At 36.7% G+C, this 72089-nt stretch overlaps 1 protein-coding gene across 1 annotated transcript; it reads left to right on the top strand.

Moving 5' to 3' along the window:
• Positions 1-36048: 36048 nt before the first annotated feature.
• On the top strand, positions 36049-53112 carry LOC136677149 (stromal cell-derived factor 1-like). Its single transcript, XM_066654583.1, has 4 exons — positions 36049-36280; positions 40607-40724; positions 46900-46983; positions 49144-53112. Exons 1-4 carry the CDS (start codon positions 36214-36216, stop codon positions 49172-49174), a joined length of 300 nt encoding a protein of 99 aa, XP_066510680.1. The 5' UTR covers positions 36049-36213; the 3' UTR covers positions 49175-53112.
• The last annotated feature ends 18977 nt before the right edge of the window (positions 53113-72089 follow it).

The following is a 72089-nucleotide window of genomic DNA, read 5'->3' as shown; positions in this document are numbered from 1 at the left end:
TTTGTTCAGCAAAAATCTTGTCAAGGCCATTATTAAGTTGAGTGCATGTGTACAGCAAAGTAAGGTCCAAAACTGAAGTAAACCCAAAGTGCCATATAAAACTGGAGAAGGCAGTGCTGGTTACTGTGTAGTGTTAATAATAGCCACAATTAAATTAAAGCACAGCATATAGTGTTGCTGTCACACAGCTCCAGGGACCTGGAGGTTGTGGGTTCAAGTCTCGCTCTGTCCACGTCCAAAAACATACATTGGTAGGTGGATTGGCAACAGAAACGTGTCCATAGGTGTGAGTGTGTGTGAATGACTGGTGCCCCCTCTAGGGTGTGTTCCTGCCTTGCGCACGAAGATTCCGGGCTGGCTCCGGGCCCACCGTGACTCTGAATTTGATAAACGCTTACAGACAGTGAATGAACAACACAACTGTCATTTATGCAACTAAAATTAAAATTTAAATCACAAATGTATCAATAACCAAAAATGCTAACAAACAACAGCTCATATAATAGCTAAAGCAAAGAACAATTTTTAAAACAGAACATTTTTTTGAATACAGAAACCAAGACTGGATCAGAACTCATCATGAGTTTGACAGCTTTAAGACAAGTGAGACTGAGAATCAGAACGGTAGCCTGTTACAACTCTTTACATGTGGCTGGGAATGGCTGAGCTGACTTTGTATTTGTTTAGTCTGCTTTAAAACATAATACCAAACTGAGTGTGTAAGGCTCCATCATCATAGACACAAATATTAAGCTGCATTCTTTTTCCAGACGTGAGGAAAACAATGCTTTAACTAAATAGATCACTTGATAAAGTGTTGGCCAGGAGTCAGCTGAAAACTGTAGGATTCTGAGGGCAGTTTTCTTTTATATGGATCCAATTTAATATTGGACTAAATTGCAGTGTTCATTTAAATCTCTGAACTCTTATTAGTCTAAACTAGAATGAAAAAAATCTTCATATTATGATCCATTAGGTTTCTAAGAGAAAATAAATTCACTTAAAATGTCTTTCGAGAACGTCTTATATGAATGCATATTATTTATTTGTTGATATTAAAATGGAAATAAATCGAAACTGCATGTATGTAATAAATGAACAGCAGACAATACATAATTTTGTTTAAAACAACAATTTATATTTTGCTGTTGTATTTTTCCACTGATACTGCAGGCAATTTGAATACGTAAACTATTTAATTAACATGTTGTTTAGATTAAAGTTTTAGCACTGTGATTAAGCTGCAATGTTACTTTGATCTCATGAAATGCTGCCAATTATTTATAAACTGTAGTCAAATATTTATAAACTGTGGGTGCCTCAAGAATTGCCTCATATTGGCTTTGCTCTGATATGAGGCTTGGATAGATATAGATACATATATAAAAGAAAGTAAGAAAAAGTAAGTAAATTATGACCAGTTATTAAGAAATTAACCAAGACAGAACAGAAAAAAGGGCTGCTGAAACAATAACCCCTGTTTAGAAGACCCCACAGAGCAAGGCAGGGCCTGTATATATTGGCCCTAATAAAGTGATTCTTTCCTAGTTTAGGTCTAGTCCTAACCTCAAACTAGTAAATGAAGACTGGGTGTCAAAATTTTGACTGTGAAGGTATTCCCCAGAGATGTGAGGAATGCTCAGAGTTATTTGTGTTGCCACTAAATGCTCGTAACAGCGAGAAGCAGTAGAGAAATGGCTCTCGGTGTCAGTGAGATTTAAGGCAATAATCTCAGTGTGGTTTCCTAAACACTCAGGGCTATTATCTGAGCAGCTGCACAAATATGATTTGAGTCTCACAGTGAGGGGAGACACTTCAATTCAAACATGCACCTTCTGCCAGATCTCACTAAATGTATTAACAACCTCAAGAGTGAGAGCACTTATCTAAGAACAGATAGAAAGCCGCTTAAAAAAACAACCAGCAAATAAATAGAAATTGTGCAGTAAAATTTTCTTTTTTTTAAATTTTTTTATTATTATTACATATACACTTACATTTATAACATTTAGTGGATGCTCTTATCCAGAGGGACTTACAAAAGTGCTTTGTATTTCTTTGGAGTTTATATTTTTTTGTTTTTTAATAAGAGTGAAAAAAAGCATTGAGTATATGTGCAAATGATATAGAAACTGTAAAGGGAGCATTGAAAACAGACAGGAGCATGATAATGTAATTTCTCTTCCTCTGAGGAAACACCCTGAATCCAGACCCTGGAACCTTCAGTGTGTGAGGGAAGGTTTCTACATCTCTTCTGCTCAAGTCTGCTGGACTTTGATCACTCAAACAATCCACTACTCTGACTTGCCCATTTCCCAGAACTGTACCTTAGGAGCGCACTCAGATATAACTGTCCCCAAGGTGCTAAGCTCCATTTGGCAGAAGCAGCAGTAATATCAGTTATTCTTTTCTGCAGTCCTCTGTGTCTGATAAAAGTTAACATCTGTTTGTTTTAGTGTACGACACAGACTATAGAAATATACACAACTACAATAAATTTGGCCCTTCAAGAACATAGGAATCCTTTGTTGAAAAATCACATTTAGAGAATTCTCATTTTATGGATCAGCCAAGATTTCTTAGGACATTTACTGTTTTTTGTGCTGAAATTACACAGAAAAGGAAGCTAAATTAGCCAGGTTATAGAGTTGAGGCTTAGTCGAAACCTCAGGAATTTCTCATGGTTGTATCATATATTATTGTATTATATTACAATATATTCAGCAAGTGATAAGAGGCAAATGTAGCAAACAAGAATTTTATGGGAGTCAGTTTTATACATGCAGGGTTGTTGATCACATCAGGCTACGTTTCCCATAATACACTAGCATCATTCCAAAAGCTGACATTCACAAATATTATAAATAATCCAGCCTTGCAACAGGACAAGGTAATCATATCTCATAGTTATATGCACTTTAACTTTTCAAAAATACATAATACACCATGGCACTGTAATACCCAATTTAGTGATAAATCAATTAATCTATTTAGTGTTTAACAGGCTTTTTTGCTACTAATTTGCAAGCAGAGAGATGCAGCTGTGCTTCTCTAAAATGTGTGTTTTCCCCCGTTATAATTGGTAGTATGTATAACCACTAGCAATATGATTCATATTTCAAATACCACCTCATAAAACATTGGTTTTCATATGCTACAGTGATTGCTTTTTGTTGATGTAAATGCCTCTGTTCAAGCAAGAGAGTACAGACAGTGCATAACCTTTCTGAATAACTTTGCATAGCATTCAGTTCTCACTGTCATATTAGCTTCTCATTCTTTCATCTCAAGGGAAGTGCAGCTCAAATCTGAGCGATGCTTACATGTTAATCTTATGGTAAACAGTCCACTCAGCATCCGAGGCTCTGAGAAACAGCAGAGCACTCACAGGCTGTGTATCGGAGGGATTAACCCTAAGAGGCCTGGAAGAGTAGCCATAACTCTGCCTTGGTGTGTTTATAACGGCCTTGTGGACAGCGGGGCTTAGGGCAGGGTTTCGGCAGCCCAAATAACACTCATCTTTTGTTGTACATGAGAGAAAGAACAGAGTGAAAGAAGACAGCAGGAAATGGACATAGCAAAAAAAAAAAGACATGATAACAAAACGCACTTGTGAAAGAGGTGAATGAACTGAAAGGAAAATGAAAGGCATGCAGGCCTTCAAGGGGAAGTGGGTCTCAACTACCTGAATTACTACTGGACACATGGTCACTAAGTCCCCTGGTGTTCCACAGAAAGGCTTAGGATTTTATGAAGGGTGCAACACACAAGTCAATGGTTATAGCACATGTACTTGCTTTTGATCTGCATTCCCTTAAAAAAAAAATACACAGTCCTTAGCAGTTCTTGGCTTGGCTATTCAACTTGTAAATGTTTATAACGGCCACAATTGGCTATTTCACTACTGATGTAGTCCATCAACCATGTTCTTTTATATGTTTCTCTTATATATGTCTCAAGACATGATTCAGGCCCAAATTTAGTTTAGCTTACGCTAACAAACATTGGAAATAAACATAATCATCTCATCTTATCTTTAAATACTTACATACTTCTAAAATCAACCTTCCCAGCCATTTAGCTAATAAATACTGTGCCTTAAAGAATATCTAAAAGTTGTATTGAGTATCTGAAAGTTGTATTGAATATCTAAAAGTTGTAATGAGTAATATTAATGAGGACCCAGAGTATTTAGGGACTGGGGGAATGTATTGGGAGGGATGTATTTACAGAAATGACTTTTGTTGTTAACTGTTGTTGGTTAGCAGTGTTAGCCCTCCAACTCCAGGGCTAAACTAAAGAAGAAAAAAATTGGACACCTGCAATATGGTGAGTGATGTGAGGTAAGTAGAAAAGTTAAAATATCTTCACACTGGCACAGCTCCTTCATTAACCATGAATTCATATGTTCTTTGCGGAAACAAAAGTGATATGTGAATGAAATTGGTACAGAGATTTTTTTTCTGTACAAAAAAAAAATCACAAAAAACTGTAAAAACTGCTCAATTCATTATGTAATACACATTTGTGAGAGTCTCTTATGATGTTGAGCTTGTACAATCCCACAGTGCACCTCAGATGGTGGTGTATGAGCATTGTTCCTTAGGAGATGCAGCACAACTCATTTTCTGATGTAGGCAATTGTGATTACTTGACCATTTCCAGTACAGTATAGAATTCTACCTATGAAGTATATTTATAATTTACATTGTTTTCATAATTTTTTTTAGTCTTGATGTAAGCCAAATGTTGCAGTTTTTTGAGAATTTCCCGGTCACCTCAAAGCCAGAGATTGTGGTGTGTTAGGAACAAAGGTCAACAAAGGAAGCTGTTGCATTTGACCTTTGTTCTACCCCTTTGTTCTTTGTTCTAAATGGTAGAAGCAGGTGCCACTGAATGGACCTGATTGCATTTTCACACTCTACAGTTCAAAGTGGGCTTCAGCCTGAATCCTCTAAGAGTTCCTCTATAGATGACAAGGTGTATTGTGAAGCAGTCAGTGGAGTAGAATGGGTTATAGTCACTGCCTCCAAGTTTATTAGGAAAAAGTCCTAAGAACCCCAAAGCTAAATGCCAAGGTAAAGTCTGCAGAAAAACAAATCAGTCTGAACTCTGATACCAGATTTATTGTCCCAGGAAATCAGGGTTTGTGGAACTCTGAGGAGTGGCTTGCAAGACTGTACTAATGAATCAATAAGCAATATGTCCAATATTTGTGCATTCAATTACTTTATGGTGGACAGAAATACGAGCATTGTTCACAAAGCTTATATAATCTACCTGGAATAAAATTAAACCAAATGACATGCTCTGAAGCAGATTATCTTAAGGTCACAAAGACTATTATTAGATGGAAAAGTAAAAAGCTCTTCACCACTTAGCTGTGGATAAATGGAACTCTTTTCTGAAGTTATTGAGCATCATCATATATATTTGGAATGAATTGAAGTGTTGATTCCAACTTATAATTCAATCCCCAGAAATAGGTTTGGACCCAGACCTATTTCTGTTTCTGTTTCTGATTGGGTTGAGTTAGAACAGAAAGTTCTTTGTTCATATTTGTGTTTGTACCACAGTGCATTTTATTTTTTACAGATTTATTTATTTTTTTATTTATTTTTATTTTCGACAGAGGTGTCATTATATAATACATATAAAATACAAATACATATAATTTGGGATGTATTTCTACATTGGCCGTCTCAAACCAAGTCTCTTTATTTGAAATGGTGATTGTTCAAATAGAGCTGAATTAACACTGGCAACTTGCTGTGTTCATGCACTGACAAAGAATAAGAATCCAAGATACACTCCATATATGAAATACAGTTCAAACTTGTCAGTTCACTTCTAATATTGAATTCCATGCTAGATGTCCGTTGAGAAACCGAGAAGCTATGCAGTCCAGGAATATACCACCCAAGAACAAAATACAATCTGCCTTCTGATATATATATATGCCCCTTCCCTAAGTTTAATCAATCATAGTTTAGCAATGATAAATCTTTGAAGACAAAATCCCTGGCTGATGAAATGGATGTGGTTTGCAGGCTGGTCAGTGCTGATCTCTGTGGTTTAAATGAATCATTAAGCCTGGCTTGTTGACAGACCTAAGTTTCAGATGTATCAGATAGCAGGGTGGTTATGTGTATTTGTGGACAGAGAGTGGCCAACGTACAAACAAGGCCCCTAATCCAACTACACACACACACACACACACACACAAACACACAAATATAAAGCATATTACACGCCCAAGAACACCAACACAATGAGGACTGTGTCTAAGCTTAACTAAACTCACCCCAAAACACAACTCCTTGCCAGGACTTTCCCCTTCCCCAAAGTCTAAACCTTTTAACCACAATGCATCAGGATGTGAATGGCACTTAACTATTCAGCTAAAAAGCAAGGCAAGTTTTAATTTGTTTTTCTTTATAGGACCCATCACACAGAAAAACAGCAAAACCAACATAGGTCAACTATATACAATTTTATGACCCTGCCAGGCAACTGGCTAAATCAGCTCTAGATGAGCCTAACCGGCTTAAAACATTGGGGATTTTATTAAAATTTTCAGTTTTTCTTCCAGCTTTATTTTTTCAGTTTCAGTGTTAACTATATGGTATACTCATGACATTTCACATTTTGAAACAATATATCTTCCCACAAGAAGTTTGCAAGAGTTTGTAATGATATGTTGGAGACAGATAAAAGAAAAAGGAAGGTATGTGGTTTAAAATGCTCTTTGTGTTTGCAGAGCCTTGTATTGTGCAGCTGGACATGTGAAGGAACATTTACAACAATCACAGATGTGAACTTGTACCTTTGCTCATTTGAAAGCACCATTTCTCAAAAGAACAAGGCCAAGTGTTTACACTAGTGACCATAGAGATGAGGGAGAAAACTGTGGTCATTACTGACCCTGCTTTAAATAAATAAATAAATAACTTTACTGTTGGTTAATTGTGGTTTAGTAATGCTGTTCTGGGTTCAGTTCCCAGCTTAGGCAGAAATAACAATAAAACTTCAGGGCAAGACACATGGTATATCCATATATATTAATTAATTTGGGTCAACTATTCCACTCATCCACTCATATCAAAGCACACACACACACACACACACACACACACACACACACACACACACATACATCATGGGGCCATTACATAGGTTTCAATTCATTTTGTGAACACCTTTGCATTATCTAATCCATAAGTGCTAATAGTCTAATCCAGAACCTTTCCTTATCCCTATGTGTTTACATAACCCCAACTCTAAAACGTATCTTCCATTTAAACGTAAAGATTTACGTTGTTTTTGGGACCAAGCAAAGGCAGTCCACAGTGCGAGTGTGTAAACAGGTTTTTGTCCCCACAATGTGATAAACTCCTGGCATACTCACACACAACACACACACACACACACACATACACACACTCAAAAACACACACATCCATCTTGAGAAAACAACCTTTTGTTAAACATTTATTGGTTTGTAGCTAAATACAATGTTTGGCATATTCATTATTGGGGCAGTGGTCTGTTTCCTGTCTCTATTTGTGGAGAGACCAACTGGACGATGGAGTCCAGGTCTGGAGCTTCTACTAAACCACTCCTTGACAGAAAAGCTCTGTAAATTGACAGTCAGGAATTATGGTGCCAAACAGGAAGTGGAGAGTCCGGATAAACTCTGTGCTGATTACATCTCGACAAGCTCTATCAATTGTTCTTGGACACCACTGTTTATTATTGCTACAGATTTGCAGATAGGTCAAGACGCTCCTCTGGAGAACACTTTTGGCCCTTGCTCTTTCATTGAATCTATTGTCTGTAACACAGTTAAGAGTCTGCTCTGGAGCACAGACTGGTGATTACCTCTAAACTGATTGGGAACCTTTGCTGATTTTAATCATGTGCAGGGTAATCAAAGTGTGCTGGACACTAGCCCTATAGGACCGGATGGGCTTTATATTAGTTCATATTACAAATCTATTGCCAAAATGGCATTATTTTTCCTCACTTCCTTGACGGTTAACACTTGTGTGAGTGGTCATCAGCAATGTTTTGTGCTTGGGCAATGACGAGAAAGTCACATGTGAGAAAATCCATGTAGTGTTTAATTTCTGCTGCTGACACACTGCCAGCACTGACTACATTCACATTTCCATTGCGTCTTGCTCAACTTGCAAGGAAATACAAATTCTGGAAAGACAAGAAAATATGAGGTTGAGATAGTCTGCAAGGGCAATGAAGCCATTTGTAATGCTGCATTCCATTTGAACACGCATGTCAGATTTTTTGAGTTCCAAGTAGGAAAATTTTGACTGGAAAACAAGTTGTATTCCCTATTTGTAAAATCAGGGGAATCTCACTAACCCAGAGTTCAGATGGCTGCCTGCATATAAACATTGTGTAGGCAGTAGTATTATGCGGTTTATTATTGCTTCTATCTATTAGTTTATCATTAAATCAGGCTATGAAGCCCTAAATTCAAAATATATCATTATCTAGAGCATGGGTTTTTCTAATTCTTTACTGGAAAGTATTCAACTCAGGTGTGTCATCACTGCCAGCTCTGACATCCAACTTATGATGTAAATGAAGCACAGCATTTGGCACTGGGACCACAGCAACAGCATTTGTCTCCAAATGAAGAACTCTAGAACAGTGGTAAATCTTTCTGAAAGTGTCAGGCCTACCCAGTAATGTCTAACTCAGGAAGCCATAAAAAACTCTGAGCTTAGAATTAGGTACGTGTTCTTGATTCCATCAATTGACAGAGACTGTGGAATAATGCTGCATTCCATTTACCTCGTAAGTCAGATGTCGGAGCTGGGAATAACATCTCACCCGAGTTGACCAACTTCCAGGTAAACATCCAGAAGACCCAGTGCCCTAGGTTTTCATTGTTAGCATGTTGCTGGTTAGCACTGGACATAAGGCAATTTTTTATGCATTCAAACACCACAGATACAAATCCTCATACAAAAATTGGGCAATGCTTTGTGTACAACTTATTTACTTAGACACAAATAGACAGAGGTGCTATTAACCTGCATGAAGCTACTGCTTTTACATGTTGTTGATATGCAGGCAGCCATCTTGGATTCTGAACTTGGGGATGGTGAATCTCTCCTGACTTTCCAAATAGGAAATCTGTGTGTGTGTGTGTGTGTTTGGGGGGGGTGGCGTCCAGTTGAAATTTCTTACTTGGAACACATGGTCTTAAATTGCACACAAATCCATTAGGAACAATGTGTTCTGCTGAATTGAAAGTGGAAATATATGGAATATATGGAGCAGGTTCCCTGTTACACTTGCTGTATAGCTTCTGTTCTCTACTGCAAGAGAATGACTAGTGTTGTAGAAATTTTATTACTTTTAATTTTATTACTTTTATTACAATTTTATTACTTTGTGTTTGTTGACAAATATCCTTAAATGATGATTAGTTAAATTAGCATTTATAACTACATACTCATTGTGTGAAATCCTGTACCCTATATGCATTTATATGAATGACTAACCAGCATTTACATCATGTATTACTTACACATGTAGTTAAACATTTTTGCTTGATCCTGCACTACTAACTCATATGATAATTACTCTTAAAGACATATTATAAGCTAACTTCACTATATGGCATGATAACTTGATATTTACACATTTTTAATTCTTAACGTCTAACCTTGAACAGATGTGCACTCCATGATTGTAACACACTGACATCATAGTGTTGGTCACGGAGGCGCTGATCTGTAGCTTCTGTTTGTGGCCTTGAAGTGTATATTCTCTGGGGAGTGTTAAGTTCTCCTGGATCCAGTATTTGGTAAATAAATACTTTGATTTGCTTTGAACTTCACTCGACTGGTGTCTGCGACTCTCTCGTGACGGACACGCCTCCCCCGAAGAGGGAGGGTGTATTTTGGACCTTTTTGTTATTTTCTCATGAGATGGTAAATTTTAAATACTTTGAGAACGGTCCAAAGAAACATTTTTTATCTTCACTAGTCATCAATGAAACTCAAGTAAATCATGCAACTTTATATATATATATATATATATATACAACTATATATATATTTATATATATATATATTTATATATATATTTCCCCCCTCCCATATACTATAAAACTTTTCAAGATGAGTGGTGACCATGTTGGCCATTTTGATGTCGGACATTTTGAATCAAACTTGTTTTTTCAATGGGAAGACGGTCATGTGACACATCAAACTTATTGAGAATTTCACAAGAAAAACAATGGTGTGCTTGGTTTTACATAACCTTTTTCTTTCATGAGTTATATATAAGTTTCTGACCACTTATAAAATGTGTTCAAAGTGCTGCCCATTGTGCTGGATTGTCAATGAAACCCTCTTCTCCCACTCTTCACACACTGACAGCAACACCGCAGGAGAAATGCTAGCACAGGCTTCCAGCATCCGTAGTTTCCATGATTTAACTTTTTCCAAATCTCTCCTCGTGGCAGTCTGTATTATTTGAGATTATCATCCAAAACCTAGTTTTACCGGTTAATAAATAATGATTTTAAATAACGTGTGTTGTAGATTTAACAAATTAATGCAAATAAGTTTTTTTAATAAAAAAAAATACATTGTTCTTCAAACTCACTCTCACCTACTACATTATAGAAAAAAAATCTTAGAATATATATATATATATATATATATATATATATATATATATATTCTGTGATTATATACAAGAGCATGTCCTTCTTTGCTTGACTGAATACAAACTGAATGAATTTTCTAGAGTGGCCTAGTCATGCTGAAATGCAGTGGCAGAAACTGACCACAGCAACCCCAGCAAGCTGCCTGTATTCAGTTGCTGATGTCTCATATATAAACATTTACCCACTTAAATAGCCATTAAGCTTGTGTGATGAATGTCATTGCTTATTTAGGGAAATAAACATCAATAAGACCAGGTAGAGGAGTGTTTGAGGGTCTATAATTCACTCCTCCAATCTGTTTAAACACAAGTGTACTACCTTTTTTACTCAGAGCTGAGAAATGTGTTTGTGAGGAAGTCACTAAGAGAGTGAGTTAAACATGATTCAAGTCTGCAGCAGAAAGTTCAACTTGGGCTTCTGTTTGAGTTTATTTTTGGCTACTGAATGCAGCAGCAGGTCACATGTTTCTATAGATTTCATTCTTCTAGGTCACTGATTTTCATTTGACATCCTGGTCATAGTATTTAACTTTTGGCACATAAACTGACCATGGCTGATGAACACGGTTTTAATATGTGGTATGATTTCTTTGCTGGGATGGTTTATTTGGTTTTTATTTGTGGTGTGGTTTAATTTGTTTAAGTTATTGGTCTGGTTTGATAATTAGACTTAAACCATTTGACCAAGGAAAGCTAATGTAACTAAACTTAAAAAAATCACTTCATTATTTTTTAACGGTACTTCACTGGTGAATTAATTTTTACATTTTAAATAAATAAATACATTTCAATGTTATGTTACTGAGTGCTACTGTGAGTGTATCATGTTTCCATCTTTTTCCACTATTTAAAAAACCTTTAAAAGCTACGTAAGCTTTACATTCCATATAGGATTCTTAAAAATGTTAATGACGCTCACTCTTTTAGATGCCATTTGCCAACACAGGATGTTTCTCTGGGGAGCATTTATGCATTTCAGAAAATAACTCACATGTGAGTGCCAGAGCTGTATTTCTCCACCAATTAATGTGATATGTAACATTGATGAATCACTAAATTCAGCTAGAGGTTTCTACTGATTTTGAGCAATAAGAGGTGATAAGTGACACTGTGAGGCTGAGGCATGCCACACTTCTCCAAATGTGTTTGTATATGCTGAAAAGCAAACAGAACATCTCTGTGTTTACCTGAACAACAAAAGCCCTCCATCTCTCTTAGAGACAGCTGCTGCTTGTGTGATGTTCGGGGGCTGCTGGGAGGCCTCTGTGGTCTACATTAATCTGACATTTTTTTCATCTCTCTCGCTCCTATTTCTATGGAAAAACCCAATATCTCAATTTATCAGATTTCTTAGAATAAAGGCATGTTTACTGGTGCCTTTGTGTAGTCCACAAAAAAAATGTGTAATGAAATTTAAAAGGGACTAAAATCATATTAATCAATCAGGTTAATCAATTAATCAATCAGGTTACACTGCTATGATAACTATATTACCCCATATAGGGATAAATATAGGACTAATTACAGCCTTATGATTTCAGGAAAGTTTATACAAAATTCATATAAAGTCTATTTTAATCTGCTCAAGCTAGAACAAAACTCTGGGATGCCAAATAATGAGTGGTTCTGTAAATAATTGTAGCAATGTTCCCTGATTAATGACCACTGACCCTGTTTCTAGTTGCTGGCTCATTCTATCAGTGAACCCATGAGATTTGCTTTTTTTTATCTTAAGATAAAATTAAGTAGATATGAAATTACATTCTTGATGGAGCAGCAACCAGAGTCATGAAAATTCAACTACTTTAAGGAGCTCCTATTGTGGACAAAGTCATTCAACTGTATTCAACTACATAGAAAAGCATTAAATAAAATGTGATACTCTAGAGCAGGAAGTCATGAAATAGTCATCATGCTTAATATCAAATAGTAGTCAAAGGAGTATTTCAGAAAAAAAATAGCTGCAAAGAGTCATGTTCCAATGTCAATACCAAAGGAAGTTAACTATGGCCCAGGAATCTTTGTCTGAATCATCTATCTGAAGCTTTATTGGTTTTCACTGAGTCAGATGGAGTCTTAATGGGGAAACCTCTTGAATTCTCCCTCTTTAACCCCCACCAACTGTCCATCCTTTCTACCCGCTGTCATCTCCTCAGCAGGACTCTTCCTACAGGTATAATAGACCTCATCAGAAGTATGTGAGCTGGAGGGGGAGGGAGAGGGCCTATGGTGATAAAGGTAGTTTTTGGAAGATTGGTTTGGGATAAGTGGGACATTGGTGGAAGACTTGTGGGGGGTTTGAGAGAGAGTGGGATAGTGATCATTATACCCCTGCCCCCTAGCCTCTGAAGCCCCCCACTCTCCTCACTGATGACTCTATCTGTCAGCAGATGGTGAAACCCACCCGCATAGTGTTGACTCAGTTCAGGATGCTAAATAAACGGAGAGACTGACTTTGGCTTAGCCTTTTTTAACCCTACAAACCCTTTTTTAACCCTATTCACAATCAGTTCTATATAGAATTATATATATATATATATATATACACAAAATCTAAACACAATACGTATCTAATTTTAAGTTAGACTAATGTGGGGAAATGCCTAATACAAGCACTTCTGGCTTTTGTTTATGTTTTTCTTATTTTTTTATTTGGCATAATAAATAATAAAAATATCATTTATAGATGAAAGAAAAAAAATCTAATACAGAATGTAAACTAAATTTTAAACCATTTAATTATTTTTATTGCACACATAAGTAATTAATAATGATTTAATGTAAAAACTATGAATTAGTTTAAAACGAGTTTAAAAATGATTTTTTTCTACCATTAAACCCTTGGGTTAACATCATATATCATGGATGCAAGTCTAACTTAATTTACAGTATTTGTAGTCATTACAAATTATAGTTTTTTCATAGGACCACCTGATCCAAGATCAGTCATTAAGAGATGACAACCCCAGCACAGAAAACAGGATGTGCTCATTAAAAAAATAAGTAAATAAAAATTATAATCAGAATAAAAATTCTGGTCATCTTTCTTGTGACCAAAGCGTTGTCATAAATCCATGTGATGGAAACATTGTACCAATGGGCACAGCCAAGGTTCTCCACAGAAACCATTTAAGGCTAAATTAATAAACAAACAATGTCCTATCAGCACTCTGGGGACTGCTTTGGATTAGTCCATCTTACACAGATAAATTAGTCCATGCTATTTATGGGAGGATCATGGAAAAATGACCAAATGCTGGACAGTGGGAAATATTGAAGTTTTTTGGGGAGGAGCTTCACCTGGACAAGCACCAAATTCTTTTACACTAAATTCCTCTCCACAGCATCAATCTTAATGCAAAGGTTGTGGAAGCAGGGCAGCTCTCTTGGGGTAAATAAGAGCATAAAACAAGCCCTCCTTAGAGTATTAATATAGAGCAAATCAGTGGACCAGGGATCTAGGATGATTTTCTAGATGTATATCAACTTTCCTCAAATAGAGCCAGGCAAATACTTCCCAGACAAATTTACAATCCCAGTCTTGAGAATCAACTAGGTAGACATTCATAGACATACATTTTTACTCCCAACCTCCATTTTAGATCTGCCCTAGGACTCCCCATAATCTCATATTACTAAAATGGGAGATTGAAGGCTAATATGACCTTTCTTGGAAAGAAAAAAACCCCAGCACAAAGTCACTACAGCTCAGCATGCTTGTGCTTGGAGGAGGACATTGAATACCTCCTGCTAGTAGACAGACATGTTGGACAGCAGTATGCTGAAAGATGGGGAGAGATACTACAACCCTAGAGGGGCCTTGGATGGCTGTGGTATCACAGAGGATTGAACTCACAATATATAAATGTTCTTTTCAATCTCACACTATTTAAACAAATATCCTCAGGATATTTTTGGAGTTATGTAACAACTGACCATGCCCGAACCCCTCCCCTTAGTATATATACCCTCATATATACTCATGTCATTAGTGTTTACAACATTCATTCATTGTCTGTAACCACTTATCCAGTTCAGGGTTGCGGTGGGTACAGGTCCTACCAGGAATCACTGGGCACAAGGCAGGAGTCCTTTGCAGGGTGACACACGCTCACACATTCACTCACACACTCACACACTCACACCTATGGACACTTTTGAGTCATCTATCCACCTACCAACGTGTGTTTTTGGACTGTGGGAGGAAACTGGAGCACCGGAGGAAACCCACATAGACACAGGGAGAACACACCAAACACAGCAGTTCCCTGGAGCTAAGTGATGATTTTACAACATTTTAGGTCCATTTGATATAAATTAGCTGGTGGCAACAAAATGAATTGTTTTATAGCTACGGAATACCTCAGAATTCTTCTTGAGAAGACTATGTTTGCACATAGTTGAAAGCACATTTGTAAGTTCACAAGCTTGTATAATGTCTTTGGTATAATTTTGCCTATGGACCATGTCCTAATTTTGTTTGTGTAGTTCATTTAGCTTCCACGAATGCAACACTAAGACCAGGGCTTCTGTGCATCATCTGCAGTTCTCCATGTTCTCTGCAATTACGTCATATTCCTCCTGAAGCCAGGTGAACCTTTGCTAAACCCTTGAGTGGGGTACTGACATGGCTCCTATTTAGTCCAATACTTTTTCAAGCCTCTCACTTAGGGGGCCATCATTTCAAAGCCAAGACAGGAACCTTTTCGTCTGTTCACCTCCTCCAATTCTATCCTTGTTGGTTTTTCTTTGTTGCATCCCATTGAAGCAGCCATTTAAGCATCTGCTTCTGCATTCACAGGAGTCCTAAATGCCCAACGCCCAAAGCCTGACCCCAGAGGCCACAGTGTAGGGTCATTCTAGATTCCACTGGACAATGCAATGGCTATGTGACCTCTTCTCACTTCAAAAAAGACCTTAACACGACCAGGCTGAACTCATCTCTCAGTGTCATAGACAAAAATCTTTTTACACAAGTCGGGATGTCTTTGTTGTGCCCCCTAAGACCTGTACAAGGATCCTTTCTAGAGTAAAGATGCACAGGAAGAATCACATTGAGATGAAAAGGGGGTTTAAAAGACACAAGGCTCCAATAGGAAAGACAGATGAATGAGTTGATCAGCGCAAAAAAAAAAAAAAATTTAAATCTCTGGCTTAAACTCATCAAAGATCTGATTAACTTATGGTGAACCGTGCCCATACTTTTATAACTTTAGCATATTAAGTTACACAAGTTTGTCTACACTCATCCAACATTTCTTGTGAAATGAAGGGTATTAGAAGGGCGTTTGTTTCCCATTTGTGGCAGTAACACCATCTATTTTTGTGGAAAGGTTTTACACTATGTGTTTCCCAGACAGGGATTAAGTCTAGTCCTGGACTATATCCTCCCTTCAAAATCCATACAAAATGATCAGTAGTCCAGGACTAGACTTAATCCCTGTCTGGGAAACCACCTCTATATGTTGGAACAATACTGTGAGGATTTCATGCATTCAGTAACTGATATTTGATCAGTAATTATGGCACATAAACACGTCCAAAGGTATTGGATAGACCTTAACTACTAAAGGGAATAGCTCCATTGTCACACAGCAGGGGGGTTTATATATTGGTGGCTGATGTTTGGCACTGAGCACGGTGTCTTGGCATAGGCATAGCTGCTCCAGAGTGCCCCATTTCACAAATGAAAAGAGTTGTATACAAATGTATGCATATGTAAGGTCTCAGTGCAGATGAGTGGAAAGTCTACAAGACTTGAAGGCTATTTTCACAATTAAATCCAATAGAGTTTTTTTTTTTTAAATAATAAAATTCAGAGAATGTTTCCTCATTATTTGCTAGCTCTCTTGTCTATTTGCATGCTGAAAAAAATGTTCATTGTTTATATGCAGCCCTGGCTCAATAAATGGGGAAGCAAACTAGGGGTCTTGGTCTTAACGGGCTCAGGCTTTCTCTTTCTCTCAGCCACAGCCAAGAATTGGCTTCTGGAGGCATTTAGACATTGGAGAGACCTCCAACACTGAAATGTTTGAACATTATATTGATCTTGATATATATCTATAGGTGGGTAATATTGACTTATGTGTGCTATTGTTGTTACATTACTTAAGGAGGAACTGACTCCAAATTCAGGAACATGCATGTGAAGAGCATGTGCAGTATAATTTTCTTTTTTCTTTCTTTTTTTTTTTTTTTGTTACTGTAAACACAGTCCTGTTTTATCATTTGTTAGAAATTTTCTGCTGCCTCTGAGGCAGATTCTGAAGAAACACATTCCCGCACATTTGAGTTATGATTGCTGCCTCTGAAGAAGATGCAGACTTTAATACAATAATACTCTTCTTCCTCTACAGCAGGTATTAAGACAAAGTTGAATAGAACATGATTGCTGCCTCTGGGAAAGCAAAGCATTATTGTATGTCATTCTGTAGCTTCTTCATCAGCAGCATTCATAAATCAGTTTGCAGAATGTACTTCTTTAAAATCCTGCTCAGAGGTAGCAGAGCATTATTGTATAAGATTCTGCAGTTTCCTCCATAGCAACAATCATAAATCAAATGTGAAGGAATGTATTTCTTTAGAATCTGCACCAAAGCATTCTAACATTCTGGTGCTTCCTCAGAGGCAGTTACATTATCCTCAATTTAAACAAAACAAAATACTGAGATTTTTGCAGCACTCATAACAAATTATTAAACAGAACTAAGCCTAGAGTAAAAAAAAAGAAATTTATATTGCACACATATTTCCAGAGTAATGTCTAGCTGTCAGAGCAGACAAACACAGTGGTCTAGGTGGAGCTTTACTGATTTATGACACAGTATTAAAAATCCACACCCTATGCATGTTAACCAATCACATTCGGCCCCGCCTTATGGCTGATAACCAATTATGTTCCTTCTGCCTAAGGCAGCGTTAAGTAGTGATTTTGGACAAGTGCTATTGGGGAAGTTCTCCAGAATTGTCTAAATTGCCTTTGAATCAGCCTGGAAACCAATTTGTGGTGCATTGTACATAATTGCTTTTATATAAGTAATTTACAAATTATTATATTACAGGGTCTATGTTTTAAAATAAAACTAAATCTTACAAAAGCCATTTACTGGAAACGTCTTAATTAGAACCCAACTGGCCCAAACCCCCACCAAAACTCGTCATCATCTGCTCCTGAACATCTGTGTGGAATATGAATGTTATTCATTTAATTTATCTTCCTGTGAGACAGAGGGTGTGTATATGAAGCTGAAGTAAGTGAAGGCCTCTATGTCACTCTTCATTGTTAGAGCAAGCATAAGTTGATGAATTTGATCAGTTATAATCTAAGAATAGTGCAGAGTCACATCTGGAATCAATCTTTGAAACTGTTTCAGCTGAATGTATACCTCTCTTCTCCAATCAGTCAGGAGCTAGGCATTAACCATAAGAATGTAATGCTGCCACATGCTTGTCAAATGCCCTATTAAAGTCATAATTACAAAATTTTGGTCACTATGGTCATAAACAATGAGGAATTGTATTTTACTAAGTTTTACCCCATATTGTAATTGAAGCCATTTGTAGCACTAATCAAGATCTCTGTGCTGAAAATATGAAGATTCCCTCCAAAGCCAGTTTTGAAACTGCTGCTAATTCAACACCATTGCAGCTCAACATGCTTGGAGGATTTGATTGCATCTAAATTGTGCAACGTTTAGAGTTTAAGAACCAACCAATATTAACTGATGTTGTTTACAATTAAATAACAAAATGTGTACTTACTAAATAGGAACTCAAACAATCTTTCACATTTTCTACATCATTCAAGTTTTGGGATGTAAAGAAGGTCATTTAAAGCATTTTGTTGTGACACTGTTTGTCATAAAGAAACTTCATTCTAAATTACTTTACAATGCTGGTGAAAGGAATCAGCAGGCCGAAAATACCAGTGAACATAAGTGTGCTACCCTGGGTTTCATATGAAGTGTTATACATTTTATTATAAACAATAAAAACTTTCATAAATATAATTGTGTATAATTTTGAATATGTAAATTCCTCTAGAACAGAACTCTTCACATTGCCCACATTGTGTGGCTTCATTTTCATTTTAAGGATTTAATTAGGCTCATTTTGAAACATTGGTAGATGACCCCTTTATATGTTAACACAATACACTTTCTAAGGAATGAATTTGGAACTTCAACGTACTGACCATTCCCAGTGAGCGAGACACTTTAAGTTATAGGTAAAAAATCATCAGGAAAGAGAGCCTCTCTCCAGGCTGCTGACACCACATATTGTTTTGCTTTGCTGTATAACCACCCAAATGGTTTGAAATGAAGCCCTGTAGGACTGAGGCTTTCACAGTGAGATATCTCAGTTCCAATAACTCTCCCAGTCACCACCACCTTGGCTCTATTCTATGCTACGAATTGGGAAATAGGATTCTGTGGTGATGTTTCCCGAATGGTCAGAGGTGATCTTATTTGAATAAGCTGTTTTAGATAGTGGGCAAGACGATGATGGTGTGATTTCCACAGTGAGACTTTATTTTGGACAAAGATACATACAAAACATACAGGAAAACAAAAGCAACTTGTAATGGATTAACCAGTTTACCCAGGCTGTGCCACAATAAGTGGTCTGTCACTCCTACTTTGCACTCTTTATGTCCTAAATCTAATGAGCATGCAACTCTCCAGTCCCTCATGCAAGGTCTATCTCCCCTCAAATTTTAAGAGCTGGATCACCCTTAAATGGTCGTTAGTTCCACCCACAGCTAAACCAATATGGGCTCTAGGAAACCATTACTAATTAATCAATCACTGAATCATAAGAGACCAATCACATATGTCCTTATAACATCAATACACATGCATGATTTGATGTTGAAAGATGTTACATGTAAGTATACTTGAATTACATAACTTATATTAACATATGTTACCTCTCTTTACACGCACATGATGACTCAACCCCTGCTCCCACCGTTCCCCATAGTCCAGTGCTCACGGTGCCACGTCTAATGAGCAGGTAAGTAGTACTGTCCTTGTTGTAATTATAAATGTCACTGAAAGATAAATACAGGTGGAGATCAGATTCTCTTTTTGTTGCTTGTTTATTGCCACTTTTGACACCTCATTCTTTTTAGATGTCTCCAATCTCACTCATCTGTGAGTGTCCCCCAATCCCACGCTGTGTCACCATTACTGTTTTTGCCACTTTACTTAAGTGCCCTTACAAGCGTATGAAGCATAAAGGAGCAAGTGAACAACAACGGTTTGGGTTTGGTGTATGGCAAGACTGGCAGAGACTCTTATCCATCTTTCATCTCAAACTCTGGTGGGTGAATAACGCTCTCCAATGAAGATTGATACACACAAAGTTGACCCCAACACACACACACATACACACAGTAAGAGAAAGAATGCAACGGTGCATTGTAAAAGGCAAATACTGTGATTAATGAGCAATGTCTGCTTCCAGTTGCAGCTGCTTGGCTAAGCAGAAGAAAGTTGTTCCCTAGATCCTATCAGACAATGTGTTTTTAATGGACCTCTGTAAAACCTCCCTGCTCTTTTAGAAGAGGGAGGAATCCAGGAAAACTCATCCTTCCCATTTAAAACAACATTATGCTGATATGCAGAGCTTGGTTTACCATGTTGAGAGAAAACTTGACCTCCCTTACAGCTCCTTTTCTAAAACTCTGTGTTATTTTGGCCTGATTGCCACCAAACGTCACAGTGATTACAGCTGAGTGTTCAGCCACCAGAAGCGTAAACCGCCCAGATGGTTTCTGCCAGGAAAATGGAGGCAAACTTGTGTTCAACTTCATGTAAACCACATGGACCAAATATAAGGCCAAGACTCTTTAAGAAACAAAGGTGGGGTAACATAATTATTAGCAGAGTTTCTCAATTATTTAAATCTTGTCCAAATAGTCCATGTCAGTCATTTACATATATTTAACTTTTTTTTTTTACAATCATTATTAACCCCATTCAAATGAGATTAGCTTTACATGAAGAGATGGTGTAACAGGTTTCTCTCAGAGTGTCTCTGGGACTTTATCCTCTTCTGAATCCACCAGTTATATTGCAGAATACATGCCCTTGTGTCAATAAAGATGGAAGGCTTCTTTTACGTATCCGTAGTGGCATTACTGTTTCATTGGGAGGTGGGTAATTTAAGTTTATCCATGCATGTGTGTGTATTTATGGATAATTTGCATTACATAATCTCAGTATAAGTGATAGAAATAGAAGTGTCATAATACAGACAGTCCTGTGGCCAGAAAGCCCCACATCAGACCACTGATGGACTAACTGATATTTAATGCCAGTATTATAACCTGCTCATAGTAATATATCTGTATGCTGTAGGCTACACTACACGATAACTTAACTAACCTTCAGATGGGTTTAGCTTACCTTAACTTTTGGATGCATCATATAAAACCTGAAGTTTATCCTAGACTAGACTAACACAATAGAAATATACCAATGGCTTGTTTTATACAGGATATGAGGTAATATTTACATGTAATAATTTTGTCAGCTAGCCTGTGTGTTCTTATATTATTACGTATAAGGCACCATTCAAACTATAATTCCCCAGATACAGCAGTACAAAACAGGATCTATTGGCTTTTATCGAAATGAATGGAATAGATTGCTTTGAGACTCCTCAGTGTGAAAATGAACATGCTTTGAACTAGTACAGGGCAAAATGTATGATCGACATCAGTATAAGACATAAAATGTTAATACATAGGTGTTTAGTATAAGCTTCACACAATGTACCTACCATTCAAACGTTTCTCAATGTCTACTTTCTCTACAAATAGACTACACATACACTACCAAATGTAATAAAAACAACCATTCTTCTGTTGAATCACTTAGACCTAAGATATGGTAATTCTTTTATAATCCATATCACTTCTTCAAGGCAAACTGTTAAACAAAATGAATTTCCTGTCCTAAAAGCCTTAATCTCAGAAAGAATTCCAAGACTGATGAAATAAAATCCAAAATGTGGTTATACTGAAGTTGTAAAACTTTTCTGTATTACCACCATTTACAGTGAGCTTCTTCTTAATTCTTGGCTCAGGTTTTCCAAGCGAGAAGAATAACCTGTCAATTAGGAATGACCTTGACATCTGGTTTCTACAGGGGCCTTGCCAACAGCTTTCCAAACATTTATTCTGCTACGAAGCAAAGCTAACGCAGATGTCATCAAGACTGCTGTCTTTACTGTGTCAATCACAGTGGAACGGCAAGCCAAGCTGGTAAACCTACCTTAAAGAAAAGTCTTTAGCACAATTGTCCTCAATCAGTCAAAAGATGCTTGGTAAAAATTCTATCTATAGTTAAACCACTCTTAGCTAATATAATTAATAAATAATGTCAATAATAATTCCTGTTGTGGTGCAGCAGATAGTGTTGCAGTTACACAGCTCCAGGGACCTGGAAGTTGTGGGTTCGAGTCTCGCTCTGGGTGATTTTCTGTGTGGAGTTTGGTGTGTTCTCCGGGTGCTCTGGTTTCCTCCCATGGTCCAAAAACACATGTTGGTAGGTGGATTGGTGACTCAAGTGTCCCTAGGTTTGAGTGTGAGTGAATGTGTGTCGCCCTGTGAAGGACTGGCGCTCCCTTCAGGGTGTGTTCCTGCCTTCACCCAGTGATTTGGGATAGACTCCTGACCCACCACAACCCTGAACTGGATAAGCGGTTACAGACAATGAATGAATGAATGCTGATTATTGCTGAGCAGTGTCATGCTGGCTGACTATTACACAAGCTTCCAAAACATTAAATACACTTTTTTACTGGAAGCTTTTCTATTCTGTTTATTCTAGCAGAGATGGTAATAAGCAAAGGAGACCAGCCAGTGAAAAATCAATTACTGTGGGGGGAGATGCTGAGGTTGATGCAGAATGCATTTATTTAAGATAAGATATCTCTCAAGTCTAAAGAAGTCACATGCCAAAGCATCCTCAATAATATGGGTGGAGCAAGAACACGTCCAGGGAATTTGGACTGTAATTTGCTAGATCTGGACTTTAAATGGAACAGTACTTGGGCTGCAACTGATGACATTTCTGAAGTCCACAAGGACAGAAGTACAGACAAGAACACATATTGATAAATGGCTAATGTGTCTCACTGAAAGATCGCCATTGTTGAAAAACATAACCATAGACCAAGAGAATCTGACTGTGCTATATGATGTATAATAAAATTAATGGTGTATTCATTTAAAATATCAACTCTATTCATGATCAATACAGGAAAGATAACTTATATAATATATATAAATTGTAACTTATTCATTCATTCATTCATTGTCTGTAACCATTTATCCAGTTCAAGGTAGCGGTGGGTCTGGTGCCTACCCGGAATCACTGGGTGCAATGCGGGAACACACCCTGGAGTCGGCAAAAGTCCTTCACAGAACATTCACTCACACATTCATACATATGAACACTACCATTGTGTGTTTTTGGACCATGAGAGCACCCAGAGGAAACCCACACAGACACAGCGAGAACACACCAAACTCCTCACAGACATTCACCCGGAGTGGGGTTCTAAAAGTCAAAAAGTCACAGATTCTGCTGAATTTGATATAGTGTTGGGCAAATTTCCATTCCTTGTTAGCTACACTAGTTTTTCAGAATCAACACAAATCAGAAAGCAAGCTTCGGACACTGCACATGCTTTCGCTCATGGGCTGCACTTGATATGAGGGGAGAACTGTATACATTTGAAAGCCTCTTGTGGGAGAAAGCTGGCTTGGAGACAGGACCTCTTCCCCAGGCTACAGCCTATTCTTCTGCCTTCATATACTGACCTCATGTTCTCCCATAAACACTGTGAAAACTCAGACAGTCCGTTGGTCTGTCACACCTGTTTGTGATTGTTGTAAGTATTCTCCCTTGTTCACATTAATATAAATGGCCTGAGGCTCCATTTAGGAACATTGAAATTCTCAGAGGTGTCAGACTCCATTCCTGCAGAGCAATGGCACTTCATACAATATTGCATTTATTTCTGAAGCTCCATGTTACTTGCCCAATTACTAAACTTTGTTGTGCTGTGGGATGCTTGACTCCTATGTATGTACACATATGACATAAGACCCTCCCATTGGAATCATTTAAAATTAATTGTAATCAATACCAAAATCTCTCTCTCTCTCTCTCTCTCTCTCTCTCTCTCTCTCTCTCTCTCTCTCTCTCTTACACACATAGGATATTGTGTGTGTGTGAATGATTAGAAACACCTACACCTGCGTTCTTATTCCCATTTCACTCTGCTCTTCAATGGTCAGGACCACTACAGAGCAGGTATCATTTAGGTAGTGGATTTTCAGCACTGTATTGACGCTTACGTGGATGTGATGTTTTAGTGTTTTTTTTATTTTATTTTTTTTTTTTTGTGCTGGTATGATAGGATCAGACACAGCAGTGCTGCTAGAGCTTTAAAGCCCTAACTGGATTGAGAATAGTCCACAAACCAACAGATGAGCTACTATTTCTGATTTTACATCTAAAAGTGGGGCAATGAGTTAGAAGTGTCTAACAGAGTGGACAGTGTGCCACTTGTACCAGTGCAACATTCGGTAACACCCCACTTCAGTATCACTGCAGCACTGAGAATGATCCACCAACCAAATCATACCTGCTCTGTTGTGCTCCAGTGTGAGTCCTGAACATTGAAGAACAGGGTGAAATGGGTATAAGAAAGATTGCAGAAAGATAGGTGGACTACGGTCCTGTATGGTGAGTGGAGCTGATAAAATGGACAATGAGTGTAGACAAAAGATAGGTGCTTCTAATCCAGTGATCATTCAGTGTATAGTTGGGATGTTGAAGGCTAACACTTGTCTTCTGTTTTTGGACAAACATGCAAAAGAACAATATCTTACCATTGCATAGTGTGTACCAAGATGACAGCTGCCAAAATACTATTAAATACAAGGAAAGAAAATTATATAAAGCCATTTGAACACCAATGAAAGATTATGTTGCAATTGTGAACATTGTAAAAGTAACATTCTCACAAATGTCCTTATGCCACCTAGTTCTAATTTGCTGGATAATGTAGTGTCGCTGTCTACAGATTTGATTCATGATAAAACAGACAAAGCACATTTGTCTTCATTAACCCCTCCTCGCCCTCCTTATCCCCATACTAAGCTCTCTCTCTAAGCAAATGAGACCAGGAGGCCATTCCAGCATCCATGGAGATGGAGCAGGGTTCAAACTATGTTTTTGGCAAATATAGCGACCACAGAATGGATGACCGTGGCTGTGGGAGAGATAGAGAGAAACAGAGAGTGATTTGCCCTATATTATTGCATGTTTCTCATGTTTCAAAGACAAGCATCCTTGCAGTGGTTCTTGGGAAAATGCCAAGACCTGCCAAACAATGCTGCAATATAAACATCCTTTTTAATTTTCTTATTTCTGTGTCAATTTGAAGGGCTTATTCTCACAAATTAAATAATGAGCTTTAAAATTCATAGGGGGCCCTTTTCTGCAGGAAAAACCTGACAACATAGGATCTATTCAATCTACCCAGAACAACCATAATACATCTGCTTGTTTCTACACTGACTGCCCATTTTGCTCTGTGGTGATCCTGTGGTGGTCCAGACCATTGAAAATCAGGGTGAAAGGGGGAGAATAAAATATACAGAGCAACAAATGGACTATTTTCTGGAAGGTAAGTGGAACTCAATGTATACTTAATGGACAGTCAGTGTAGATACAAGGAGGCAGTTATAATGTTATGGTTTATTTGTGTATATTCACTTTGTTAAAATATATATTTATATATTTATCAGACAATTGCACAGTGGCCTCATAAACTAAATATAACTTTAAAACAATATACTGCTGATACATGGCTAAAGTAAGAACTCAGAGTAGAGTCACTGTTTCTTTTTATTAGAGGAGTCAGTTGAGGTAGTTCAGGTATCTGATCATGTTGCCCCCTCAACGCCTCCCACTGCAAGTATACCAGACCTGGCCAACTATAAGGAGGCCCTGAGGTAAACCCAGGTCTCACTGAAGGTATTATCTCCCTGTTGACCCAGGAATGCCTTCGGATCCCCCAGGAGGAGCTATGGAAAGTTGCCAGGGGAGAACATGGGCTTCCTTGCTTGGCTACCACCGCAACCCTGAAATGGACTAAGTGGGATAGATGTGGTGAATATTTAGTGCGTGTTCATGTTGGATTTTCTACATGTACCATTCTATTCAGGAGACTTGTTTCAAAAAAATCTGCAGCTACAACACCAAAGTTTAGTTTTAGAACTTCGCACAATCCAATGAACACAAACATATTCAGTAATGTTGAGGTTCTGGGATGGTCAATGCATTGTTTTATGAACATCAGCAGCATGTTTTTTTTTTTTTTTTGGGAGTGGGGGGGTATTTGATGGTGCAACAGGTAGAGTTGCTGACTCACAGTTCCTGGGCCCTGATGCTGTGGGTTTGAAAGAAATATTCACAAAAAAATTTTTAAATAAATCTCTGGTCAGATGCTGGAAAGTCCTTGCGTGTTTATATATGTCCCTAACTCTGTAAATGTGGAAACAAACAAAGTTGCTCCGATTTACAAGACGCTAACTGATTTAAAAGAAACTGTATCTTTGAAAAGCATGTAAAGAGATGAAAATGTTGCTCTACTTCTGCTTTATAGCTTTATATTTTTGCTGTAGTTTTTAATTAAAGTGGAACTAATTCCAAATTCAGGACACTGATAACTACATGAAAATAAACGTAGACTGTTGTGCTACAACACTAAACAATTTGAGTTACAAATGAGTCTCTGTGGTAATTCAAGCAGTAAATAAACAGTCCAATGGCTCTAGGCTCTGGACCCACCATGACCCTGAACAGTAAAAAACTTTTATGAAATATAAACAAATAAAAGTATTAATGTTCTTTCTTTCTGCCTATATCCTTTTTTCTGTAAGGGCATTTTGACTGCTCCATTTCTTTTCTGAACCAAACTGGCCATCTCCTGACAATAGGGCCAATACTTGAGATAGCTGGTCCTATTGGGAATCCCCAAGTGTACATCTTCTATGTGGTTGCCTTTTTAAGACACAAAGACTAATGCAGATATTTGTGTTATGACTATATGAGCCAGATAAATGACTGATCATCCTTGATATAGTCCAATGTAGTGAATAAGGAGTGTTTGTTGCACTGGCTTGGAGAAAAAACATATTTCCATTATTTCCCAATGGTCCCAATTATAGATCTGCACTGGAGCTACAGGCTAATGTTGCCAACAAGTAATAGAAGTGTATAGCCCAATAGTTAGCATCATGCAAACTGCAGGTCAGAATTATCACCCACTGACTGCAGGCAATGCTAATTGCTACATTAGCCATGTATTTCCCGGAGTATACTGTGTAATTCAATTTTTCCGGGCTATCGCTTTCACACTATTTCCCATGTCTGGAGCAGCTGGCTCCTTTCAGGTTCTGGCAAGATCCGAAGGACCTCCTGTGGATCCGGGCTGCCCTCTAATTTGTCTCTTTAGACTCAGATAGACAAATGAAATTAGAGCCAAACCTAACCGTTCAAAGTGTTGATCTTGGGTCACCACCCCATGTCTAACTAATTGTCTTCATTTGAAAAGCAAAAACTGATTAGCACACACACTCTGAAGGTAGGACCACAGAGGCAGGGAGCAGGAAAGGGGAAGTCAAAGAAAAACAATTTTAAATAAGGAGATTCTTTTTTTTTTAATTAGTTACTATAGAAAACTAAATTCATAATATCAAACCTATCCCCATCAGATAAACTTTGATTCGAGAGCTGGAATTGGTAACAAATAATAAATGGGTGTTTAAAAGATAATATTTTAATTTTACCCACTATTAATAAAACTGCATTTGTTTGGAATAAAATACAATACATCCCTTTAGTATTCCAAGTGAGGTTTTCCACATTCATAAAATTATATTATTACTTTATTCCAAAATTCGTGCAAGTTTCTGATTATTTTTCATATCCTGAAAGTCTTGTTCTTATTTTTTGCGGCTTATCAAATAGAAACCTGCTGTTTTCAAAGCCTCCCGTATGAGACTGAAAACTGTTGTTTATTTTCATAGTGTCCAATAACTAAGCTTCTGTTTTACTGCCTATTCTGTCTGTAGAGAGATATGATTGTCAGATTGTGCTTTTTATTTGCTTTGCCATGTTAGAGACCAGCAGACCTTGCATTCTCCACATCATGTCCAAGACCCATTCAAGTCCTGAGCTGAAATCTGGACAAATCTAGGCGCCTGATGTCTAAGCATAATAAACCCAGAAGTGCTGTGAAAGCGATTGCTCAGTGATGGATTATGCAGCAAAGTTTGTTTGGCTAGCAATGAGTGTTATGACACACCTGCTTACAAAAGATGCATATCAACTGAGTCTTACTCTCAGATTTCTTTCACTTCAAATGCCTCTCATTTGGACTGTGTATAGTTCTAGGAGCCTGTTTCCTAACAGGGTTGGGCCCTTTGTTGCCCGCTGTACGTACTTCTGTATGTTGGATTTAATCCCAAAAGGAAGGTAAATAATCCCCTCTTTTGGCATTGTAAGAACGTAGCAAACATTAACAGTCTGTCATTAAGTTCATATTGAAGAAAAATACTCAATGGAGCAAAGTTCCATGAATATGTAGACCCAGATGAGGGATGGAAATGTACTGGACATTTGCAATATCAGATTATTTCTTATTCTAGGGTCTATTATTTCCAAACATGTACAATACTGATGGCATCAGTGGAAGAGAATCAAACATAAAACCTTTTAATGTTAAAAAAAACCAACCCTAATTCAAACCATTTTGCCCTTATCCCAAATATGGATAGCAAAGACTAGGTATGAAAATTTACAGGTATAGTAGAATCTGGATTTTGATCCTGAGTAATAGCAGTTGAGTCCATTCAAAGTGTCAATTCCCAAAATTATTTTGATATTTATTTATATTCCAATTATATAAGGGTAGGTTTGGCATTAAAATCTTGACAGAAATTGATGAGATAGTTGGTTAAATATATATATACAAAAAAAATAATATAATAATAATAATAATAATAATAATAATAATAACTTGTCATGGGTGGCACGGTAAAGCAACAGGTAGTGTCATAGTCACACAGCTTCAGGGTCCTGGGGTCATGGGATTGAGCCCCCCTGCTCTGGGTGCCTGTGAGGAGTTTAGTGTGTTCTCCCATTGTCTGCGTAGGTTTCCTTCAGGTGCTGAAGTTTCCTCCCACAGTCCAAAACACATGTTGCAAGGTGGCTTGACTACTCAAAAATTGTGCTCATAGGTGTGAATGTGTGAGTGTGCATCGCCCTGAGAAAGACTCCAGGGTGTGTTCCCACCTTGCATCCTGTGATTCTGGGTAGGCTCCAGACCCACCATGTCCCTGAACTGGATAAGCAGTTACAGAAAATGAAAGAATGACACATCATATTTAGGAATGTCGTATTGATTATAAGGGATCTTCAGCTATCCTATGGGCACACAAATGTAAGTTAATGACCTGTTAGATTTTAGCAATCCAGTTAAGGCAGCTAACTCTGTCAAAGTTTGCATTCATAATTATAAAGGGCTTCAGCTAAACGGTATATAATTTTCTTCTCTCAAAATTAGTTGAATAATATGCTGCATTTTTTGTACAAATTCTACATTGTGTGTGTGTGTTGATGTCAAACTCATTCTACATTGTGTGTGTGTGTGGAACTTAATCAAAGGCTTTTGTGTCTACTCTCAATTCAGAACATTTTTTTGATTCAACTCCAAGCCCAAGCCAAGACAAATTGGTGTCTCAAGTCTGCTGTTTTCATTCTGTACTACAGTGACAATTATAACACTTAGAGAAAGAAGAGGACATTTATACTCTATTTTGCATTATAAAGTCAGCATTCCTAAATCATTACACACCACATCAAATCTTGTTTTTATATAGTTTTTAATATAAACCTGTATGGCATCATATGACATATCTATGCTAGCATAACTGAAAACCGGATTAGCAGCCATCTAGAACCTGGATTTGGTACATTTGTTCTTGGACATTACAACTATTTGATGTAATAGCCAAATGTGTGATGCAATGTGCATGATGCTAGTTAAAACTATAAACTCTAGTACAAAAATAGTCAATTGTGGCTTGTCTATTCAACTAAGTTAAAGGAAAAACTGCAAATGATATCCTCTTTCTTTAAAATGAATCCACGTGTTTAAGTGCTGCTATGGGGGGAGGCTGTGAATTATCACTCGTCTGAGACTTAAGAACAAAGCAAAGGAAAAACGCTAGTGTGAAACTTTACACTGAGAGCCGAAGGCCTGCTTTCTAACCTGTTGTGTGGTTTGGGTGGTCACAGGGGTCAGCAGAAATCTAGAGTGATTTTAACATCACTGTCTAAATCAGAATGTCCAGTAGTAATAACTACAGAGATTACTAAAAACTAATTTAAGGGGTAACAAATGCTTCCATGGGTTTATAGACACGCATTGAATTTAGTGAATTTGGTGAACCCACTCAGGCCACAGGTATTCAATTTTGTACACACAGCTTGTATACAAAATGATCCTAATTTCACGGAGCTCAGTGAGAAGTGTGTGCATGAGGTATAAAAAGCCCCCAGGTTTGCACTGAGGCAGTGGAACTGTGTTCTCAGGCAAACCTTTTTGAGATGAGATGGAGTGATGCTTGTGATCCAGAACCAATCATCCAGCATCAGTTTTTACACTCAATAATGGTCTTGCTAAAGATCATCAAATCATTTCACTTATGTTCCATCATCTATAACACCTCTAAGATGAATAAACTGGTTCAGTCAGGGGCAACAAAGCGACTCGATTCTTGGTCTCATGAGTATGGCAAGCCAAACAGGAAATATTTAATGAACTTTGATATATATAGAATGAACGCTGATATATGTAGAATGAACTTTGATATATATAGAATGAACGCTGATATATATAGAATGAACTTTGATATATATAGAATGAAAGTTGATATATATAGAATGAACTTTGATATATATAGAATGAACTTTGATATATATAGAATGAACGCTGATATATATAGAATGAACTTTCATATATATAGAATGAAAGTTGATATATATAGAATGAACTTTGATATATATAGAATGAAAGTTGATATATATAGAATGAACTTTGATATATATAGAATGAATGCTGATATATATAGAATGAACTTTGATATATATAGAATGAAAGTTGATATATATAGAATGAACTTTGATATATATAGAATGAAAGTTGATATATATAGAATGAACTTTGATATATATAGAATGAACTTTGATATATATAGAATGAACGCTGATATATATAGAATGAACTTTCATATATATAGAATGAAAGTTGATATATATAGAATGAACTTTGATATATATAGAATGAAAGTTGATATATATAGAATGAACGCTGATATATATAGAATGAACTTTGATATATATAGAATGAAAGTTGATATATATAGAATGAACTTTGATATATATAGAATGAACTTTGATATATATAGAATGAAAGTTGATATATATAGAATGAACGCTGATATATATAGAATGAACTTTGATATATATAGAATGAAAGTTGATATATATAGAATGAACTTTGATATATATAAAATGAACGCTGATATATATAGAATGAACTTTGATATATATAGAATGAAAGTTGATATATATAGAATGATCTTTGATATATATAGAATGAAAGTTGATATATATAGAATGAACGCTGATATATATAGAATGAACTTTGATATATATAAAATGAACGCTGATATGTATAGAATGAACTTTGATATATATAGAATGAACTTTGATATATATAAAATGAACGCTGATATATATAGAATGAAAGTTGATATATATAGAATGAACTTTGATATATATAGAATGAACTTTGATATATATAGAATGAAAGTTGATATATATAGAATGAACTTTGATATATATAGAATGAATGCTGATATATATAGAATGAACGCTGATATATATAGAATGAACGCTGATATATATAGAATGAACGCTGATATATATAGAATGAACGCTGATATATATAAAATGAAAGCTGATATATATAGAATGAACACTGTTATATATAGAATGAAGGCTGACATACAGGGGTTGGACAATGAAACTAAAACACCTGGTTTTAGACAACAATAATACATTAGTGTGGTGTAGGGCCTCCTTTTGTGGCCAATACAGCAGCAATTTGTCTTGAGAAAGTCCTGTACAGTGGTCAGATGGATTTTAAGCCATTCTTCTTGCAGGATAGTGGCCAGGTCACTACGTGATGCTGGTGGAGGAAAACGTTTCCTGACTCGCTCCTCCAAAACACCCCAAAGTGGCTCAATAATATTTAGATCTGGTGACTGTGCAGGCTATGGGAGATGTTCAACTTCACTTTCGTGTTCATCAAACCAATCTTTCACCAGTCTTGCTGTGTGTATTCGTGCATTGTCATCCTGATACACGGAATCGCCTTCAGGATACAATGTTTGAACCATTGAATGCACATGATCCTCCAGAATGGTTCGGAAGTCCTTGGCCATGATCATTCTATATATATCAGCGTTCATTCTATATCCCCCATACTCAAATAGCCTCCTGGCCTTTTTAGGCCCATTGGTCATCTATTTCTGGCACGAGAGCTGTTTTGAAAAGTTTTTTTTTTATTATGATTTTTTTTTTCAATCGCGCTGTCCGCTCTTATTTTGAAATCGCGCACCGCGAGGCTGGTGATTGCCTCCATGGCAACAATAAACAGATAGCAGTAAAGTCTTCGGAAACGAGACAGTCAAAGTTCATTCTATATATATCAATGTTCATTCTATATATATCAGCGTTCATTCTATATATATCAAAGTTCATTCTATATATATCAGCGTTCATTCTATATATATCAACTTTCATTCTATATATATCAACTTTCATTCTATATATATCAAAGTTCATTCTATATATATCAACTTTCATTCTATATATATCAACCTTCATTCGATATATATCAAAGTTCATTCTATATATATCAACTTTCATTCTATATATATCAACTTTCATTCTATATATATCAAAGTTCATTCTATATATATCAGCGTTCATTCTATATATATCAAAGTTCATTCTATATATATCAGCGTTCATTCTATATATATCAAAGTTCATTCTATATATATCAACTTTCATTCTATATATATCAAAGTTCATTCTATATATATCAGCGTTCATTCTATATATATCAGCGTTCATTCTATATATATCAAAGTTCATTCTATATATATCAGCGTTCATTCTATATATATCAAAGTTCATTCTATATATATCAACTTTCATTCTATATATATCAAAGTTCATTCTATATATATATCAGCGTTCATTCTATATATATCAAAGTTCATTCTATATATATCAACTTTCATTCTATATATATCAAAGTTCATTCTATATATATCAGCGTTCATTCTATATATATCAACTTTCATTCTATATATATCAAAGTTCATTCTATATATATCAGCGTTCATTCTATATATATCAAAGTTCATTCTATATATATCAGCGTTCATTCTATATATATCAAAGTTCATTCTATATATATCAACTTTCATTCTATATATATCAAAGTTCATTCTATATATATCAGCGTTCATTCTATATATATCAAAGTTCATTCTATATATATCAACTTTCATTCTATATATATCAAAGTTCATTCTATATATATCAGCGTTCATTCTATATATATCAGCGTTCATTCTATATATATCAAAGTTCATTCTATATATATCAACTTTCATTCTATATATATCAAAGTTCATTCTATATATATCAGCGTTCATTCTATATATATCAAAGTTCATTCTATATATATCAACTTTCATTCTATATATATCAAAGTTCATTCTATATATATCAGCGTTCATTCTATATATATCAACTTTCATTCTATATATATCAAAGTTCATTCTATATATATCAGCGTTCATTCTATATATATCAAAGTTCATTCTATATATATCAGCGTTCATTCTATATATATCAAAGTTCATTCTATATATATCAACTTTCATTCTATATATATCAAAGTTCATTCTATATATATCAGCGTTCATTCTATATATATCAACTTTCATTCTATATATATCAAAGTTCATTCTATATATATCAGTGTTCATTCTATATATATCAAAGTTCATTCTATATATATCAACTTTCATTCTATATATATCAAAGTTCATTCTATATATATCAACTTTCATTCTATATATATCAAAGTTCATTCTATATATATCAAAGTTCATTCTATATATATCAGCGTTCATTCTATATATATCAACTTTCATTCTATATATATCAAAGTTCATTCTATATATATCAACTTTCATTCTATATATATCAACTTTCATTCTATATATATCAAAGTTCATTCTATATATATCAACTTTCATTCTATATATATCAGCGTTCATTCCATATATATCAACTTTCATTCTATATATATCAAAGTTCATTAAATATTTCCTGTTTGGCTTGCCATACATGAGAGTGGTGCTACATAGAAAAAATGGAAAAGTAAAAAACAATCACTTTCATGACAATTCCTTTCTACATGTTGGTGGTAAAAATGACTTAGTACTCTTTTAAGAGGTGATAATGCTTGGTGGTAGAGGTGATAGTGTGGAGTGAGGAGGAGGATTAGCAGCAGCCAATTCTCAGCAGGATGCTTTAAAAACAGACCAATAAAACACACACACACACACACACACACACACACACACATAAATACATTGACAACCAGTCCTACAGTTCTTATTGTAACTGATAGAGACTGTCATTTGATAGTTTCTTCTACAATATAAAACCTTTTTTAATGTATAAGATAAACATAGAATATATAACTTAGTAATAATAAAATTAATTTGGAGACTGTAGCTATACTAAATTAATACTCAGGAGGGGGGAAAAGTATCCTTCAGGACTAAAGTATAAATAAATATAATAAAATAATATTAAAATGAATTATTGTTTCTATTTATTTTTTATATGGAATACAAAATATTCCCTTAAGATTTAGCCAAATTCACTTGGACACACTTTCTTTAAAATTAATTAATAAATTAAATTGTTAAATATAATGCAGTTTTTTCTGAGCATAAAACAGATAGTAAAGGAGTTTGTTTTAAAAACAAAATAGGTTAGAGATTACCTGCAGATATAGGAAAGTCAATAGCCCCCCACAAACAACACCAACAGAGCACCAAACTGTAATAACAAAGAACCCACTATGACAATATTATGTTAAGGCACACATGGGAGAGGAGAGTTGGGAAATATGTTGTTATTATTATTATTATGATTATTATTATTATTACTATTATTACTATTATTATTATTATTAGTAGTAGTAGTAGTAGTAGTAATAGTAGTAGTAGTAGTAGTATTGTTGTTGTTATTATTATTATTAATATTAATATTTTCAATATTATTATTTGATTCTCTTCCTTTTGGGGCAGCACACAGCTAGCAGGTAGTGTCACAGCCACACAGCTACAGAGTCCTTGGGTTGTGGGTTCGAGCCTCGCTCCAAGTTTGGTGTTCCTCCCGTGTCTACATGGGTTTTCTCCGGGTGCTCCGGTTTCCTCCCGCGGTCCAAAAACACACGTTGGTAGGTGGATTGCCCACTCTAAAGTGACCAAAGGAGTGAGTCCCCTCCAGGGTGTGTTCTTGCCTTGCGCCCAGTAATTCAGAGTAGGCTTCGAAACCACAGCGACCATGAACTGGATAAGCGGTTACAGATAACAAATGAGTGAACTTTTTTGTTTCTTGTAGTAGTTGCAACAAGGTAGTGTCTCGCCTAATCTCTTAAATATACAATATTTTAATGTTTTATTCAATAGCATATACAGAGAAAGGGAGGTAGAGGGAGGGATAAAAACAAAAGTGAGAGAGAGAGAGAGAGAGAGAGAGAGAGAGAGAGAGAGCATCTGCCAAAGAGTTTTAGACAAGACATGTTAATCTGGGAAGTTTGTCTTACCAAAGGAGCTGTTTGAGGGAGGTCCACTACATCCGTTCACTTTCTCCCTTTCTCTCTCTCTCTCTCTCTCTCTCTCTCTCTCTCTCTCTCTCTCTCTCTCTCTCTCTCTCTCTCCTTCTATTTCATTCTTTGTATTAACTGCTTTTTCATACTCCCTCTCTTACCCCCCCACCGACTCCCACCTCTTCCTCTCTCTCTACCATCCCCACCTCCTCCTTCATGTGTGGGTGTGCTTTCCTTCTCTTCAGTCTTCAGTCTTAACACTCAGCTGAGCTATGAGGCACCACATTGTGTGCTGGAGGCAGCCGTGAGAAAGACAAAGCCTCTCCCCACATACACACACACACGTAATCTTACACACATACATTCATTCTCACACGAGTACTCTAGTACGCTCTCTCTCTCGCACCCACTCTCACTATGGATGTCAAAGTGCTTGTCGTGATGGTGTTCCTGACAGTGGCTTTGTGGAAGCCTGAGATTGAAGGTAAGCTACTGGATCTTATATGTCTATTTTATCAGTGGTAGATGGTTAGCATAGTGTTTTATATGTGATTATAGCTTCCTAACTAAACATTCATCTACAAGAATAAACCAAAACTGAGGTGAGGCTAGATCTGTGGATATCCTTGAATTAGATTGGTGAGATCCAAAAAGATTTACAGGGCATTCACTGGAGAAAGCACTAACAAATAGCTCGCTCTAAGTCACAATCCCAGTCTAAAAACTAGGCATGTATCATAATCTTTAATGTATACACCAGTATATATTTAGATTAAGCTATGATTTGGTTGTCTCCTTGGTCACAGATTCTTGAGGTTTCATGCAGTATGGTAAGGTACTTTGCATCCCTGTTGCTCTAGATGATGTCTGGAACTAATAAATAAATTAAATAAGCTGTGTAAATAGCTGTAGTGGAGCACAGGTATTTAATTCGGAAAGCATGATACGTTGTTTTTATTTTCTTTTTTTTTTTTTTTTTTTTTTTGTAGGACCTGTGACTTAATAACCTTTATAGATAACCAAGAGAATCTTTTCTGAAAGTTGGGATTTCCCAGAAAAATGTGATTCCTAAACTTCTTTATACGTAAAATACTTATAAAAATCCCTCTTGCAAATTGAAATTGCAAATATTTTTCTTGATGGAGAACCAACAAAAAGTGTTGGAAAGGTCTTTCATGAGTCCTGCCAATTCTTTGATAAATCTCCTTTGCAAGAAAGCACTCTGTCGCTGTCCAATTAAAATCATGTATCTCCATTTTTGTGGATTTTTTAGTTTACTACATCATTTGAACACAGCTGCTGTCCTTCACATATTAGCAAAGATTTATAATGAATGGATCAATAGAAATGCTATAAAATAATAATAATATGTATCCTTAATAAAGTAATATAAATGCAATACAAAAATTTTACATTGACTTCCATTGGAAATTAAGAAGGTTGTTTGTTCAATTTTGGTGATACTATATGTAGATGTTTGTAAACTGGGACTGAAGGGAGGCAGTGAAAACCTGATGTGCAAACTATATGTGATTCTACAAGCAAAAGATCAATATATTTTAACAATTATATTTTGACAATTATTAAGTCATTATTTTACCTGTAAAGCACTACTTGCATCAAAGCAACTTTCATCATGAATATTTTGAGACTCTCAGTTCTGCTCTGCTCTCAAGCCCACATTTTTTTTTTCAGAATTCTGATTGATTATGTGCTGTTTGCTTTTCTTTAAGATTTCATCCCATTACCTTCTAATTAAAGAAAGGTTATTTTGCTGCTCACTTGGCATGGTGTTTTGTGTGGAAGGCTACATCATTTAACATGAGAAAGGGTAATGTAATGGGCAGTATAGATGGACATTTTAGAGGCGGACTGGAGAAAATACTGTCTAAAAAAGACTCTAAAGTTCAGCCATTTCTACGTCTGAGAAGTAAAAAAAAATGATAATAGAAGTCATTGGCTAGTGTTTGATTGAGGACCAAGTCTGTGAAAGGTTGCAACTGAAGGAGACGCTAAAGACTTTGAAACAACATGGAAAATGCACTTTAGACTATTAATCAAATGCAAAGGACTCAATCTCAGACCCACTAATAACTTGGAGAGCAGGGTCTTGGAACAGAAATGCTTTTTTCCCTGTTAACTAGGAGGGTTTTGGAGGGTCCTTCTCTGCTTGACGACGGCAGATTGAAAAGCCAGAAACCGTGTTAGGGGGATGCTAGAACAAGAGTGGCAGCCTAATCTCTTTTTAATGATCCCAGCTCTTCTGTTGACGCAGGTGAACACAGTTCCACAGACGTGCTATCTCTAAAGGGAGAGGTTAAAAGGAAATGTGCTGAAGAATGTGCTGCTACATCTGAAGGGGTGCCCCTGTTTTATGACTGCAAGGGTTCATTTAAATTTAATTGTAAATCACTTGTCGCACAACGGTGATTTAAAATATATGTTCTTGTAGCATTCACAGTTGAAATCATTTGAAAGTGATTTTAAGACTTCAGGTTTAACAGTTATTTGTACATAAAAGTAGATATATTTCTGGGATGTTATATATTACAATCAGTTATAATTCTAAATAATTGCATAATGTTCTAATTTTATACAATATTCAAAACCAAAATCAAGGGAATAAATATATAGAAAACAAATGTAATCTAGATGACACTCTTAGAAACTATTGGATCTATATGTCCCTGGCTTCTATCAGTGGTCTAATTGCTTTTTGTTTTCTACAGATCTTAGTTTTTAAAGGACACTTTCAACAACCATTAATGTGTAAAGAAACTTGAATTATCTCAATTTGTTCTGGGTTCTGAGTTCCAAATAGAAACACTGCATTTACTATATTTATTTATAATTTCATTTAAACATATGGAAGCTTGTTTATATTTCATCATTAAAATGTACTGCTGCTACATTAAATATAATCATCAAACCAAACTCTCTTAAAATGTCTCTCAAATGTACATTTTGTCGATGAATGTTTTTATTCAACCCTGGTACATCTTACATGTTATTTCTGGTTCTTTTTTCAACATTTCCTTTACTTTAAAATTTACATTTTCAACATATGGCTGATGCTTTTACCCAGAGTGACTTCTAATTCTTATCATATTACATTCTTTCTTTCATTCATGCATATGTAATAGCTTCATCCTCTCTGAGTCACTGTGGGTCTGGAGTTCATCCAGAATGATGCAGCAGGAACACACACTGGACAGTGCATCACCCACTCACCCAGTCACTCACACACTCACAGCTGTGGACACTTTCACAGAGCAAATCCATCTACCGGTGTGTGTTTTTTGATTGTGCGGGGGGGACCTGAGCACGCAGAGTAAACCCACACAGTCATGGGGAGAACACACCAAACTCCTCACCCATTTCCACCAATGAGAAACCAGTTCTGTTTCAGTTCGTGCACCTAATTTTCATTCCCAACTGGAATCAAAGAATAGTATGTTCTTCATCATGAAGTGTGAGGACGTCTATAGGCCGTCAGTCTAAAGAAGGTCTAGAAAGAGCACAGAGCCTCAAATAAAGCATTATCGTGCAGTGTGATTGGAGTAATTTGCAATATGTTATATTGTCCTCGATGGTGAGCTGGGTAAAAGACCAGAGCCAGATAGAGCTGTGAAACCTTTCTTTCTGAAATTGAAATAACTCATTATTATATTTCTGATTTGAAAAGTAATTCACAAGGGAATAAAAACAAGAAAATGCCCCATCTGTGTGTTTTCTGGGGCTGTGGTAAGCGCAACTCAAGGCATATTCACTTTTAGGCTACTTTTCTCAAGCTCAGCAAGATGTCTCTGGATTCAAACTTAAGCAGGCAAAACTCAGCGTCATTTACACATGTATATCATATCGCTATGACCTAAACCCAATGTAATCAGTGGATTAAGCATGAACCTATCCTGCCAGTATTCATTTATTCATCACTCTGGTGCTGTCCTGGTTAAAACAAACAGCATCTCTGTGAACAGAGAGAAGTGGAGCAAAGTACATCTAATTTTCCGTTTGTCCTTTTCCAAAGTGAAAACTGAATAACCAAAATGTACACAGAGGCACTGAACTGGGGACACTGAATTCAACCACAGAAATGCTGAAAGTGAACAACACTGCAATGCCCCCAGTTTATGAAATATCCTTCCTTCCCATCAAAAGTGGCGCAAACCTCTGGATAGCACCAAGGTTCTAAGAATCCTGAATGGAACCAGTTCAAGAACTAGATATGTTCAGTTATAAAGTCTTGCAAAACACTTTTACTGGTGTAGTATGGTGTGTTTACCCAGATGAAAAATTGAACTCTGCTAAGACAGGTCAAGTTAAAGTCACTGGTGTTGCCCAGTATATTACACCACACACTAAATTTAATTTGATTCTATTTTTATAGTGTTTTTCACAATGACTGTCATCACAAAGCAGCTTTACAGAGATCCAGGTCCAAGCTTCCTTTGAGCAAGGAAAAACTCCCTCAGAGCAAGAGAAATTTTGAGAGGAACCAAGACTCAAAACAAGGAACCCATTCTCCTCAGGTTGACATCAGAGTGCACAATAAGACAGAATTGATCTGATAGAAATGATTAAGAGCTGTGGTTAATGTGAAAACAAGACATGAGATTTGAAGGTGTAAATGAGTGCAGGACACACCCTCCCTGGATTAAGGTCCATTTTGGCTAACCTGGTGGGGAAAGCCTATGTTTTTCACTAATGATGATACAATAATAAATTCTTTGTAGAGTGATGTCCTACATTTTTTAAACTTCTGAACTATATTTAGTGATGAACTGTTGTTTTTATGGTTTCTCCACAGCGAAGCCCATCAGTCTGGTTGAAAGGTGCTGGTGTCGTATCACCTCCAACACCGTTCCACAGAGGAGCATCCGCGAGATCAAGTTCCTCCACACTCCCAACTGTCCATTCCAGGTTATGTAAGTACTTTTCAAACACTAAATTCCACTATCTATTTTTGTTGTTGTTGTTTTTGCTGCATATTTGGATTCTAATCTATATTTCCACATTAGATATTTATTTATTATATTTTCTATTATAATTTGTAACATATGCACTCTGAATATTGATGTGCTCATGCAATCTGTAATCATAAAAATCACAAACTCAAAATGTGACTTATAAGTAAATTCATATAAATTTACATTCATGGAAACATACCCTAAATATGAGGGATGAATTAATCATGATTATTTCAGCCATTTAAGATTTCAGTTTACAGTACATTGATGAGTGACATTCCAGTACATTTTATTTTGGATGAGAATGTTAATTACTTACATTATGAGCAGACCAATAGCAAACTATAGAGCAGTTCCCAAACATTTGGTACAATAACCTGAAACTGTATTGTGTTATATATGCTTAGTACAAACTTTGTATTTATATTTTTTATTTCAGATTTATGATTAAAATATTTTCAGTCAATTTCATAATATATATAGTATGTCAGTAACATATTCAAGATACACGAAAACCAAAGGACTATGAATTTGTTTTTTGCACTTTTCTTTAGCTTATTATTCTGAAGCCATTATTGTGTACATAATTAATAATAAATAAGAATAATATTGTCAAATCCTGATTAAAAATATTTCATTCATATACATACATAGGTAGTACTTGCATCTTTATATCCATTACACAGAATCCTCTATACTAATCTATTCTTGACTATTCTCAACTTGATTTATTTGTATATGAGTTTCATTTCATTACATTACATGTCGTATTCATATTTTTATATCACTTTCTTATATTACTCTCTTGCATATTTGGTGCTATAAGAAATAAATTCACATGGCCTTACCACATCAGTAAGTGGGAAACTGCAGTAGGGAAGTGTTTTGAATTAGGATCGACATGATATTGTTTATCTAGAAAATTTAACAGAGAAGAATCATTCATTATAAATATAAATAAAATGATTTGGTAATTATTCTGTAATATTACATTCTTTAAATTGTGAGTGTACTATTCAACATTATTTGCTAAGTGAACAAATGTGTAGTTTTTGAGGAGGCTAGTGAGAAGGAGGAGGCTAAAGGGTTAAATGAAAGCTGAATCTACTGGCCGAGGTCATTGTGATGTGTTTGTTTAGTGTGTTTTTGATGTGCTGTATGTGGTCTTGAAGATTTAATTGGCAGCCGGCAGTGTGTCTGTAGAGAGAGACAGAAACAGCAGGTAGTAAGTACCTCACAGCCTGTTAATGATAACAGCAAACAGCCTGTGTGTTTGTGTGTGTGAGGGCTAGATTTACTACCATATTTCTTTCACTTGCCCTAGGGTATTTTTGAGTCCTTAGTACTTCAGATTCAGGGATAAATTCCTAAATAAACTAAAGCTGAAGTTTAGCTGATGTCCAAGCGAGGAAGGTTATTTCCCTCGGGCCAAAGTCCTGTCCCACTCTGACCTTACTGACCTAAATGACCCCTCTTCCTCTCAGCGCTCACTAACACTAACACACTCCTCAAACGTTCACAACTATTAGACGAATATGTTCCACATTAGCCAAGCCTTCCCAGTGTGAGGGGAAAAGATCTTCAAGCAAGGTGAACACAAATACAAATTCAGGCACTTTGACCTAATGATTATTTCCTTGAGGAAGTACTTCAGCTTGTCTTTTGTAGATCCATTGATGAAAGATAACACACACACACACACACACACACACACACAAAGCATTGCCAGTTCACTTCATACATCTTTTTACAATCAGGCCTCAAACTTATATTTTTTTCCAAGGAACACAGTGTTTAAAGGGCTTCAATGGCTGCATCGTAATACATATAAATTATAATAATTATTATTTTTTAAAATATATTAATTTCTTTGCTTTATTTCCCTTTATTTCACCCACAAACATCTGTAGATAATTTTTAGGATATGTGTTATCAATTTTTAATTCTCATAACATTTCGAGTGTTCTCCCCTTGTTCGCATGGATTTCCTCTGGGTGCTCCGGTTTCAGGAAAAAAAAGTGTACCTAGGTGTGAGTGAATGTGTGAGTGTGTGTCGCCTGTGAAGGACTGGTGGCCCCTCCGGAGTGTGTTCCTATTTTGCGCCCAATGATTCTGGGTAGGCTCTGGACCCACCGTGACACTGAACTTGATAAACAATATCAGACGAATGATTGAATGAATGAATGAATGAATGAATGAATGAATGAATGCCATTTATACATTTTCTATGTTAAAATATTTCAGAATTATTGTCCTTTACATCTCTATTGAGGAATCTTGAAACAATTCATATTCCAGCTGTCATGGCTGATGATGTCCTAATGACCTTGAAGCTGATTGGCTGTGTCAGGTTTAACAGAAGCGGGAGAATGTTTACTGTAGTTGCGAGACTCTCACATCAGCTTTTGATGGAACAGTTACGGGTAGGGTTTTCTTTTTTTTGATTGGTTACATTTTTATCACTTTTGTTAATGAAACAGGTTTGATGACACAATAAGCAGATATTTTTAAACGTTATCTGTTTGAAGAAACCTGAAGTTGTATCAACTATACCTTTTATGTTTTTTTTTCCTTTTGTTATTTACCTACTTTGAAAAAAATTAGCTGATAAAACAATGGACAAATAAAAACTGACCAAACTTTCTTCATAATAAAATTAATCCATTTACTACACCTTAAGCATAAATGTTTTTATACACTGCAAATAACCAACGGGATGATGTGAGGTCTTGACACTGATGACGTGTAGGAGAGACTAATGAATATTCAACAAAACTACCTCCTAGTGCAGTTAAGTCTCAAAAAAGCCAAAGGCTGGACAGTAAACATGGATCTAATTATGATGGTGTTTGAACTGAAGAGCTGATGTGGGGTTAAGTTGGGATTGGACTGGGTGATTGCTGCAGTGACCATTTGTTGAGGGGGAGCAGTGTGTGTGTGTGTGTGTGGGCGTACTGAGTGTGGATGTGGTTAATTTGCAGAGCTGTGTGAGCCCTTGGCCTCAGAGCTGTTAATGCTCACACATGACCTTTTGGCGCAGAGGTGTGATGTGTTGGTTTCGGCGGAGATTGTGAGAGATAATACAGTATACAGGAAGTATAATTATTATGATAAAACAGGCATTATTTGGGTTATAATGTCTTGGTGGTGGTGTGTCAGCAGAGCAGGTAAAGGGGCAAAATATTTAGAAACCAGTAGATAGCATTAATGTTTTGGCTGATTAGTGTATAATACGCCAGCAAATGACAACCCTATATAGTTTGAGTAAAACTCAAATTGAATGAACTATGAATAATTTTTGGTGTGTTTTCGCTAGTTTCTGTATATGGACTTTTTTTCTATATATATATATATATATTTTTTTTTTCTATATATGATACATTTTTGTATTATTTACAAATTGTACCAAAATTTACATATTACATCAAAGTTATTATTTTTTAAAATGCAGTTTTATGTGTGATGGCTTCCTCTCTGTGTTTGTGTGTGTGTGTGTGTATTGTAGGTGTGAAATGTATGCATGCTTAGCAGCATTTTTTAAAAAGTATTTATGCTGGTGATCACATAGAACACAGAAAGAGAAAGTATTAAGTTTATTTTTCAATCAAAACAGCCACTAAGTGATAAAATAATTTATTCTTCAGTTTCTGGAAAATCAAGCAGAAAACCCAATACAATTAGCAGAAATAACACTGAATCCAATGAATAAACATAATTTCAAAATTTTCCGTATTTTATTTTGCTCACAATTTTCCTTTATTACAGCTTCCAGTCTTTTCAAGAGCTTTGTTGCTATCGGATTTTCAAACAAATCTGGACACTTTTCATGTCTCGATTTCTCACAGATGTGGACTGTTTCAGATCTGAAGGGAGGCTGGGACTTGATTTTTTCCCTCTCTCTCTCTCTCTCTCTCTCTCTCTCTCTCAAAGATGAAAGCTTTAAGTGCTATTCATCTGATGGGGACATTTTTGGTGCAACACCAAATCTTGCAGGGATTTTAAATGTCCCACATTTAAGATACATTTAAGTTTTTGAAGCTGAAATGTATGAAGGGTGTTCACTGATTTTGCCCTGTACTTTATGTGTATGTATGTGTATCTGTAAAGTGCATGTGTTTGTGTGTGTGTGTGTGTGTGTGTGTGTGTGTGTGTGTGTTTCTCCACATCGAGGTGAGAAGTCATGCTCTCTGCATTACTGATTACTGAAAGATCATCAATCACTGGAGGTCCAGCTCCAGCAAACCAAGCTGCTCCCTGACATTTCCTTCATCACTCACTGACCAACTCAGAATAGAACCTCATCTCACATCTGTGTGTGTGTTTGTGTGTGTGTGTGTAGATACTGGTGGCTCTGGTTATGCATGTACTTTGCCAGTGACGTTATTTAATAGTTAGTACTACTGTTATGTCATATGTTTTAATTCAATGGAAATTAATTAAAAGATAACTAGGCGTTTACATGGAGGTAGCTCCTTGGCTGCATGTATTTTATATTGGCAAAAAATGCATTGCCTGATATTTAAATGGAATACAATGTATAATATTATATGCATAATCATGCTGCGGGCAGCACGGTGGAGCAGCAGGTAGTGTCGCTATCACACAGCTCCAGGGGCCTGGAAGTTGTGGCTTCGATTCCCGCTCCGGGTGACTGTCTGTGAGGAGTTAGTGTGTTCTCCCCGTGTCCGCGTGGGTTTCCTCCGGGTGCTCCGGTTTCCTCCCACAGTCCAAAAAAACACGTTGCAGGTGGATTGGCGACTCGAAAGTGTCCGTAGGTGTGAGTGTGTGAGTGAATGTGTGTGTGTCTGTGTTGCCCTGTGAAGGACTGACGTCCCCTCCAGGGTGTATTCCCGCCTTGCGCCCGATGATTCCAGGTAGGCTCTGGACCCCCCGCGACCCTAAATTGGATAAGCGGTTACAGATAATGGATGGATGGATGGATAGGCGTTTACATGGAGGTAGCTCCTTGGCTGCATGTATTTTGTATTGGCAAAAAATGCATTGCCTGATATTTAAATGGAATACAATGTATAATATTATATGCATAATCATGCTGCGGGCAGCACGGTGGAGCAGCAGGTAGTGTCGCTGTCACACAGCTCGAGGGTCCTGGGGTTGTGAGGTCGAGTCTGGCTCCATGTGACTGTCTGTGAGGAGTTTGGTGTGTCCACGTGGGTTTCCTCCGGGTGCTCCGGTTTCCTCCCATGGTCCAAAGACGTCGGTAGGTGAACTGCCAACTCAAATGTGTCCATAGGTGTGTGTCCATAGGTGTGTGTCTATAGGTGTGTGTGTGTGTGTTTTGACCTGTGAAAGACTGGTGCTGCCTCCAGGGTGTGTTCCCGCTTTGTACTTTTCACTGCGACCCTGAATTGGATAAGCGGTTGCAGACAATGGATGAATGAATAATAATACTGCTGTGCCTCAATGCAATCATATCCTTACAGCAATGTACAACATTGGTTCTGAAAACTTTCCCAGCAGAGTATAAGCTGTTAATGCACAACAAGCTGTTGATACACTTTAATAATGTACCTACTAATACCTTTATTTAACAAAAATATTAAAAACATATTGGATGTTTAGTGTATTTTTTGTATTTTTGCAACAGAATTCTGAATTGTACTTAAATTATCTATTTAAATATCCATTTTTGGTTACAGCTGAAAAGTCCCTTTATTGCAGGGTTTTTGTTTTTTTTTTTGTTTTTGTTTTTTTGCAGTTTTTCCATAAAATGGACCCTTTAAGTGCAGCCAGATGTTAAGCTACATTTCAGGCAGCACAGTGTTCAAGCCGTGATCTGATAAAATACAGTGCAGGAGCATGGAGGGAAGAGAAAACACTCGTTCTTCCTCCACCCTTCTGTAACAGATCCCTCTCTCTTAGCGGCTCAATGCTCTCATTACCAGCACTAGGTCCAGTGGACAATGGAGAGGTCTCCTTAATGCATCTGATAGCTTTCCCTAATGGTCTCGGTCTCTGTCCCTGTCTCTCTCTCTCATGGCCAGTCCCAGTCCCAGATCATTTTTCACCCTCTTACATTCATTACTTCACTATTAAGCTCACCAAGCCCCTCTCTCTCTCTCTCTCTCTCTCTCTCTCTCTCTCTCTCTCTCTCTATCTGTCTCTTGCTCAGTGCCAAGCTGAAAAACAACAGAGAAGTGTGCATCAACCCCAAGACTAAATGGCTGCAGCAGTACCTGAAGAATACCATTAACAAGTAAGCAGAAACTCAGGAGAAAAATTATGTTATGTGAGAAACAGCATCCATCACTTTCTGAAGCTAAATTATGCTATACTTATATGTATTATACTGTTATACTTATCAGTTTATCAAGGTAAAACAAAAGAGGCCATCTTAAGACACCACATTTTTCTTTGCTGACTACATTTGGGCTAAATTAGGGTTTGTCCCACAAACAAGATCTGAATGGAATGGTCAGAAGAAGAACACCTTACCTGTGACAAAATTCATCATCTGAAGTATGCAAAACAAAGAGATTGAGGCATTTTGGAAACATGCACCATGGACTGATAAAGTAAAAATGAAACTCTGACCGCAGTTACCATAGGAACAGTATTTGTAGAATATGTATTATTTTTGGTGGTGTATCATTCTCAGCACTGGAGTGACACTGTGTGTTATGCAGATATGAGTGGATAAGATGCAGCAGTGCTGCTGGAATTTACAATCACTGGCTTATCAAACACTACCTTGCTGGTCCACCTTGTAGATGTAAAGTCAGAGACAGTAGCTCATCTGTTGCTGCAAAGTTTGTGTTGGTCATCTTCTAGAATTTTATCAGTGGACACAGGACACTGTTGGCTGGACATTTTTAGCCAGCGGGCTATTCTCAGTTAAGCAGTGACACTGAGGTATTACTAAATATAAAGATAGGTATAAAGGCGTACAATATACAGTCACAGAAAACAAGTTATTGTCACTAAAGGTACAAACAGTGTAAATGTAGGTACACTAAAGGTACAACAGTGGCTTTAAATTCCGGTTTTGGTTCCTAAATGTATATTACATATTCTTCTCCAGAAGGTGAGGTGAATATTTGTAAGAATTTATTATAAATCTATTCAGAATTAAATAACTAAGAAATTATTATTTATTTCTTAAGAAGTTATTTATAAGTCCTAGAGATGACATGATGAATATGAAATCAACACAATTTTAAAATATACAATTATAACAGTATATGATACAATTGTGTTCATTAATTAAAAGTACAGAATATATATCCTTAAGGGGAACCACCACAGTGACTGTGTTTCTGAATGTAATGTGGCATCCCTTGGTCCTTTGCCTGTCTTTGGGGCTTTAAGTGTGCAGGGCTATAGGGAACAAGTCTATAGCCTCACAAGTCTTGGTTTCAGAGTTACTGCTTGAGATTTGTTGATGTAAAGGGCCTTTAGGTAAATATGTTGTTCTCGTTTTGGATGAATTCACTACTGTTGGCTAAAAGATTAGTTGAGGCATGCTAAGCTGAGTTGAGTAGGTACCACCCTGCAATGGAAAAGAGACCTATTTTACATATTGTTGCTGTCTGAAGAAAACATGCATCTCATGCATCTCCATTTTTTGTCCACTTTTAGTGTGTTACATCATTTGAATGGTTCATTCAGAAAGATATGCTGCAAAATTACTTGGAATGGAATGGAATAAAATATTTTTATATTGACATCCACTGAAAGTTAAGAAGTTTTTTTTTCTCTTATAAAGTTACTGTTTTGGAGATACTGTTTTTCTTTGGACAGCAATGATATCTCCTGTAAAATGTGACCCACAGCTGTTATACCCTGATTATCATCAGCAACAGTGAAAACTCTGTGGTTCTAGAGATGGTTATCACTGCTTATACATTTCTGCTGCTAAAAGCTCACACGGAAAATATTTGAATGGCAAATAAACCTGTATTCTGAAATTCCTGCCACCCTGCCAGCACCAACTGCTGCTGAAATACAAGGTTATGGCCTGATGACAACCTTAGCTTGTAAACAAAACAATAAATCAGACCAATAAAATTGGTTTCTTTTTGCATGATACAATTAAATAAACTTTTGGCCACTATCAAATACTCTTTGTTTTTTATATAGTTTAACTGTTAATTTAAACTAATTTTTGCTGCTTTGTAAATAACAAAATTTTTTATGTATTGCCAAAATTAACCACATAACTAGGGACCAAATACATTTCTGATTAATTTACTTTGCGCTTTTTTTTATTGTAAGAGGAGATATGTATTTTAAATTGAATTAATTATCATAGCAATTAACTATATAAAAAAAATATTTTATTTTAATTATTTAAAATTAAGTTACAGCATATTTTAGTATGAGCACAAATAATTTTGACTCTCTCTCTCTCTTTCAGGATAAAGAAGTCGAGAAATCGTGATAACTAAAGACACCTGTGGAAGGAGATATGGAGAATCTGTGTGTCTTTGATCTCTACAGACATAATGTATCACGAAAGCACCTTCCTCACACACACCCACACACATACATACACACAGTCTGTGGACTGCTTGCACAAACAGCACTTCGCCTAAAAACGCATTTAATTCTTCACCCCATTGGACTGCAGCTTCACCAAACACCAACAAGATGCTTCTCACACACGTAATATACAGAACCGAGTGACTGTGTGGTCAAGCGAAATGTGAGACAAATATTCCCATTGTGTTTTGGACTGAAAAGAGCAATGAAACATGTATCAGGTGTGTGCCTTTGGTTCTGTATAAGCTGTGAAAGGAAACTTAACATGTTAAAGGAGGGAAAGGGGATATTGCTTCTGTTGGGACAACACATTGCATCTCCATTATCTGGTTTGAAGAAAATTTGAAAATGCCAGCTGATCTTTGCATTGTGTTATATAAGTGAGGGAAAGAGAAGCCTAAAGGAGAGACAGAAAGAGATAGAAAGCAATGATAGAGAGTGATTTGAGTCTAGGGTTAAAACCACAGCCACATGCTAAATAATGCAGCTACATTGGGTTATAGGCCACCAGTACTTCTGTACTTTGTTACTGAAACACTGAAATTACACAATTTCCCTCTTATCTCAAATGTAATCAGCCGTATGTGGTGTCTTAATTTGGTAATTCAGTGTTGCTGGAACTAATGTAGCTAACAATTTATCCATCTCTGTGTTCCCAGGGTTGTCAGCTCAGTGTATTGCTCACTCCCCAAGTCCTGATGTATGCAGATGCTTTTTTATAGATAGCCATCAATAATTAATTAACAGCGTCCACTAAGAGACCACTCCAGAATGTGAAAGAAATAAAATAATATATTTATTGCTTCTCTCACCAAATATAAACACTCACTTAAGTTTTGCAGTTTTGTAACAATATTAGAGAGTGCTGCTGAAGATTTCATTACTTGTTAGCTATGTAGCTTTGCTTGTAGCTCCAGCAATACATGAAATAAAGTAGACTTTCTTACACTGTATGACATCATTATTTTTAAAAATTGGGAAAAGTACACCACATTAACAACAATAATTTTTACTCAAATTTCAATCTAATATTTTGTGGCCTCAATATATTGTACTGTGGCCACACATTTTTAAAACAATCCCAAAAATGTCACCTTAAGGGGAAATTGCGTAAATTGAACTTTTCACAAAACTACTGCTTTAAAAGTTGCAAATCATATAACTAGACTCCAGAGGGAAAGCCATGCACTGAATTTTTTTTTTTGGGGGGGTTTGAGAGGCTTAATGATGAATAAATGTCTGAAATCAGTGCATTAAACATGCACAACAATGACAATGCAACTTTCACATCAATGCAATCCATTCTCTGGGCAGCTGCTTCTCAACATTTTAGTGTGTATATGTTCTTACAAACAGTGGCTTTAATCTTTTATATTTTAACCTTGAATCATATCAGTTTTTTGAGAAAATATTATTGTCTAAAAGAAAAGCTGGAACCCCCAAAACATTTGTACTCATTTTGTGTAGAAGCATTCATTTTTACATAATCTGGTTTTGTGCTGACCTAAATTTCATGTTAACAAATTATTGGTAACAAATGATTTCTATCCCATTTTGTGTGAACGTTAAAGGGGAATTTCACTGTTATTTTTCAGGTCAAAAGCTTATATTAAAATGATCATAAAACACAGCTTCATGCATAACATTTAATATATAACATTTAATACATTTCAGAGAAGCTTTTAGAGGCCTGGTTGCATTCACCAGTACTCTGAAATTCTGAATTAGAAACTATCTCAATAACATAATGTTTCATATCACTGAAGAACATTTGTTTTTGTAATTATTTAATCAAGTAGGATTTAAAAAAAAATTGTGGGTCTGTTTAAAGGTGGAATTTCCCTTTAAGGTTAGCTCTGTAGTACACATAGAAATAAAAGGGCATAATGTGACCCATACTGCAGATTCAGAACTTAAAAGAAGCAATATTGTACATATTAATAGTATTTTGCTGTTTGGCCTAGTATAACAAAATAGTACACGATAAGAACACATTTACTCCCATTCAGCAAATTTCTCAATTTGTATTTTGCAAAACAATGTGTCCTACTGAGACACTTAAAATGTGAGAGGGGTTTCTACAAAAGTTATGTTATTTTTATATCTGTGCCATATATGCTCTTAGTAAATATACATGGGAGAATATGAAGTGTTGTACTCATTCCAATTACTGTTTCGTAATATCTGAACAAAAATTATTCATGTAAGCAATATGAAAACATATCACTTTTAAAAGTGTAATGATGTAAGAAAAATAACATGGCGATATGATTTCTGAAGGCTTTCCAAGGTTATGGAAAAATATCCAAACATGTGGTTTTTATCAGACCTCTCCAGTAAGCGCTTCACTGCTGTGCATGTCCTTTGGGTTTTGTTTAGTTTTTTATATTCCCATTTGCTGAATTTTACTTTACTTTAGAAAAAACTAAAACGTCCCATTAAAAAGGCCCTGGTGTAAATGCTGCCTAGGGCTTTCTACAAAATTGAATGGCCTTAAATACAGAAAAGAGCAGTCTGGGGTCAAATACTTGGAGCACAGTCTTCCAAATGTATGAGTAGAGGATTGTAGTTTAACACAGCTGACATTCAAGGAATTGGTGGGATACAGTCTTGAACAAATTGGTCATGGGGTAAATCCATATGATTTAAAGATGCAGCAATTTATTGAAGCCAATTTGGTGCATAACTGGAAATTTGTATCCAGTTATGAATTCCAGTTTCTGCTTTACAAAAGAAGTTCCAGGGCTCAGTCACTGGTGATGATATAACCATCCATCCATTGTATCTTTGTTGCCAAAATTGCTTTCACTTTCCTCCAGCATTCAACATGCTGCTATGCAAAACAAGCTGGTAAAAAGTAAGCAGGTGATATAACAGAATTTTTTAATGTTCCATTAAGACATCTTGGGTTGTCCAATTACCCTTTTGTTAAGAAAGGTTGACATGATATGTTGGAGGTATATGTTTTTGAGCAAATTTGTTTTAACTTTCACTCTCCCAGCTTGGGAGCAAGCTTTGTTTCCAGGACAGATAAGTAGTGGGTGGAGTGACAATGACTAAAATTGGGTTGGGGAAAAAAATCATTGCACATATAAAATCCAACAAATATGTACTTAAATTTATATCGGTGCATCCATTGTTAATTGGTGTTTAGCGCAGCTTTATTAAACCTACTGTCTTAGAATTTCATGGAATTGACCCCAGCCCCTATCAAGCAGTGTCAAGCTAGTCATTTATTGTAAATCAGGTGCTATAGAACCCAATCCCCAGACAATGTGAAGGAGAATCCTTGAGGAAGTTTTCTGCATAAAGATCTTCATGTAGAACATTCTTATTGTTATTCCACTATATGCTTACCGATTGTAATAATTATTTGAAATTGAATATATTTAGTCACTTTTTTTCATTAAACGTATTAAAGACAAGCACTGGCATCTGTCTGAAATTTACCAGAGTTGAACTTTTTACATATCTCTGAATATTCAGTGGACACTCCTTACACATTCCTTCAGAAACATGTTAAAAAGCTCCAAACACATAAAGTTTTTTTTTCTGGCAAAAATATAACAGAATACTTTTATTCATACACAATATTACAACATTTCATAACATATTTTACAGGACAGTACAGAGAAAAAAGACACATCTGTTCCAGAAAATAACTAGATTCTATTTACAAAAAGAAGTTTATTAATGTTCTCTAAACATTGACAATATCCATGATATGCTCAAAAATGTTTACTGAGTTGCAATGGTTCACAATAACAATATTATATTATGTTGTATTCTATTCTATTCTCTTCTATTCTATTCTATTCTATTCTATTCTATTATTACCCATTGTTCCAGGTGGTTGCTAATGTGTTCCTAAGCAATTGCTTTCATTAGAATCGTTGATAAATAAAATTTATTAACATTCATTTGGAAGGGACTTTATTTCAGACTTGTGAAAAAGTAAAACTGAAGAAACTTGAGTCTGAATAACTGAGAAAATTCGGGGCACAAACATGGACCACCACGCTGAAATTAGAGACCTCACAGTCTGCTCAGCCAGCTGTCTAAATTCAGAGTAATTACTCTACACACACACACACACACACATATGCAACTAAACATACATACATTTTTCACATTTTTCAACATTTTGGCAGCACTGGTCAAATTAAATGTTATGTTGTTTGTCCAAACAAGTTAATATTTTAATGCCTTATTTACTGGCTCAATCGACCATATTAGAGAAAATAAAAGTAATAGGTTAATTTAAATGTATTGCTTTGCTGTTCTTTCCTCTTGAAGTTGAGCACATATATTGGCAAATAATTGCTCTTTGTAAACTTGTTCCCCAAGAAATATCAATTAATTTTCACTTAGAAAAGCAATTAAACATTTGCACAACACAAACTCTTGCATATACCATGATGCCTGACAACATCCATATGGCTACTGTAAGTCAATTTAAGCCTTGTTTTTACAGGCTCAATTGGAATGAGCAGAGGAATCAGCCTCCACTGCACAGGGCTAAGTCTATTGATCGAGCCCCTAGAGGCCTCTGTTTAATCTAGACTGATTCGGAGCCATTCAGCTGCACTTCTGAAGAAGTTAATACACTCCTCAGCAGTAATGGGAAACATACAGACCTGCAATTTGTCTAAAACTCTGCATAGCTGTGTCTAAATTTGTGTTTTTGTACACTGTGGCCCTTATTCATCAATGTTCAGGCTTTGTATACTCATCCATGTGCAAACACAGCATTGATGTCTTAAATCATCTGGGATTTAAAGAGGCATTTCGCTAAATTTTGTTTCGATATTTCAGTCTTTAAGATGTAAATAATGTAATTTAATGCCATTTGATGTGATATTCTCCATGCTAGAGACACTGAATATTAATTTTTCGCAGTGGTGGTGAATAGCAAACAGACGTGCAAAAAGTTTAATGGCTCTGAAGGCTCATCACAAGAAGTGGTGAGACACTGTTTGAAAATGAATATTGTTTAAAGGTGCACTCAGTCATTTTCCCCATCTTCTTCATGTTCTAAACTCGATATTACCTCATGGCTTGGATGTACCAGATTGTGTATCACACCTGTTTTGAACATGACTCATTCTATGGTGCATAAATACTACAAATATTATTTGCTGCAAAAAAAATTCATATTGACTGTAAAGCCCAAAGTGAATGTGTGTGTGTGTGTGTGTGTGTGTGTTGCCCTGTGAAGGACTGGTGCCCCCTCCAGGGTGTATTCCCACCTTGCGCCCAATGATTCCAGGTAGGCTCTGGACCCACCGCGACCCTGAACTGGATAAGCGGTTACAGATAATGAATGAATGAATGAATGTAAAGCCCAATTTATGTTTCTGCGTTGAAACTACGCCATCGGCAATGCATCGACTCGAACACTGTATCCTAACGTGCACCTCTGAAATATAACAAGACTATGACAGAGACCGCAGTGACTGTGACTGGTCCACAATCCGACAGATTAAATTCAACCAAAGAAGTCCAGAAACAAGAAGTCCTTTTCTCAACATACAGAGACTGCATTCATTCATTCATTATCTGTAACCACACTTAGAGCACTTAGAGCAGAGGTTCTTAAACTGGAAGTCAGGGCCCCTTACACCTTAAAGTTATAGAGCAAAAATGAACCATCTGGGGGGTCCTGAGAACTCCCAAATGAGAGAAAGTCTGGAGATTACTTAACAGTCCACAAGTCTTTTGGTCAGATGCTGTCAGAACAACAAACCTGGAACATACAGTAGCTAATTGGAGTAGCAAATCACACGGTAGTCCCTCAGCTGGCATTTACTTGGTCACCATCTCAGCTGAGTCCAGAAACATCTATCCCATATAGCTTCCTCTGACATTTGTCTACTTCCTCTTCAGCAGAGTGCTCTCCACTCTGACACTGATCAAAGGGCTGATATTTCCCTTAATAAGCACATAAATAACAAAGAAATAAGTCAGTGTATGATCCATTAGTAAGGGCCCATGTTTAGCCAAGTCATCTCCACTGTTACTGGTGATTCTTCATTTACAAATGAGCCTTTTGTATTTGGAATGGACCCCTGCCAAAAGGTACTCTTAGCTGAGTAGAGTATAGGGTAGGTCTTTTGGTCACACAAACAACCAAAGTCACAATTATCACCACCAAATTTTTCTTTGATAATCACTATTATCTTAGATTCATGTAGTTTCAATGTATTATGTCACTATACTTCATAACAAGCATAAAATATCATTTAATTCTTTAAGTGGTGAAGCAATTACTATCTAGCACCTGTAGCCACTGCAAAATTTAAGGTGATACTGGAAGTTCCAAACAAAAAAATGTGCTGAATTGAGCTTAATATCGCAGAGAATAAGGTGTAAGTGATTGTGGAATGCTTTTAAAGACATAAATGTAAATATGTTTAAGTCCAAAAGTTCTGATATCACTTCAGACTCACAGCAGAGTGCAGATGAAACGCTGCTCTTTTTCTGATTACATATCAGGCACTTGAAGGGTTGCCTTCTTTGTAGGAGAAGAGTTTTAACCACTATAACTCTGATCCAAGGGGCAAGATAACCCTCTAAAAGAAGGGGTAGGAGTAAAATTAAATAATGGGATTAACTCATGATTTCTAGACCTCAAAGTAAAGATTGGTTCTGTTACAACTTTGAAAGTTATATCCTTGGAGTTGCCTTTGCCTTCTAAAAACTGAAGTACTAGAGATAATGAAGAATTAGTCACCAGTTAGGATGAATCCCATTACCCTGACCACTATTGTTCTGCTTGGGGTGGGGTGTCTCAATTTTTTCAAGGGAAGACTTCAAACAAAGGGTTATGAACGCATTGTGAATCACTGGCAAAATGGCCAGGCAAGTGACCAGTGAAAGGCACAAAGATCAGTATTTTCTCCTTTAAAAACTATGATAACCACTTTATTATCCTAGTTTAATGGAGTGGTGGGGCGGCACGGTGGCACATCAGGTATTGCCGCAGTCATACAGCTCCAGGGACTTGGAGGTTGTGGGTTCAAGTCCCACTTTGTGTGACAGTTTGTGAGGAGTGTTCTCCCTGTGTCTGCGTGGGTTTCCTCCGGTGCTCCCACGGGAAACACACATTGGTAGGTGGATTGGTGACTCAAAAGTGTCCATAGGTGTGAGTCTGTGAGTGAATGTGTGAGTGTGTGTCGCCCTGTGACACCCCTTCAGGGTGTGTTCCTGCCTTGCACTCAATCAATCAATGATACCGGGTAGGATCCGGAATTAGATAAGCGGTTACAAACAATGAATGAATAATGTAGTGGTTCCCAAACATTTTCTGCAGTGCACCCCCAGGTAGCCCAACCTTAGATAAGAATATTTTATAGCACCCCATTCCAATATACACATACAAATATTTTGTTTCCAGACTTAACTGGAATTTAATTTTAAAGTACTTTTTATTGAACAAAAGAAAATTATAGAATAAATCCCATTGGCAGTGAAATTATTGTGGGGTTGCTAACTGTATATTTTGACACTAAAAGATGTTTTCTGTACTGAAACAATACTGGATGCACTTTATTTCAGATTTTTGAGGTTAGACTGTTGAGATGGATGATTTGTTTGAGAAACGTACTGCTCTCTCTCAGTTGGAGGGAGGGTCATCTTATCCATTTCTAGAGAATGCGCCATCAGTCATATGAATGTGTCATTCATTCATTCATTCATTCATATGAATTAATCATTTTTTGAAGGAAGCCAATTACACAACTAATTTTGATGTCAGTCATTTTTATCAGCAGCCAGAGTTACCTGTCCATCATTTAGTGCTACAGCCAGTGGAGTCACAGTCCCTTCTACAGGGGTTTGTTTTGCATCAGTGCTGAGAGTAGCATGTCAGTGCTGAAACACTGGGATCTTACACCTGTTTTTTAAATAACTTATTTTAGCATGGTGTCTTGAAGAAACTACATTTAATTTCTCCCTGAACACATCAGTGATGACAATAAATCTGACCAAAGTTTATTCTTTATACATAATAATAAAGTATTTATTTTCACATATGAATAAAGCATAATCATTAAGTCATTGTGTGTCTCCACTGAAAAAATAAATCTAAAGTATGGTCTTCATCATATGAAAACTGTAGTAATGTGTTTGTAATGAAAACACAGCTTATGGAAAAAACAAATATTATTTTTGCATTCCATAAAACAGAAAATCGGGCGGCACGGTGGAGCAGCAGGTAGTGTCGCAGTCACACAGATCGAGGAGCCTGGAGGTCATGGGTTCAATACCCGCTCCGGGTGACTATCTGTGAGGAGTTGGTGTGTTCTCCCCGTGTCTGTGTGGGTTTCCTCTGGGTGCTCCAGTTTCCTCCCACAGTCCAAAAACACACGTTGGTAGGTGGATTGGTGACTCAAAAGTGTCAGTAGGTGTGAGTGTGTGAGTGAATGTGTGTCTGTGTTGCCCTGTGAAGGACTGGCGGCCCCTCCAGCGTGTATTCCTGCCTTGCACCCAATGATTCCAGGTAGGCTCTGGACCCACCACAACCCTGAACTGGATAAGCGGTTACAGATAATGAATGAATGAATGAATGAATGAATGAATGAATGAAAACAGAAAATCACGGAAGCCCTGAAGGTTAAGGTTTAAAAAAATAGTTTAATGTGTATTCCTGAGACTATGTAATTAGGATTCTATGTAAGAATTCCAATTCTATGTAATTATCTGTATTGGCTTAATAAATGACTATTTATTATTAAATAAGATATATAAGAAATGTGTTGTATCCAGTTTACTGCAGTGAAAAAATTGATAATATTAGTTCAAGGTTTCTAATATAGGCATCAATGAAGCGTTGCTCCTTTTTGTGTTCCGATGATGTATCAAGCTCTTACAGGACTGTTCCATGGACGATTTTAACCACTACACCTTGTAACTCAATAACTTGGAAACAGGGGTAGAAGTAAAATTAAGAAATGGGATTCACTCCTAGTTTTCTCCTCCAAATGTGTAATAGTTTGAAAAGCTTGTAAAAGCCTTCATTTTCTCAGTATAGTAGCACCAGAAAATATATAAAACATATAAAAAAATGTGTCTCCAGCTGTCCAAGACGATTGGAACACATCAAAACATTTCTCACAGCTACCGCTGCACATCGCGTTCCAAAGGCAGTAGCTTCCTGGCAGCTCAGTCAAAACAGATCTGGAATTTTCTGGGACTCAAAATTGGACCTGGAGCCTTATGTTGCCTTAACCCCAAGGGACCTCAGAGGGGTCAAAGAGCTGCTGTGAGGCATTCTGCAAACAGGTTTGAAGAATACTAACAATAAATGAGTGATGAAAAGAAAGTTAGAGGAGAAGTAGAATGTTTGATTCCAGTTTTTTTTCACACATGCAAGCAAACCATATTGATGAGAGTTTAATGACACAATTTTTCTTCCAACTCACGGCTGTCTGCTTTCTCCTTATCCAAACCCAGCAGCTTCCAGCACAGATTCATTATTCATACTTCAAGTATGGTATCTTTTGTCTTTAATAGCTGTAATTATTTTTATTCTTTAAAAATTGTAAATAAATAATATGTGGTACAGGTTAGAGACCACACTTTATTTCATTCATTAATTGTCTGTAACCGCTTATCCAGTTCAGGGCCGCGGTGTGTCCGGAGCCTACCCAGAACCACTGGATGCATTTTCCAGTTAAAATGGTCATTAAGTACAAATTATTTATTTATCAGACCATATCTCAAAAGAGATTAGATATAAGATATAATTATTTGTAATCCACGTGTAGTCGAAGGAGAAAGTCTGCTATTACACCATCCAGGTAGATGTTGCACATTGGTGGTTCTTAAGGTGACTCCCTAATACCTCAAAAGAATGTAGAGCACTTTGATTGTCTAGAAAATTGTTAAATAAATGTAACTATCAACAACCACATTCCCACACTTACATTTTCTCTCATTATTTACTAACCGCTTGATAAATTGTGCCTTAATTTCACACACATTGAATTAATTTTATCCTAAATGATCTGATAACAGTGTTACATGGAAATTAATTTATTATATTATATCAACTACAAATATATCAATCAGCCATAATGGGACTTGCTGAATTTGAATCATATTAGGGTGTGGTTTCCTAAAATCCTTAATTGTGAACTGTTCAATGGAAAATCACAATTTAAATGCTGTGAAAATCACAATTCAAAATGTTGTATAGTCCAGGACTAGGTTTAATCTATGTCTGGGAAACCGCCCTATAGTGTACAAGTCAATAAAAGGGCAAATTTGGCTTTCCGTAATTAGTCCTTTTAAGACTCATGGCCAAACAGCAGTCATTCTGCTGTACAACAAAATTTTAAACAGCCTATTTCATTAGTTGTGAACTAATGCAGATGGAATTTCATGTCCACTAGTTTCACATCAGTCCAGACAGCCAGGAGAATAAATAAAAACCCTATGGAGTAGTGTGACAAGATTTTATATGCTTTCCTAATAAGATCCAGTGGCTGTGGCCCCATTTGGAGAACAACAGGTTTCTGACAAGTTGCATTTGCTGGAGTTTGTCAAAGCAGGCAGCTCGAATGGAAGTAGATTTAGTTGGCCGGCCTTCCAGAGGTCAAACATCTCCTCAAATGTGAAGCCATCCACTTAGGACGTGGCTTTGGAGCTTCAACATACTCTTGGCAGGAAGCTGTTGTTCTTATATAAAGCAACGGCACAAAACTACAGCCAGGCCAGGGCGGAAAGAAAAATGCCTATTGTGCATTAAGAGATAAAATATGGGGTGAAAATTCTGCCATGTCAAAACGTGCACATCTTGGTATGCTGAAAACAGATTTGTCACTTTTAGGCTGTGGCAAGAAAGCACCACCAAGTGTTTTTGACGTTTTGGACCAGAGAAGGAAAGGGTGATTGCCACATTTTGACCAGCCAAAATCCCATGACTTTCTCAGTAATCGTCCAGCTCCATTAAGCAAGTCACTGTTTTTGTGCTTTACCTGCTTAAAGCCCCCCATCTGCCTACTAAAGGTTTCTTTTACTCCTTTTAAAGGTTCTTCACACTCACACATTTCTTGAACAATCATGGTTCTTAAAAGTTTTTACCCTGCCTTCAGGCCATCAAATCAGCTGCAGCTCACTGTGCCACGGTCTTGGCTGAAAGTCAAAGTGACCAGCAGGGCACTCACTAGAGATTAATGATTAAACAGGGGGTTCTGGGGTAATTGCCTTATAACAGTTCTTTGATGATGTACAGATTAAGCAAAGCCACAAATAACTGTTGCCTTTACAAAAAAAAAATTGAATATCCGTCTACAGGTAGAAAAACATAACAACTATTAACTGTCATAATGTCAGGAAAGAACATAAACATCAATTCAGTCTGCCCTAAATACTGCAATGTTTAATGCATGAACATTTTAACTGGCTTTTTCAGCAGGCTTACTTTACGTTCATCAATAATCAGGTTTCCTCTGCTGAATAATGTTATTTCAAATAGTGCATCGGTGGCATTTCAATTTGGCTAATTAAAGATTGTAATAGGCATCCAATTAAGGTTTATTCTTTATTTTTGTCTTGAAGTGACACTCACGGTCTGGAAACTTACTACACCTTCTCATGTGAGTAGGGTTGCCCACTTTCTGAAATCAAACTAAGGAACCAGTATGGGGGGCCTTTAAAACCAGGTAAATCCTTTTCGATTGTATTAAATCAGATAAACATATTTGTTTTCAGACATTTATTAAGCCAGTTGCAATCAGTGCCTGTCAGTAGACTTGTTGAACAATGGCAAAGCAGAATCTGTCCATGTATTTTGCAAATAATGTAATACTCATTTAAAATAACTGTATTATTTTAAACTGTTCACTAATTACAGTCTTAAGTGAAAGAATCTTATTGGTCTAACAGTTTAAAGACAGTCTCATCCTCATTACATTATCAGAATCACTGGGCGCAAGGCAGGAACACACCCTGGACGGGGTGCCAGTCCTTTGCAGGGCATCACACACATTTTTGAGTCACCAATCCACCTAGCAACATGTATGTGTTTTTGGACTGTGGAGGGAAACCAGAGCAACCCCACACAGACATGAAGAGAACACAACAAACTCCTAACAGCGACACCATCATGCCACCCTTACTCTAGTTAATGTTAATATATATGAAAATATCCAATGTGATTTAATATCCAATGTGATTTTTAACCAGGACACAGTGCTAACATTACTTCTATCTAAAAGCAGAGCTGTTCCAGTTTTTGAGCACTGACCGCTGCTCTTAGCGCCACAGCAAAACAACCCCTGTAGGAGGACTGTGACTTCATTGGCTGCAGAACTGAATGATGTACAGATAAGCTTGGATGCTGATTGGATAAATAAAGGTCTCGACCAATGAATAGTGCATTCTGTGTTTAGGAGCAGTTGAGAATCTGCCCCACGCTCCGGCTGAGAGAGAGCTGTGTGTTTCTGTCTATCCCCATAAATGTGAATTTAAAAATACAGAACAAAACGAGTCCCGTATCGGTTCAAAACGGAACACACCTTTTAGTGTCAAAATACGGGACAGTTGGCAACACTATGTGTGCATATTCTGCCAAGAAAGCAAAACAGGCCAATTGCCAATCGCTTTCTGGAGACAGAAACGTTGTTGAAATAATTGGGGGGGCCGTAAAACGGGTTTAACGACACTCATGGTGACCTGGCCTTTGCTGTTTCTGCACTGAGACCGTGGAACAGTCTACCACTGGATATTAGGTCTGAACCCTCTGTTGCTGCTTTTAATCCTAGGCTAAAACCCTAGCTTTCAGCTTAGTTAACTGATCATTGTTGTTGGATTTTTCTTTGTTTTGTCTGTATCTTAAATGTTGTCTTATATTGTCCTTTTAAATGTATATTGCCTCTACAGAAATGTGGGTAAAATATTCTTTTTATATAAATACTTACTATGGTTCTTTATGAAACCAAAAGTAGTTCATCTATGGCACTGCTTTAAAACCCTTTGTAGCACCTTTCTTTTTAAGAGTGGCAAATCTGTGCAGAAGTCAGGCTTCCTCTATGATAAAAATGAATGGAATATTCAAATGTGAATATCTGCATTATATTAGTCACCCAGCAAAAACTTGTTGAAAAGATGTTCAAAATACCATATGGCCAATCCTCTCAAAGATGTCTGTCTCGGGCTAGATGTGGATCAAATCAGATGGACTATCAAATCAGAAGTCTATTTTGGGATAAAAAAAAAGACTATGTTGGATTGACCAGATTTAGCCTAAAAGATATTGTTTAGATATTGTCTAGCATTATTTTTTTTTTCCACTGAATATGACTGGGTCATCAACTGGGTCAGATAATAAAGTGTAAATGATTTTTACATTTTAGATTTTTAATGTATTTACACAAGGTCTAGAATACATTTAAAAACTTAAATGGTTTTATGTATTACAAACCAGAATCCAAAAAAGTTGGGACACTAAACAAATTGTGAATAAAAACTGAATGCAATGATGTGGAGATGGCAAATGTCAATATTTTATTCATAATAGAACATAGATGACAGATCAAAAGTTTAATCTGAGTAAATGTAACATTTTAAAGGAAAAATATGTTGATTCAAAATTTCACAGTGTCAACAAATCCCAAAAACGTTGGGACAAGTAGCAATAAGTGGCTGGAAAAAGAAAATTGAGCATATAACAAACAGCTGGAAGACCAATTAAGACTAATTAGGTCAATTGACAACATGATTGGGTATAAAAAGAGCTTCTCAGAGTGTCAGTGTCTCTCTGAAGCCAAGATGGTAAGAGGATCACCAATTCCACCATTGTTGCGCAGAAAGATAGTGCAGCAATACCAGAATGGTGTTGCCCAGCATAAAATAGCAAAGTCTTTTAAGTTACCATCATCAACCGTGCATAACTTCATCAAAAGATTCAGAGAATCTGGAACAATTGCTGTGCGTAAGGGTCACGGCCGTTAAACACGGCCTGCATCACTGATGGTATGGGGTTGCATGAGTGCTTGTGGCATGGGCAGCTTGCATGTCTGGAAAGGCACCATTAATGCAGAGAACTATGTTCAGGTTCTAGAACAACATATGCTCCCATCTAGACGTCATCTCTTTCAGGGAAGACCCTGCATTTTTCAACAAGATAATGCTAGACCACATTCTGCAGCAATCACAACATCATGGCTACGTAGGAGAAGGATCCAGGTACTGAAATGGCCAGCCTGCAGTCCAGATCTTTCACCTATAGAGAACATTTGGCGCATCATAAAGAGGAAGGTGTGACAAAGAAGGCCCAAGACGATTGAACAGTTAGAGGCCTGTATTAGACATGAATGGGAGATTCCTATTTCTAAACTTGAGAAACTGGTCTCCTCTGTCCCCAGATATCTGTTGAGTGTTGTAAGAAGTGGGGATGCCACACAGTGGTAATAAATGGCCTTGTCCCAACTTTTTTGGGATTTGTTGATGCCATGAAATTTTGAAACAACATATTTTTCCCTTAAAATTATACATTCTCTCAGTTTAAACTTTTGATGTGTGGTTTGTGTTCTATTCTGAATATAATATTAGATGTTAGCACCTCCACATCATTGCATTCAATTTTTATTTTAAATTTATTCACAATTTGTTTAGTGTCCCAACTTTTTTGGAATCCGGTTTGTATAAGTCAAAGTTGTCAAAAGTTTTAGATAACATTTAACACAAATATTGTTTGAGATATTTCCACTTTAAAAATGTCCAACGTTATAATGGTTTAGAGAAAAATTGTAAAATTACACCAGCTCTTATGTATTATCCAGGGAGTCTTTAGTCTAAGCTTATAGTCTTATTGCATGGATAAGGAAGACCCAGAGCCTCAACAGACAGACACAACCTGTAGGTTTCCTCCTGTGGCTGAAGGAGGTTATTTTTGGAGGCCTTATAATAAGCTAGAGCAGTCTAGCAGCTTTCATGTTTCATGAAAACATTCCCCGGTTCTCTATGGGGACCCTGAGACTCCTGCAGGAGGATAAAATGCCCCCACATCCAAACCTACAAATCTGTAATTTGATATGTTGGGAGTAAATCACAACTTCATTAGCACATCTTTATCATACATATATGCATTACTAGGAAAACATTCTCAGATTAAATATGAGAGAAAATATATAATAGATGGAAGATTATATTAGTTAATGCAGTATTATTGTCAATCATTTAACAATTTCACTTGTTTAAATTATAAACACTCCAATAAATCATCTCTGATCTCAGTCTACATTATATAAGATATTGCTTCATAATATAACATTTATATAATAGAACATTTATAAAAAATTCTCATTTGAGCATTTGAGAAAGAGTATAAATAAAGAATAGTGCTGTGGCATAGAGACTGACCACACACAGGTCAAAAGTCATGAGACCCCGGTTTCGGTGTCTTGATGGATCTTCTGAGATGGGACTCTTGGGGTACATCAAGGATGAGAGGTAAAGAGCCATGGATCTCACAGAGTCTGCAAACTGCTGTCCAAATACATTCGGCACTCTCCCCACCAAAATAAAAGCCAGCCTCTGAGAGCACTTAGTTCTCATCTCCAGATAAAATCATAGTCCAGAAAGGAAACAGAAAATATAGTCTCATAAAAATACACTAAATTTAATAGGCATGTCATAAAAAACTAATGTTAGTTCTAGTTTACTGTATGTGAAATATGATGACATTTACAATGACATTTGTGGATGAAAATCAAAAACTAAAACAGTATGCCCAGCCATAAGGGATTTTTCGGAAAGGGGGAGAGGAGCATTATTTCCAGTCTCAGCTTATTGTAAATGTCTTATTGTCTGAGAAAATGAAGGTTTGGTATTTGTTTTAGGAGAAATGTATTCCATTACAATGCATATTCTAATCATAAAATGAATTCTTGGCGCAAATGAATTTGTGTAAAATTATGGGAACATATCATAATTGTCAAAAGGAAAACAATCTTCAATATAATAACATTACAAGTGAAGGGAAAATCTCAGCTCAAATAATTTTGGAGCATTTCTATTGGTCCATTCATCATGATTTTTTTTTCAAAGTAAAGGAAAGTTGCTTTGTTCGGGTAGCAACCATTTGAATAATTTATGTTCTGAGAACATAAAAAAAAAACATTCTGAATATTGACATTTCAGTTTAGTTGTAACAAAAGTTTTGATAGTTAGGGTCCATGCAAAATTATCTGTGTAAATGAGGTTAAGGTACTATCCTAATATGAGAACAAATACTAGGAAAGCTGGGCCCCATTTTCAAAATGTTACAAAACATGAACAACTTAATGAGCTGTTTTCACATATGAACTTGTGTTGCCCTTTACATTTATTGTAGAGCCAGAGATTTGCTGCGTTAGACCTCATTACGGGAAATGTTCTGTGTGATTTAGGCTTGGGCAGCACATTTGTATCATGTTCAGGAGGCACCACATGAATTCACTGTGAATTCTTCAGAAAATAACCTGCTCTGCTTACACTTGGGCTCAGTCAGACATTACATATTCAGACATACAACTCATCTGCAACAGGGAAAAACAGGGCTGTCTCCTCCCTTAAACCACGGCTGAGATACCCTTGAGCAAGGCACCTAACCCCAACTGCTCCCTGGGCTCTTGGGATGGCTGCCTTTTGCACTGTGTGTGTGTGTGCTCTCACTGTGCGTGTTTCCAGCTGGTCTTGATATAGAGTTGACTGACTATACTTATAATAATAATATATAATGTTTAATTAATAATTGATGATCTGGAATTATCTGTTCCAAAAAGGGAGTCAGACTTAATTTCCAATCATGCACCTCTCTGTTCAGCTGAACTGTGTCAATACATTCCACCCCACTTTCCATCAACTAGAGCAACACCCTAAAACTTATGTCACAATTAGAGCATCTTAACCAAATATATAATTTGGTACTGCTTTGGTACTGGTCATGCTGTCTTTCTCTCTCTTGCTCTCACGCTATTTCCTCACTTTTTTGTCATGATAATTACATAGTCAGGTCACTCAGAGTTAGGGCAGTACTGACACTAAGGCCCTGTCTGCTGCAAGAGTGCAGTTTTGTGTTTGCATGACAAGGAGCTAAGGTATTATTTGGTGTCTGTCCCAGGGATCTGGCATCCTGCATATAAACAATGCAGCTCACATCAACTCAGATATCCCATGTCACTCATTCACAGTCAAATTAGTGCCATCACAGGGTGATAAATGAGAAATTTATAGTTGGTTGGGTTTGCTGTTAATGTTTCAGGTTCAGTATGAGTGTAGTAGACATTTCCCCAGTTTTAAAACACGTGGACCAACACATTATTTATAAAATTCAGTTATGATTTGTTACTCATAGCTCTTTAAACTAGTAGAACATTTACGTAAACAATGAAGGCTCGCACTTTCAATATAAAAGAAGATATTTTATTATGATTCAATTTGGATGATGCAAATGTTGTATAAAAAAAACAAAAAAAAACATTATGTAATTAATTCTGCAGTTTATACAGCAGTGTGGAGAAGTCTTAGGCACGTAAGACAATTTTATATATATATTTAAACTAATGTCTTCTCAGGACTTGTATAAAGTTATATATATCACAGTAAACACAAAAAATATATATAAAACATATAAGAAATCTAAGATAATTTTTTCTATAAAGTAGTAGGTGTGAGTGAGTTTGAAGAACATTGTTTTGTTCAGATTCTCCTTGATTTGCATGAATTTGTTAAATCAACAGCACACATTATTTAAAATCATTATTTATTAACTGGTGAAACTAGGTATTTGGATGATAACCTCTAATAATATGGACTCCATGAGAAGAGATTTGGAAAAAGTTAAACCAACACATTCACACACAGAATATCACACTTACTGGAATAATGTTATTTGGTTTTATTCTAATGTTGGGCGTTATTTGTTGTTTGTTTGTTTTTAGCAAATAAACACTTACTGCTCAGATAATTAGCTTTTAAATCTCATAATCTGGGCGGCATGGTGGCGCAGCAGGTAGTGTCGCAGTCACACAGCTCCAGGGGCCTGGAGGTTGTGGGTTCGATTCCAGCTCCGGGTGACTGTCTTTGAGGAGTTGGTGTGTTCTCCCCATGTCCGCGTGGGTTTCCTCCGGGTGCTCCGGTTTCCTCCCACAGTCCAAAAACACACGTTGCAGGTGGATTGGCGACTCGAAAGTGTCCGTAGGTGTGAGTGTGTGAGTGAATGTGTGTGTGTGTGTGTGTCTGTGTTGCCCTGTGAAGGACTGGCGTCCCCTCCAGGGTGTATTCCCGTGTGTGTGTGTGTGTGTGTGTCTGTGTTGCCCTGTGAAGGACTGGCGTCCCCTCCAGGGTGTATTCCCGCCTTGCGCCCGATGATTCCAGGTAGGACCCTAAATTGTATAAGTGGTTACAGATAATGGATGGATGGATCTCATAATCTCTACTGCCTAAAACATTTGCACAGTACTGTATTTCTGACAGGTGGATTGGTGACTCCAAAGTGTCTGTAGGTGTGAGTGAATGTGTGTGTGTGTCTGTGTTGCCCTGTGAAGGACTGGCGCCCCCTCCAGGGTGTATTCCCTGCCTTGCGCCCAATGATTCCAGGTAGGCTCTGGACCCGCCGCGACCCTGAATTGGATAAGCGGTTACAGATAATGAATGAATGAATGCATTTCTGACATCGTTACGATGTAAGTACGATGCAGTGTAAAAGTGACATTAAACCTATGTATCCCACGTCTTGGCAGGTTCCACTGTAACTAGATAAACAATGTTAATCTTTTTTTTAATCATTTTTCTTGTGGCTGATCAGCATATAAAACTGATAAACCTGAATCTTGTTCTCTGTATAAGTGACTTAAGGGTTAATAAGTGAGGTTGTTGGATGAATTTCAAATTCATACCCAAATCCACTACGCCTGTGAGCCCTTTTTAATGTTTTCCCTACTGTAAAACACCTGTTTCAAACTAATTAAGGCATGAATAATGGTCTAATGAGTTGAACGACATTTTTCCATGTAAAAGGAATTGCACTTAAGGGCTGCTTTTAATATGTCAGAAAATAAAATTCCCTGGAAATGTTCATAAAAGAAGTAGAGCCGGGGTCAGGTAAGGATGTATGTGTATGCCAATTACTGATTTTCCGCACAATTATTTATTTATCTATATTTATTTAATTTCCATAAAACTGTATTTATTTTCAGGTTCAACAAGTACAGATTTAACAGAAAATTACACTAAAGTCTCAAAAACAAAAAACAAAAAAAAAACAAAAAAACAAAAAAACGTGTTTTTAGTATTTCTCTTGTCTTTTGTTTATAGCAGGGTATAGCAGCAAAAAATGTCAAATAAAAATACAAGGTTTATTGGCTAGTTGAAATTACTACTTCTCACAAATCAAATCCCAAACTCATGAAGTGATTATGTAGCCAGTTTCTGCTCCACAGATCATGTCCCTCATAGATATATGTAATTATACTACAGAACATCTTACACATCCAGTCGTCAAGACTATTTTTTTTCCTTTTTTTTTAAAAGCTCCTTTATACTCCCCGTGCGTACGGAAATGTAGGCGTGCGCTTCAAGCGATATAACCGTCACTGCCCACATACTTCCTTGCATTCGCTCTGTTGACATGGTCGTTGAGCAACACATCCAGTAGAGGGCTGTTCGGAGTAAGAGTCAAACATGGCGATGGCGGAGGAAATTGTAGTTCTGTATTTAATTAAAAAAAAACGATGAAAAATTGGTCTGAGGCCATTAAATAACATTAAATAAGCTCTTTTCAAAACGGTCCAGTTTTCTTCATCGTATCCATATGAAAGTATCTTGCACTTCCCCCACGGTCTCCGCTGGCATTGCTCCGTCCCGTCCACATCCGTGAGCTTTCGGAAAACGTGCAAATTACGTAGGAAATGAACACAGAGTACGGACAGACTCCGTCAGTATACGTATTTACCGGTGAACATAAATGAGCTTTAAGAATCATCTATGAAAATTTATTTAAGTAGGAACGATGTAACAGAAAATTAATTTAAGTAGGAAGAGTGTATTTATACATAACTCTGTCTCTTCAAATCTTTCACATGTGACATGTCTATGGGAATTGCACTGAATGTCAGTCACCTCTGCAAATATGCATGAAATGTCTGCATGGTCCATAAAGGGGTCAGTATCAGAGTAAAGGCTTGACCTACAATGGAGAGGTTAAAGACTCTAATGGGTAATGTCAGTGGACCTGCATGGAGGGCCTTCATCTAAAGCATGGGAAAAAACAACTACTACTGGCTATTTCACTGAGGACAGCACTTGCTCTTTGAGGACAGTACTACTCTTCTGGGGCACATCAATGTGCCCCACAGGACAGCACAATTACTGGGGTTTGACCAGGGTAGTAGGACACAGAGTGTATCTTGGGACAGGCTCTGTGTGTGGTAAAACTGAATGGGGGAAGAGTACAAACTGCATAGACAGGTTATAGTGGATAACTGTAGAAGTGGCACATAAGTGCAAGCAATTGTTTGTAATAATAATAGCTTATTATGTTATTACATTACAATATGTATTAAGCCTGTTAAAATCCTCCCATTCTCAACCTGGTATCTTGGTGAAAACGTTCATATTTTAGTAAAAGACCAATCCCAGTGTTACGAAATTATGTATGAGAGATGTGAATATCTGGCCACCCTGAGTGAAACAGCAGCCTTAAAACTTTGTCTAACTCTAACCGTAGACCTATATCTAACCAAAAACCTAACCCTATCTCTAAACATAACCTGAGAACCTAACTACCGAGTCAAGAAAGTTAAAAAAAAGCAGTGTGATTTTGAAATGCTGTTACTAAGGGAGAACTCATATATCTTCTTTGAGTCTTTGAGTATATGCAGTAAAACAATGCCACCATACTTAACAATAGCTAAAAATGAATGATTAATTCCTCAGCATTCACATAACAATGTTTCAATAGTCAATAAAATCAGCCAAATGTTTATCTGTTACTGTGTTGGTTAATAACACGGTATCAGGTTCAGGTCCACCCATGTATAATGTAAGCTATTCCACCCCAAACTACAAGCCAGATATAAATTAAACTATATGTATAAAGTATATGGTATAATGTGTAAGGCAAACCCATATTATACACCCCTATATAATATCTATAAGGACCTGACTGGGCAACATTTTCTGTCCCAAATTGAACATAGCAAAAATATTTTGTCTGAACTTGACTATACCTTGACAAAATTCAACTCTGTCCAGACAAAATTGTGATTTTGACTATAACCAAAGGGGGAAAAACCTGCCTGCCTGACAATGAATAATGATTTGTCTGAAGCTCTGTTTGAACTTGACTGTTCAAATATTTAGTTGAAACCAGCACATTTCTGAGAAAAACCCATAGAATTACTACATGCAAATCCTAACTGGACCTGACTAGAATCCAACAGATTTTTGTCCCATTCGAAGTTTCAGAACTTATTCTGTCCCAGCAAATATCTGCCTGTGTCTCACAGAATATGAGCAAATCCTTTCCTTGCTGTAAATGACTAGATTTGTCTGACACCCATGGAAGCATAGCTGAACCCTAGGAAATTGCTTCAAACCTACCTGGCAAATAAACAGAGAAAAACAAAAATAAATTCTATTAACATTAAAGCTTAGCAAACATTTAAAAAAGATGTCTCAGCTTGAGTGAACTTGGGTAGCTAATTGAATTCTGTCGTGTTCAAAACAAATACTTTACTTGAAGTCTAAAGTTTATTGACGGATTAATATTCTCTTTTGCCAGTAAAGCTTGGAGCAGTAAAGAAAGAGAGGCTGCATATGGAATGTTTGTGATTGTGTTTGCCTTGTTTATCAAGTTTATCTGGACAGGACTGAGTCACCGCTCGCTGGGTTGACAAACGTACAGGGTAAGCCTTGTAGGAGAAAATACTGATTCCAAATTGCAGTAAAATCACAGTTTATAAATGAGAAAATAACCCTTGTGACCTCTGTGTACATTTAAAGCTGTCTGAATAAGGCGTATGGAGAGTTCTCTGAAGCAACACAGTGGGAGAGGCCAAGCCTTTGATATCTGAGTTAGAGAAAAGGAAAAAGAAAAAGCTGCTGATATAGGACATGAAAATGGTGGCTGCTGATATAAGACATGAAAATGCACATCTGAGTTTATCAGTGCAAGATGGTGGCTATGGTAACAGACTTGTGGGGAGGGTGGGTTGAAGGCAAACAGCACCATAAGTACAAACTCTGCTGAAGACACTCTTGAGAATTTTCCCTCCACTAAATTTGCCCTAACATCCCTACCATGACACCGGCACTCAATGAATCACGACATGTCTGGTCGCCGGACTAGCTAACTTCATATATCTCTACATTAGAATGGAGATACATCATAGGGAAGACATTTCCAAGGTCTTTTACATCTTATTATATCTTAAAATGGAATGGAATATTTCGAGTCAATTTAAAATGTCTAATAAACTACCTGATACTTTTCAACACATTTAGAAAAGATAAGGGAATTTTTCACAATCACATTAAAAGTGTTGAATTTAATAATGTCCCACTGGGTTCTTAAGCACATTTATGTGATGATATTACGAGTGACACAGGCCTGAAATGTTTGAATTAGCATGCTCTGCCTTCTACTTGTTGACAGGGTCTATAAAAATATGAACTTTTCCCATAGTAATTATAGGCCTTCCTCAGGTAGGTTGTGTTTAAAGCTTTTTCAGAGGCAGTTTGGTGCTGAATTAGACAAGCTGTAATGGCACAAAGCCAGGTCAAAGTGAGATGAATAACTCCTCGCTAAATGCAGTTCAAGGAGCCATGTTTACT

Source organism: Hoplias malabaricus, chromosome X2 (assembly GCF_029633855.1).
Source record: "Hoplias malabaricus isolate fHopMal1 chromosome X2, fHopMal1.hap1, whole genome shotgun sequence".
Taxonomy (NCBI): Eukaryota; Metazoa; Chordata; class Actinopteri; order Characiformes; family Erythrinidae; genus Hoplias; species Hoplias malabaricus.
The sequence above is the reverse complement of the archived record's forward strand: the minus strand, read 5'-3'. Positions and strand labels throughout refer to the sequence as shown.

Excerpts from the sequence above, each read along its gene's own strand:
- LOC136677149 (XM_066654583.1), top strand. The coding sequence starts at position 36,214 with ATGGATGTCAAAGTGCTTGTCGTGATGGTGTTCCTGACAGTGGCTTTG. Across the intron at positions 40,725-46,899 it reads AACTGTCCATTCCAGGTTAT|TGCCAAGCTGAAAAACAACA; the intron begins GTAAGTACTTTT and ends TCTCTTGCTCAG. Across the intron at positions 46,984-49,143 it reads CTGAAGAATACCATTAACAA|GATAAAGAAGTCGAGAAATC; the intron begins GTAAGCAGAAAC and ends TCTCTCTTTCAG.